At 40.0% G+C, this 59,254-nt stretch overlaps 3 protein-coding genes and 1 pseudogene across 3 annotated transcripts; 1 reads left to right on the top strand and 3 right to left on the bottom strand.

Annotated features, from left to right (window-relative positions):
• Positions 1 to 3,115: 3,115 nt before the first annotated feature.
• On the bottom strand, positions 3,116 to 18,124 carry LOC119882361 (extracellular calcium-sensing receptor-like). The gene is made up of 8 exons (XM_038692376.1): positions 18,060 to 18,124; positions 17,134 to 17,422; positions 16,963 to 17,049; positions 13,237 to 13,428; positions 5,433 to 5,966; positions 5,113 to 5,337; positions 4,137 to 4,260; positions 3,116 to 4,017 (listed from the first exon to the last, which is right to left on the bottom strand). Exons 1-8 carry the CDS (start codon positions 18,107 to 18,109, stop codon positions 3,116 to 3,118), a joined length of 2,403 nt encoding a protein of 800 aa, XP_038548304.1. The 5' UTR covers positions 18,110 to 18,124.
• A 5,813-nt stretch (positions 18,125 to 23,937) lies between these two features.
• Positions 23,938 to 30,049, bottom strand: LOC119882447 (extracellular calcium-sensing receptor-like). The gene is made up of 8 exons (XM_038692491.1): positions 29,985 to 30,049; positions 29,294 to 29,582; positions 29,108 to 29,194; positions 28,757 to 28,948; positions 27,753 to 28,286; positions 27,425 to 27,649; positions 24,963 to 25,086; positions 23,938 to 24,845 (listed from the first exon to the last, which is right to left on the bottom strand). The coding sequence occupies exons 1-8, from the start codon at positions 30,032 to 30,034 to the stop codon at positions 23,938 to 23,940; spliced, it is 2,409 nt and encodes an 802-aa protein (XP_038548419.1). The 5' UTR covers positions 30,035 to 30,049.
• A 2,931-nt stretch (positions 30,050 to 32,980) lies between these two features.
• LOC119882362 (extracellular calcium-sensing receptor-like) lies at positions 32,981 to 38,873 on the top strand. Its single transcript, XM_038692377.1, has 9 exons — positions 32,981 to 33,006; positions 33,150 to 33,343; positions 33,395 to 33,501; positions 33,855 to 34,142; positions 34,975 to 35,520; positions 35,625 to 35,846; positions 36,344 to 36,467; positions 37,890 to 38,362; positions 38,451 to 38,873. The coding sequence occupies exons 1-9, from the start codon at positions 32,996 to 32,998 to the stop codon at positions 38,871 to 38,873; spliced, it is 2,388 nt and encodes a 795-aa protein (XP_038548305.1). The 5' UTR covers positions 32,981 to 32,995.
• Positions 38,874 to 39,230: 357 nt separating this feature from the next.
• Positions 39,231 to 42,962, bottom strand: LOC119882352 (annotated as a pseudogene).
• Between the last annotated feature and the right edge of the window lie 16,292 nt (positions 42,963 to 59,254).

Below are 59,254 nucleotides of genomic sequence, written 5' to 3'. Positions count from 1 at the left end.
TAAAAGTCTTACTTGAAAGTGATCTCACATTGAAGAGAGCCATTTTAAATGAGTTTGTTCTGGGTGCTGGAGTTGGTGCAGTTGTCCTAATCCTTAAGAGATTACTATTATTTCTGTGTGGGATGTGCACATTTTGGTTTACTGGTCTATGCGTGATGATGACAGGAATAGAAGTCTTTGGAACAGCGCTGGGAGCAGACGGCTTTACATGCCAGCATGTGGAGACAGTTGTTTGTGGCAGTGAGGCAGAGATCTGTTCAGTGAGCGGTGGTGCGTCCAGGTGTGCTGCATGAATGATTAGTCATTCACGTAAGTCATGTGTGGACCGCACCACATGCTGTATGTGAGCAGCTAACATTTCTGAGCCCCATTTGTTTGGGTGAAGTCCGTCTGTAAAAAGAGACATTCTTTGCCAGAAAATATTAAAATTATCCACATAACACACACGGTGAGCCCTGCAGGCGGACTGGAGCCAGTCGTGGAGGCCAAGGAGTCTACTGAAGCGGCCAGCACTGCGACCAACTGTGGGAATGGGACCAGAGATAAAAACGGACTTTCCACACTGCTTTAAAAAGTTTAAAAGACGGTTAAAATCTGATTTTGTCAGCTCAGACTACTGAAGAGCTGTGTCATTTGTTCCGACATGGACTATCACTCCTGTGATGGAGGACGGGAGCGATGGCATTAGGTCCTGGTTTGTTTAAAATGTCAGCCGTGGTGGCACCGGGGAAGCAGTGAGTGGTAGCGTTAAAGAAACGGATGTTTCTGGTTATGGAGTCACCAATTATTAGTGTGGTTGGGGAGAAAAGGGGACGAGGAGATGCCGGTTGTGGGGTTCGAGAGCAGGACTGAGCAGAATCTGCTTCAACACTGTGTGCGGACTGAGGATGGAGTGTGTGAGCTGCCAAGTGTTGTGTTGGAGTAGCAGTAACATACCTGAGAGAAGGGCTATCCGACGGTGCAGGGTAGAGACGGCCTCCGGAGCGTCACAGCCTCTTTCAGGATCCTACGTCGGGAAGCGAAGGTTTTTGACCGGGATGGTCAGCGCGGCAGATGCATCCGCTGGATGAACCTGAGTGTCGTCAGACAGGGCTGCATAGCGGTTGGAGAGGCCAATGTGTGGAGGAGAGGCAGCCCCATCCGAGCCTCTCTTGCAGCCACGGACCACCACACGCCCAGGTTGACTGATGCTTCGGAGACGAGCAGGAGGAAAGCCTGGGAAGGCTAGAGGGGTCCCATAACACGGTGTCCTGGATGTTGGCGGTTGCGCTAAGAGAAACAATCTGTTTGGCTTGTACTGAAACCACATCCATAAAGCCAGTCAGCAGGGAATCTTTCTCTTTGAGTTCCTCTGAAAGTCGTCGGATGTCTTCCATAAGGTCAGCAATCTTTTTGTTTGCTTTCTTAAGGAGTGTGCAGTCCTCATGGGGCAGAGTTATCTCGGCTAGTATAGCCGCCGGAGCTTTGTTCTGATCAGTAGCGTTGATAGCGTTTTTACGGTCATCTAGCTTAAAATCCATGTTGGATGACTAAAATCCTTGACCCACGTAAAACTTAAGTTAAAAACTTAAGTTAAATAAAAAGGATATAAAAAATGTAACGAAAAAGTGTGGATTAAAACTGGATAAGAGTCCGGTTTAAGACGGAGCTTCCGACATACAGACGCCAACGCATGCGCAGAGTACAGATTACATCAGCAATTACGTTAGAGATCTTGTGACTACTTAACTAAGCATTACTTTTTCATGACTCCATCATGTCTGTGGTCCATATAATAAACTGGTCTGCCCCCATGTTCTTGCTTGACACCCGCTGCTACAATTATTAATCTGTCCTATTATTATTATTATTATTTAGGGCTGGGCACGTTAACGTGTTATTATCAAGTTAACGCAGTTTTTATTATTATTATTTTGAAAGTCCGTTGCTCACTGGCTCTGAATATAGATATGGTCAAACCATGGGTCACGGAGGTGACCCCTAGTCAATTCACTAAAAGTGGGATGTTGATCAGCCTGCAAATCACCCACCCAAACAAGCAGTGGAGGGAGGCTTCGGTAGACTATGTTGGATGCAGTGTGACAAGACAAGCGATCAAATGCTATAGCGAAGTGGATTGCTACACAGTGCATGTTGATTATTATTGGGGAAGATGTCAATATTAGGAATGTTCTTAAAATCACAACATAGTCGCTTAGCCCACGGGGTTGCTCTGCACTCCAAAGGGGAACAGAAGACAAGCGCTCTACGAGTAAACGGCAGGCGCTCTGTGGATAGTAACCATGACAGTGCTTCTGTGTGCTACACAGCTGTAGCCCATTTAGGCTACATAACTTTACCTGATAAGACTTCATTTAGTTTTTTGGGGATGCTCTGTCATGCGAATTCCCTCCTGTTGATGTCCTATTTAGTAAACAGTAATAGATTCTGGAAACTCACAAATAGCGAGGATCAGTCTTTCTTCCAATCATTTGTGCTCCACATCGCATACAAAAAGTTGAAGACAATTCAACTTTGTGGCTCTGGACTCAAACTTTTTTCAGCAAGCTATAAAAGGTAATGCCCTGGCAGTAGCAAATAGCTTTGGTTTTATATTTGATTTGATTACACTAATGTTTAAGTTGAGATTTACAAGAAATATTTTTATGCTACTATGCAAAGGGAATACTGCTGGTAAAAGCACTTTATTTGTTTAAAGTGTTTGCAAACCACATGTTATTGCACTTTTGTGTATATAGCAGTACATCTATGCATGGATTGCATGCATTGCAGTAGTTAATGTGTGATGTGATCAAAAGCTTGGCTTGGCATTGGCTAAAACTGTGAAATGTTGAGTTAAAGCAGTGAGTGGTCTGGAGATGTTCCGTAGATGAAAAAAGTCACTTACTATTAAAAGCTTTGGATAAAAGTAAAAGCCAAGTAAATGTAATGTAATATTATAGCTTTGTAGAAGCTCGCACACACTCATGGTCAGCGCAATTGTAGACCTTTATTTTCCACAAATTGAGTCTTACAAACTTCAAAGAACTTTCTCTGCTAAACATCTTTAAATAAAATTGAACTATAAAACTGAATCGAAATGGCAAATATTTTTAAATGGTTAATATATGAGATATTACTTATTTTCTTTTCCCATAAGGTACTGTTTTGTATTTTTTTCTGGCTTTAGTAAAATAATGTAACACTTTGGAGCAAACAGACAGAACAACAAGCCAAAGCTGGAAGCCAGAATGGCAAATGACTCCACTGCATCTGCATACTTCCCAGGGGAGCTGATGTAAGCAGGGATGAATGCCAGCCACACAGCACAGAAGATCAACATGGTAAAAGTGATGAACTTGGCCTCGTTGAAGTTGCCCGGCAATTTACGGGCCAGAAAAGCGAGTACAAAGCACAGACAGGTCTGTAGACCAATATATCCTAGAACGCACCAGAATGCGAGGCTGGAGCCCACACTACACTCCAGTATGATCTTTGAGCGTTCATATTGTGTATTTCTGGATGGAAAAGGGGGAGCATCAAGGAGCCAGGCAGCACAGATAACCACCTGAACCAGAGTGCAACTAAAGATAATGAGCCTCTGCTGTTTGGGCCCCAGCCACTTCATGATGTTGTCCCCTGGCCTGGTGGCAGTGAAAGCAGCCAACACCACCAGAGTCTTCCCCAGAATGCAGGAGATGCAAAGTGAAAATGTGATGCTAAAGGTAGTGTGGCGCAGCATGCAGGACCAAGATGTTGGCTCCCCAATGAACAGCAGGGAACACAGGAAACACAGAGTCAGCGCAAGCAGGATTAAGAAGCTGAGTTCAGAGTTATTCACACGGACAATGGCTGTGCTTCTATGATAGAAAAAGACTGCAAAGACAGCTGTAGTGAGGCAGGCGCCCACTACAGAGATCACTGTCAGGGCTGTGCCCAAGGAATCATAGGCCAAGAACTCCACCATCTTGGGGATGCAGGCGGTTCTGTCTTTGTTTGACCAGAAGTCCTCAGGACAAAATGTGCACTCTATTGAATCTAAAGGGAGGGGGGTAAAAAAAGAGTTAATTTAAACATATTCAGGATTCAAACAAAACTTAGTTTTAACATATTACATTTGAATGGTTGTGATTTTTATTGTTTGGTTTTAAGCTCACTTGTCTGATTGCTAATTTTGCCACTGTCACATGGTACACAGTCAAAGCAACAAACAGGTTCTCCATGACGGACAGCCATCCGGGACCCTGGTAGACAGCTGGCACTGCACACAGACACTGGCACCTATGGAGCAGATAATGGCTTTCAGCTCTATAGTGATTAGTGTGATTAGTACATTATCTGAAAAAATACTATTTTGAAAATTGCTTGAGCCATTTGTTAAGCAACATTTACTGGTTCCAGCACCTCACATGTGAGAATGTGATGCTTTTCTCTGTTGAACATCACTTTAAATTGAATGTCTTTGCATTTTGCACTGTTGGTTGGACATAACAAACACTATCACTTTAGACTCAAAGATATTGTCATGAGCATTCTGACATTTTAATATAAAGTAAAAATTCAAGCAGATTAATCAGGGAAAACATTATGAATAATCATTATGATGTTGATGGTGAAATAATTAATTGTTGCCACCTTTGAAAGGCTTTTAAACTATTTGGTCAGAAAATGTAGACAGGAAGAACGCAGTGGAGAGGCTTAGCTGTAATTTTCACACAAGGACTGGGTTATTGGCCATAAGCTATTTAGGAATATGTAGTTCTATTCAATATGTAGAAATAGACAAAAATAAATATACATATAAAACAAGTGACTACATGTAGTTTCAGAAAATAGTCAAACATTCAGTTTCAGGATTTAAGCTGAAAACTATTCAAAAATAGATAATGTTTCATTTTCATGCAATCAGCATTTTATTTCATAAGAATTCCACCATAAGGAATGCAATGGTAAAGTATTAAATCCCTAAACATGTCATACTGGATGAGGGGCTTTGAATCTCTACTGTTAACTGTAAAGGAACTCAGATCAGATCTAGCTTGTCCTGCATGTTCTGATTTACCTCCACCTCAACCTACAGAACTTTAACAGTTGGCATCTGATGAAGGTAAAAACACAGTGTGAGCAGCTTGCCTCACTCTGATGTCCTGCCCAAATTATTCTGTCCACATGGATCACCAGCTCCTTTCCGGCAGGCTTCGTTCCATCAAACAATCCCACGTTGACAAACTCGGTGTTCCCACCTGTGCCTCTCTGCCAATTGATTACATCATAATAAGGTATGGAGTCGCCCTTTTGGTCAAAGTTCACCTTCTCCCCGGCAATGTTAAAAGTCACTTCCTGGAGGTAGTATTGGAGCTTGACAACCAATAGATATTATGAATTAAAATTAATGAAATTAAGTGAAATAAAATGAAATTCAATATCGTAACAGTAAGCATACTGGATTATACCTGCCAGGGGTGTATGTTGTTGCTTTGAGCACATGAGTTATTTTGAAAAGGCCCATTGCCTGGTTGACAGAGAAGAAGGTTGTGGAGGGAGTGGGCAATTGCATAAACAGCCTTGTAGACATTATAGGCCACTCTAGGGCTGGATGTATTCATGTAAGCTGAATGCTGCTTCAACAAGGACTCCTGTCCTGAGCAGAGAGGCAAGTGTGGGCTAAAGGACTGAGAGGCACTGCAACCATACAAAGATTCCCACAGCTCCTTAACCAGTAGACTACTTGGATACATCCATGGATTTACAGTCTGCAGGTACTCACTGAGTCTGGATATATGACCTTTTCTGATGCCAAACCCAACGGTGCCTCCCATGTAGGGGTAATACTCGCTCCCAGAAAAGACAGATGCTGTGACCCAGGCCTCGCTAGCCACCCATTGGATTCCAGTGATGTTTTGCGTCATGTAATCTCTCAGGAAAGGTGTCATCTCCCCCTCATCTAAAAATACCACCACCACTTTTGCTGAAGAGCTACGCATCACCTTTATTGGATGGCAGATAATGAAGGAGGAAAGAGAAAGAAAGCAAAAAAAGGTAGGTTAAATATAAGTGATGAGCAAGATTCATAGGAGCCCTGTAATGGTCAATATGACCCAGCTCCTGGAACAGAGTTAAAACCCAACAATACATATAAATGATGATGTACATGTAATGATGATGTAATCTATATTTGTAGTGCACACATTTAGTTTACTTCAGTGCAGTAACTTTCATTTTCCTTTAGTTAAGTTTACCTAAAGTTGTCCTAATAATAATAATATAATACTGAAACTCGCAAATTAAAGCAAATATCACGGAAACTTGAGAGGAATTGGCGTTCCACCAAAGTGGAAAATTCTCGTTTAATTTGGCAAGATAGTCTTAAAACTTATAGGAAGGCCCTCCGTAATGCTAGAGCAGCGTACTACTCGTCATTAACAGAGGAAAATAGGAACAACCCCAGGTTTCTTTTCAGCACTGTAGCCAGGCTGACAGAGAGTCACAGCTCTATTGAGCCAAGTATTCCCATAACTCTCAGTAGTTACGATTTCATGAGCTTCTTTAATGATAAAATTCTAGCTATTAGAGACAAAATTCACCAAGACCTGCCCTCAATTGGCACCGACTTATCTCTTAACTCAGGAACCTTAGAAACAGCTGTAGAACCAGATACATGTTTAGATTGTTTTGCTTCCCTCAATCTTTACCAACTAACTTCAATAATTTCTTCATCTAAACCATCAACCTGCCTCTTAGACCCCATCCCGACTAGGCTGCTTAAAGATGTTCTACCCTTAGTCAGCACCTCTATACTAGATATGATCAATCTATCTTTATCAACAGGCTATGTACCACAGTACTTTAAAGTAGCTGTAATTAAACCTCTTCTGAAAAAGACCAAACTTGATCCGGATGTTTTAGCCAACTATAGACCTATATCTAACCTTCCATTTCTCTCTAAGGTTCTGGAGAAAGCAGTTGCTAAACAGCTGTGTGACTTTCTACAGAACAATAGTTTATTTGAGGATTTTCAGTCAGGATTTAGAGTTCATCATAGCACAGAGACAGCACTGGTGAAAATTACTAATGACCTCCTTATTGCATCAGACAAAGGACTTGTCTCTGTACTGGTTTTATTAGATCTTAGTGCTGCATTCGATACCATTGACCATCAGATCCTATTGCAGAGACTGGAATATTTCATTGGCATTAAAGGAACCGCTCTAAGCTGGTTTAAGTCCTATTTATCAGATCGATTTCAGTTTGTACATGTTAACGATGAGTCCTCCATGCATGCCAAAGTTAGTCATGGAGTTCCTCAAGGATCTGTCCTCGGACCAATCCTCTTCACTTTATATATGCTTCCTTTAGGCAATATTATCAGGAAACATTCCATAAACTTTGATTGTTATGCAGATGATACTCAGTTATATCTATTGATCAAGCCAGATGAAACTCATCAGTTAGCTAAACTTCAAATGTGCCTTCAGGATGTTAAAACCTGGATGACCGGTAATTTTCTTATGTTAAACTCAGATAAAACTGAAGTTATTGCTCTGGAGCCTAAGCACCTCCGTGACGCATTATCTAAAGATATAGTTTCCCTGGATGGCATCGCCCTGGCCTCCAGCACCACTGTGAGGAATCTTGGAGTTATCTTTGATCAGGACATGTCGTTTAAGTCTCACATTAAGCAAATTTCAAGGACCGCCTTTTTTCACCTACGTAATATTGTGAAAATCAGGAACATCCTGTCTAAAAATGATGCAGAAAAACTAGTCCATGCATTTGTTACTTCTAGGCTGGATTACTGCAATTCCTTATTATCAGGCTGCTCGAAAAAGTCCATTAAGACTCTTCAGCTGATCCAGAATGCTGCAGCACGTGTTCTGACAGGAACCAGGAAAAGAGATCACATTTCTCCTGTTTTAGCTTCTTTGCATTGGCTTCCAGTAAAATCCAGAATAGAATTTAAAATCATTCTTCTTACCTACAAAGCTCTTAATGGTCAGGCACCATCTTATCTTAAAGAGCTCATAGTACCTTACTACCCCACCAGAGCACTGCGCTCCCAGAATGCAGAGTTACTTGTGGTTCTTAGAGTCTCCAAAAGTAGAATGGGAGCCAGAGCGTTCAGCTATCAAGCTCCTCTCCTGTGGAACCAGGTTCCAGTTTGGGTTCAGGAGGCAGACACCATCTCCACATTTAAGAGTAGGCTTAAGACTTTCCTCTTTGATAAAGCTTATAGTTAGGGCTGGCTCAGGTAGTCCTGAACCATCCCTTAGTTATGCTGCTATAGGCCTAGACTACCGGGGGATTTCCTATGATGCACTGAGCTCCTCTCTCCTCTACTTTCTCTCCCTCTGTATGCAACCTCATCCCATTATTGCATGTTACTAACACAACTTCTCCCCTTTCTGTTAGTCTTGTGCTTTCTCGTCTCTCTCCTCTCTCCTATCACTTCCTGCAGGTTTTCTGGCTCTGGAGCTGTGGAGTCTGGATCTGTGGTTGCGGGTCACCTGCTGCCCCCGTGTTCCTGCTCGACACCCTCTGCTGCAACAACTATTGTTGCTAGTCTTATTGTTACTATTGTTATTATAATCATTTACATTACGATTGTTACCGTTAACACTACCATAAATAACTGTACCATTTTTCATTTAGTCTATAGCAACATCACCTTTACTGTCTGTACCTCTGTGTGTATATTGTGTAGGCTGCCTCCCTCCCCTCTCTCTCTCCTTACATCCCTCTCTCTCTCTCCTTCTCTCTCTCTCTCTCTCTCCTTCTCTCCCTCTCCCTCTCTCTCCTTCACCCCAACCGGTCGAGGCAGATGGCCGCCCACTCTGAGCCATGGTTCTGCTCGAGGTTTCTGCCTCTTAAAAGGAAGTTTTTCCTTGCCTCTGTCGCCTAGTGCTTGCTTTTGGTGGGAACTGTTGGGCTTCTGTAAATATCATCACAGAGTACGGTCTAGACCTGCTCTTTTATGAAAAGCGCTGTGAGATAACTGTTGTTGTGATTTGGTGCTATATAAATAAAATTGAATTGAATTGAATTGAATTGAATCTGGTCTGTGTGTCATTTCTGGTGTAGCGCAGAGTCCACATCCACCGTGTAAGACACTGGCCTCAGGCATCCACTTCTCTTCCCCCCGCCTATAATAACGGACCAGGACAGGGTCCCCAGCTGCAAAACTCTTGTCCTTGGCGAAAAGGGGCCCTGCGATCCTGCTGGCCTGCCTTAGCCCGATCCACTACAGCCGCCACACTTGGTTTGAGGAGGTTGAAGCGAGAGCAGAGCAGACGCCAGAGGAAGATCATGGCAGGGGACTAATTTGTCATGGTTGACCCCCTGGAAGCTTTCAACGAAAGCTTCATCTTCTGCACAAAATGATTTGTGGAGGCCTGTTGTATCAATGATATGTCCCAAGTGTTCCAGTGAGCTTTTGAAGAACTCATATTTTTCCCGCTGCAGGTGATCTACATTGTCACGTCCGGTTACAAACATATCATCCCGAAAACAATGCACATTGGGGAGCCCCTGAATAAATTTGTCCATGACTTGCTGAAGATACTTTTTGATTTGCTAAACTTGGGACAAAGCTATAATATTGCTGTTGCCAGAGGCCAAGCAAGCAGACAAGCATTCCCCAACTCTCAGTGCCTTGTCTTTCTATGGTACTGAGCTGGGCTTGCTGTAATTGACAAATAAATAATGCATAAATTTACCTCTTGATCTTTCTCTATCATGCTTCTATAAAGTCCCATGGAGCCACAACCAAATTCAAACCATGTAAAAACCACAGAAATATGTCGTCAATATTCAATTAAGCCACTACGCTAAATCCATCCATTTTCACAATCTTTCCTGAGTATACAACCAGGCCAGCCATATATATATATTTATAATTACTATCACTATATCTCTAGTGCTCATTCATACAGTAGCCTAACGCCTATCCATGAGTAAAATCTATATATTAACATCAGATTTACAGGGAATATATTGAAGTAATAAGCTTGACACACTAGATGAATAAAACACACTCTTATTAAAATTTAACAAATTTAATAATAATCTCAAACACTGCAGGTTGTTCACCAGTGAGGAGCGGTGAAACAACAGCACGCCTCTGTCGATAAATAAAAAGTAAAAGTTAAGTTGTGTTCTCTGGCGGACTGGATCAGCTGTTAGCTGTAAACACATCACAGGGCTAACATTGCTATGTGGCTGCGTTTTAATGTTTTAATGACCCAGTCCACTTGTCTTGGAGAGGAGACAGCTCCCGGTAGAACTCTGTCAGGGCTCTGAAGTGGACCCAGAACAACTCTCATCAGCTGTTGGCTGTAAACACTAGCAGGACTAAATTTACGGTGCGACTGTGTTAAAACTATAACTTAGCACAACATAACTGCGCTGTAATAACGTTATGCTTTATTAAATGTCACAAAATTATCAAAATAGATATTAGATATATGTCAGCCCAGTGACTGACAACTGACTTGCCTCTCATTCCCCGGTGCTGGCAGTAAGTCAGCCTGCCGAGTGAAGACAGACTCCCAGGAGGACCCATGTGAGTGCTGAACGATTAGTTCATTCCTGCTCCACAGTAGCCAAGATGTCACGTGAAAAATGAATGACTCAAACCCAGAGAACCACAGTTGAGAGTTGTGAACTAATCAATTCTGTTTCCTGTGCTGACGGAGACCTTGCAGCTGCTGTGTAACGAGTGAACGTAAGAGTCCAAGACTATTCACGCATGCGTGAAAATGACAAAATTACTCACTCAGACAACCCGTTCCTCCTGAATCACATACAAGATTAGGTCAAATGAACGAAACATTCTTTGAACGACACAACACTATTTTAGACGTGTGCGCTCTCATTGGCTGTTAATAGTCACATTCATTGTAGTCACATGATCAGTTCAGCCATTTTCCTCTAAACAAGCTAGAGAACAGCATTTCAAGTCATCACTTCATCTTGCTCCATCTGCCTGTGTTAACCTTGGGGAAGCTTTGTGAATAGATTAGTTCAGCTATGTTTATAGAATTTCTTTCTGCTCGTATTTCTTTGTATTTCATATTATTTATGTTCATTATTTCATAGTCACTTTTGTATTATTTATAATTTCACACTTCAACAGCTTGACCACATTGAGTGCTGTGTCTTCAATAAACTGGCGTATAAGTGCACGTTGATAACCAATTTTACGCTCGTCTGTCATTTAAGCCATCTAGTGCTACTTACAGTCAAGTTAATCGAGAGTGTTTATCTATCTGGTGATGTGTGCCTCGCTATGTGCTCAGGTGTCAGAATAACTGTAGAAACATGGCAGCTCAACATGGCAACTTCCAGGTGAGGGGACCCATGCTGTATGTAGATAGAAATGGCTCATTCTAAGGTAATAAAAACATAATGGTTCATTATGTAGAATCTTTATACACCACTGAAAACATGGTGATGTATATTATACAGCATTTCTGTCAATAGATCCTCCTAAATAGTACACACTGAACCAGATTGTTGGTGCTTTTGCTTTGGTTTGTTAAAACAGGTAAAATATTTATACTGACTCATTGTCATGTTTTGATGAATTTGTAGTTTGGTTGGTAGTGTTTGTCTTGATGTTATCTCTTGGTTTCTAGAATGGTCTAATCAGCCATTATGTTCCCCTTTTTGATCAGTTTGTTGCGTTAGTTTTGTTGTTGTTAGGTCAGTTTAGTTACTTTATTTATTTTCAGTTTATGTTAAGGTATCATAGCCTGAGTTAAGTTTAGGTGACCTCTTATATGGGCCCAGAAGGTTGTTGATAAATGATGTTCATATATGATGATAAACTGATATAATAGGTCTAGACATTGAGGCTTTAATGGCCATGATGTGCAGTTAAAAATATTATTTTACTTATTATTAGATATTAAAAGTAACTAGTTATGTCCTTGTTATGTTAATATATTACTTTCTCCCCCACTCAGTTTGATGGACAAACTGTTCAGCCAGCTCATTTTACAAATGTAAAAAACATAAAATGTTGCTAAACGCCACTCTCTTACCATGAGCGCATGCATCACTGGCAGTAGCCGCCAGAGTTTCTTTCTTTAAGTGTCACATTGCCGTACTGCTTTATGCTTCAATAAATTAGGCTACGTTCAGACTGCAGGCCAAAGTGACCCAAATCCAGAGATGTCCTCTGAGTTATGTGCATGCTACTTGTCTGTGCAGAGACAGAGACAGAGAGAGAGGTTGTGAGTTGTGGGGCAGTTGCGTTGTACAGCACCAGAACCCGTAATGAAAAGGACAGAAAGTTGTGAACACTTAATTAGGGAGAAATGTGACCCACGAGAGGACAATGAAATGCCCTTTCTTACATCTGAAATCCACCGGACCCCGAGATGTCCTCTGAGTTATGTGCATGCTACTTGTCTGTGCAGAGACAGAGACAGAGAGAGAGGTTGTGAGTTGTGGGGCAGTTGCGTTGTATAGCACCAGAAACCGTAATGAAAAGGACAGAAAGTTGTGAACACTTAATTAGGGAGAAATGTGACCCACAAGAGGACAATGAAATACGGGAGTCTGCTGTGGAAGTTGGGAGGGTTAGCGAGTATGAGCTAACTGGAGTTAACCTCTGTTGCTGTGTTTACTTTTGCACAACAGCGTGCTGCGTGTGACGTTGTGTTATTCTTCTGCACGGGCAGGTCACTTTAAGGTTGCGGACAATTCACACTGAAGTCTGATATGGGCCACATATAAGCAATAATGTGAACTGTCAAACAAAAAAATCGGGAAAATCTGGGAAAAAAATCGGAATTGAGCATTAAGGTCTGCAGTCTGAATGTAGCCTTAGAATTAAGGCTTTTTGTAATAAAATCAATAATTACATCAATGTTCTTAGCATCCTTGACTGTGACACAATAATGGCAATAGCAACTAAAAGCTACCGAAAGAATGCCTATCCCTCGTTCTCCATTATTTCTTTAGCTTTTTGGCTAACAGCTGACTTAACATAAGGTCTGGTGCCGCTGCCCTGCCGTGCAGTTGCGCATTCATGTCAAGGATGGTGCGTTCTGGTAACGCTGTAATGTAGCATTACTAGGATTAGTAACTGTAATATTATTATAGTTTTGGAAATAGTAATTCCTTACACTACTAGTTGCTGGTGAAAGTTATAATGTTACAGTAGTGTGTAAGCAATACCCACTGTGAACAGGTCTTGAGGTAAAATAAAAAATCTCTAATGCTATAAAACTTTATACATGTCTTTGTATCTACCTGCATGATCTCCAGCACCCTCCGGCGATTGTAGAGCAGAGGTATAATTTCCTGATATGCTACACACACTTTGGTACCCTCTAATTCTCTCAGTAAACCTTCCATGGCGTACCGCCCGTATTCGCGGTCACCTCTCACCAGCCCCACCCAAGTCCAGTTGAAGTGTACCAGCAGCTGAGCAATGGCCTTTACCTGGGTTCAAAAGAAAAGTACAAACTCACTTGGTCTCAAATCATCAAATCACTGACATTTTGAAAAAAAGATATTTTAATTTTTATATTGTAACTATTTCCTGTACTGTAAAATTGATCTAATTTGAGTTTTGGAGATATAAGGTATTCATTATTCACAATACACACACACACACACACACACATATATATATATATATATATATACAGTGCCTTGCGAAAGTATTCGGCCCCCTTGAACTTTTCAACCTTTTGCCACATTTCAGGCTTCAAACATAAAGATATAAAACTTTTATATAAATATATAAAAAAATTTGTGAAGAATCAACAACAAGTGAGACACAATTATGAAGTGGAATGAAATTTATTGGATATTTCAAACCTTTTTAACAAATAAAAAACTGAAAAATTGGGCGTGCAAAATTATTCAGCCCCTTTACTTTCAGTGCAGCAAACTCTCTCCAGAAGTTCAGGGCGGATCTCTGAATGATCCAATGTTGACCTAAATGACTAATGATGATAAATAGAATCCACCTGTGTGAAATCAAGTCTCTGTATAAATGCACTTGCTCTGTGATAGTCTCAGAGGTCCGTTTAAAGCGCAGAGAGCATCATGAAGAACAAGGAACACAGCAGGCAGGTCCGAGATACTGTTGTGGAGAAGTTTAAAGCCAGATTTAGATACAAAAAGATTTCCCAAGCTTTAAACATCCCAAGGAGCACTGTGCAAGCAATAATATTGAAATGGAAGGAGTATCAGACCACTGTAAATCCACGAAGACCCGGCCGTCCCTCTAAACCTTCAGCTCATACAAGGAGAAGACTGATCAGAGATGCAGCCAAGAGGCCCATGATCACTCTGGATGAACTGCAGAGATCTACAGCTGAGGTGGGAGACTCTGTCCATAGGACAACAATCAGTCGTATACTGCACAAATATGGCCTTTATGGAAGAGTGGCAAGAAGAAAGCCATTTCTTAAAGATATCCATAAAAAGTCTCGTTTAAAGTTTGCCACAAGCCACCTGGGAGACACACCAAACATGTGGAAGAAGGTGCTCTGGTCAGATGAAACCAAAATCGAACGTTTTGGCAACAATGCAAAACGTTATGTTTGGCGTAAAAGCAACACATCACCCTGAACACACCATCCCCACTGTCAAACATGGTGGTGGCAGCATCATGGTTTGGGCCTGCTTTTCTTCAGCAGGGACAGGGAAGATGGTTAAAATTGATGGGAAGATGGATGGAGCCAAATACAGGACCATTCTGGAAGAAAACCTGATGGAGTCTGCAAACGACCTGAGACTGGGACGGAGATTTGTCTTCCAACAAGACAATGATCCAAAACATAAAGCAAAATCTACACTGGAATGGTTCACAAATCCAGGTGTTAGAATGGCCAAGTCAAAGTCCAGACCTGAATCCAATCGAGAATCTGTGGAAAGAACTGAAAACTGCTGTTCACAAACGCTCTCCATCCAACCTCACTGAGCTCGAGCTGTTTTGCGAGGAGGAATGGGCAAAAATTTCAGTCTCTCGATGTGCAAAACTGATAGAGACGTACCCCAAGTGACTTACAGCTGTAATCGCAGCAAAAGGTGGCGCTACAAAGTATTAACTTAAGGGGGCTGAATAATTTTGCACGCCCAATTTTTCAGTTTTTTATTTGTTAAAAAAGTTTGAAATATCCAATAAATTTCGTTCCACTTCATGATTGTGTCCCACTTGTTGTTGGTTCTTCACAAAAAATTACAGTTTTATATCTTTATGTTTGAAGCCTGAAATGTGGCAAAAGGTTGAAAAGTTCAAGGGGGCCGAATACTTTCGCAAGGCACTGTATACAGTGAGGAAAATAAGTATTTGAACACCCTGCTGTTTTGCAAGTTCTCCCACTTAGAAATCATGGAGGGGTCTGAAATTGTCATCGTAGGTGCATGTCCACTGTGAGAGACATAATCTAAAAATCACAATGTATGATTTTTTAACTATTTATTTGTATGATACAGCTGCAAATAAGTATTTGAACACCTGTCTATGAGCTAGAATTCTGACTCTCAAAGACCTGTTAGTCTGCCTTCAAAATGTCCACCTCCACTCCATTTATTATCCTAAATTAGATGCACCTGTTTGAGGTTGTTAGCTGCATAAAGACACCTGTCCACCCCATACAATCAGTAAGAACCCAACTACTAACATGGCCAAGACCAAAGAGCTGTCCAAAGACACTAGAGACAAAATTGTACACCTCCACAAGGCTGGAAAGGGCTACGGGAAAATTGCCAAGCAATTGGTGAAAAAAGGTCCACTGTTGGAGCAATCATTAGAAAATGGAAGAAGCTAAACATGACTGTCAGTCTCCCTCAGACTGGGGCTCCATGCAAGATCTCACCTCGTGGGGTCTCAATGATCCTAAGAAAGGTGAGAAATCAGCCCAGAACTACACGGGAGGAGCTGGTCAATGACCTGAAAAGAGCTGGGACCACCGTTTCCAAGGTTACTGTTGGTAATACACTAAGACGTCATGGTTTGAAATCATGTATGGCACGGAAGGTTCCCCTGCTTAAACCAGCACATGTCAAGGCCCGTCTTCAGTTTGCCAATGACCATTTGGATGATCCAGAGGAGTCATGGGAGAAAGTCATGTGGTCAGATGAGACCAAAATAGAACTTTTTGGTCATAATTCCACTAACCGTGTTTGGAGGAAGACGAATGATGAGTACCATCCCAAGAACACCATCCCTACTGTGAAGCATGGGGGTGGTAGCATCATGCTTTGGGGGTGTTTTTCTGCACATGGGACAGGGCGACTGCACTGTATTAAGGAGAGGATGACCGGGGCCATGTATTGCGAGATTTTGGGGAACAACCTCCTTCCCTCAGTTAGAGCATTGAAGATGGGTCGAGGCTGGGTCTTCCAACATGACAATGACCCGAAGCACACAGCCAGGATAACCAAGGAGTGGCTCTGTAAGAAGCATATCAAGGTTCTGGCGTGGCCTAGCCAGTCTCCAGACCTAAACCCAATACAGAATCTTTGGAGGGAGCTCAAACTCCGTGTTTCTCAGCGACAGCCCAGAAACCTGACTTATCTAGAGAAGATCTGTGTGGAGGAGTGGGCCAAAATCCCTCCTGCAGTGTGTGCAAACCTGGTGAAAAACTACAGGAAACGTTTGACCTCTGTAATTGCAAACAAAGGCTACTGTACCAAATATTAACATTGATTTTCTCAGGTGTTCAAATACTTATTTGCAGCTGTATCATACAAATAAATAGTTTAAAAAATCATACATTGTGATTTCTGGATTTTTTTTTTTTTAGATTATGTCTCTCACAGTGGACATGCACCTACGATGACAATTTCAGACCCCTCCATGATTTCTAAGTGGGAGAACTTGCAAAATAGCAGGGTGTTCAAATACTTATTTTCCTCGCTGTATATATAGAATATAGAAATTATTTTCAAAGGATGTCTAGTTACTGTTACAGCACAATAAGGTTATTAAAGCCTTTCAAATCTGAGGCCAAACTTCACCTGATAATCATCATTAGGGATTACTCTGAAGAAGTTAGGATAATTTCTTCTTTCAGAAAGACATGTACAGGAAGAAAAGTAGCTGATCTGTGAAAGAAAAATAAAGATTACAGAAAAACATATTAACAAGTTAATGTTTTTTTAAATACGGAGGAAAAGAATCATCGTTACCATTGGGATTCTGAATGGCTGCAGAATTCTTGACAACACGATGGACTGAGGAGTACCAGATTCCCCAATCACAGCAAGGAGCGGAGAGGCACTGCTGCACGTGGGAGAGTTGTCCTCGCTCAGCCCGTTCAACATAGCCAGAGCAGCCCTCTGGCCAGTCAGTGGATATGAACATGAATCAAAGATTTTGTACCCAAGGGTGTAATTGTGCAATAACTCTGTACTCTGGTTTATCTCTTCCACTGCCAGCCTCATAGTCTGAGCCCAGCGGAAAGCTCTGGAATCAAAGCTGTTTCACAACAGACACAGATGCACACTCATTTTAAACACAGCAAGTATGGAAAAAAGGTCAAATTAAAGGCAGAAATTATGTTCTGAGTTGAAGTTAGTCTGAATTGCATTTCTGCACCTATATTGTGAAAAGGTAACTGAGTTGTTTCTTTTTGCTTTGTCCATTTTTTTTCATCTTTTTTCTAAGATATATCTTTGGAAATGCTTTATTGTACAGATGTGTCATTTTCAAATAATTTCAAGAGTAGGATTATCTTGAAAGACCTATGTAATTTCTAACACATTTTAGGGGATATGGATACACTTTTCAACTGGTGCACTTCCAAGTTATTAATTCCAGTTACTGTAGTTGCTTGTATAAGCCAGAACAAATGACATACTTCTTTCCAGTAAACGTCTTGGAAATTATTAGGAAATTATACACCCATAAAATAAAGCATTACTGTAAAATAAGGCATACAATAAGGCATCACAGTAAATATAAGAATGTTTTCTTACATGTCAGGATAAATTATAACTGTATTCTGATATTCATAACACATGATGTGTAATCTTTTAATTAAAGACACCCTTTAATTGGAGACAGTAAGTCAGTTCTTACCACTTGATTTCCAATCGACATCTGTTAAACTCACCCATTGCACTTCACTAGTGGCGGTCTGTAGGTGCAGTTGAGGTCTGGCATCTCCTGGTTAAAGTGAAGGGGAAAGATCCCCCCAATAACATAGTCGCCTTTGGCCACAAAACCTGGCTGTAAGCTGTTTTGAAGCGTGCACACTGCAGATGGGGGTGGAGAGGTGAAGCTGGAAATTGAGTTATAAGCTCTTGTGAGGACACAGACAGTGCAAAGCAAGTGAAATAAGATTAGTTGGGTCATATTGCTACACACCCTCAAAAAGTGAGAGAGAGGTCAAGGAATTAGGCAAGTTATATACAGAGACGTTCTCATTTTTACATCTTATTAATGACAGAGTGACACTAGATTGGACAACAGCAGTCTCGCCATTTTTACTAAAGTCGGTTAATGCAGACTGAACAATGAATAGTAAATGACATAACAGGGCATATTAGGGATAGAATGTCAAGTTTACTTGACAGTTTATTAGGTACACACAGTTAAAATAATGCTAATACAGTCTCATGTGATATATCTTACCTTTATGAGGGGTATAATGTTGCATTCTAGATGAAACAGTTTTGTAAGGTGTTGAATCATCTGTTTGGCCTTTTTGGAAACTGCAGTTTGTGGCACTGTTAAATTGTATTGTTTAAATGAATGAGTAGACCATTCAGCACAGGGACCTCACAGTTGAAGTTGTTCATTTGTGAAAACAGAGTCTCAGTGAACACAGTCCAGGGGCAGAGCAGGGGACAGAGTAGGGGTAGAGTAAGGGATTGCAGGCAGGAAGCCCGAGGCAGGAACTGGAGCAAAACATCCGGTGGGCAGCTCGAAGACTGAGCAGAGGGGCTGGACAGGCCCAGAGGTCAACCTGGAGATTGATGCAACAGGTCGGAGGCTGAGCAGGAGGTCGGCGGCAAAGACAGTAACCCTCTGGAAGCAGGGTAGGAATAGGCCAGTAGGCCAGCAGCAAAGCAGCAGAACAGAAAACCAGAGAATGGGCTGCTGGGCTGAGGACCGGCAAGAGGACAGGAGGTCAGGAGGACTGGTGGGTGGAGACTATATGGCTGCAACTGGGCAGCTGGACTATAGCCCGGCAATAACTGAGAGCCCAACTGGTGAGCCTATAGAGCCATGGAGGCACTGTGCTGCAGCGGCACAGCACATACTGTGTGGCGCTCCAGCTCAGCTGGTTGTTGCAGCTGCTGCACAAGATACAGGCGGTGTGGCAGCTGAGCGGAGACAGGAACTGACTGCTTCCACCGTACAGGGGGAACAGCAGGAGCAAGGGACTGTAACCGTCGAGGAAGTTCAGGGTGCCGCAACAGTCTTTTAAAGGATAGGTATTCTGGCTAAAGTTCAGGTGAGTCTGGCTGAGTCCGAGATGTGCAGCTGCTCAGGACTGACAGGAGTGTGCTATAACACAGTGTTGACAACAACAGTCCTCTGCAGTTCAACTAGGCATTGCAGTAACTCAGTAGAGTCTGGACGTGGCTCCAACTGAGCAGCTTCGGGATGTTGTCATAGAGGTGAGGAGTCTGCGAGCTGCTGTGGCTTAACAACAGGGGCAGGATACAGCTGCTGCTCCACAGGGTCAGGGATCTGCCATAGCTCAGCAAGGTTTGGCAGCTGCTGTAGCTGTACAGTTACTGAAAGCTGCTGTCGCACTGCAAAGACAGGGATTTGCTGTGGTTTGCAGCATGTGGGGACAGCAGCAACTCAGGGGATTGAGGAGCCAGCCGGTCTGCCAACATAACTCTGGGGGCAGGAATCGGCCAGGCCGCCAATGGAGAACCAGGAACAGGTGTCAGTCGGGCCACCGACGGGGAACCAAGCAGGATGGGGGTCATCTCCATGGCACCCCGGCGATACTGTCTCTGGGGGGTTGGCCAAATGAGTGGTGATGGTGATGGCAAAATGGATAAGACACATGCCTTTGGTGTGAGAGACACCATTGTGTCTCTGAGCAAGACACTTAACCCCTAGTTGCTCCAGAGGTGTGTGACCTCTGACATGTATAGCAATTGTAAGTCGCTTTTGATAAAAGCGTCAGCCAAATGAATAAATGTAAGCTCGGCTTTTCATTTAATTTTTATTGTTGTAATAAATGCTTGTGTATATATCTGCTGTTTTCTTTAATATTGCATAAGAGTGAGTTAGAGACTCGGACTCAAGTACGACTTAAGTCTCACACACAGTGGCTTCAGACTCGACTTGAGACTCGGACTCGAGGTGCGGGCCTCGTGAACAATGTTTATTTTTAGGAAACGTCTGATGACCTTGCTGTTATTCCCCTCCCTGTGTTACCTATAACCTGCCTATGTTACACGTAGTATCAGCTGCGCACGGCAGCACGTGAGAAAGGACAACAAACACTGGCAGCTGCTGTGCCATTCATCATCAAACTTCATACAACAAGGCCCAAACAAAGACGCGCTGAACGCAAATAGGTTAGTAACCTAAGGTAAGTAAACATGTTTAGCTCAGCATTGGCCATTTAACGTTAGCTTGCTTCTTGCGCTTCAGCTACGACCTACGAGAGGTTTATTCCGACTGTCGTTCGTTATGAAAAGATGAATGAGCGTTTGTTTACTTGCCAAACTTGTGGTGGTCGATTAACATAATCATTTTCGTCCCGCTGGCTGCCATTACGTAAATTTTTACCATTGGCTGGAAAGAGATTATAGCTTTATTGTTGATCATGTAACTTTACAGTTTTATTTAGTTAACTTTACACTGGGTTTGAGAGTCAACAGGGTTTGTTGACTTACAGTAGTTTAGGCTGTTATTAACTGCATTGCACATTACATGGTTGTGCTCTGTAAGTTAAAAACAGGTTGCAGTTTTATTTAGTTAACTTTACTCTGGGTTTGAGAGTCAACAGGGTTTGTTGACTTACAGTAGTTTATAAGCTGTAATTGCAGACGCATTGTACATTAGGCTACATGGTTGTGCTCTGTAAGTTAAAAACAGGTTACAGGTTTATTGTTGATTATGCAACGTCACAGTTTTATTTAGTTAACGTTACACTGGGTTTAAGAGTCTGGGGAGTGTGTTGACTTACCGTATTTAATAAGCCGTCAATAATTGCATTGCACATTACATGGTTGTGCTCTGTAAATGAAAAACAGGTTACAGTTACAGAATTCCTTATAGCTATGCAGTTTTATAAGCAGCCTGGATTGAACACAGCAGGTGATACAACATTCGTAATAAATACGAGAGACTTGATTTGGACTCTAGCTCAAAGACTTACTCTTGCTCAGAGACTTGAGACTTGACTTGGACTCTAGCTCAAAGACTTGTGAGCATCTCTGCTGCCTGGTGAGTTATTTTGCCACATGTACCTGTTGTAGTCACAAGCATACTGTATGTGCAAGAAATGGCAGATAGATTAATTTAAAACATTGGTAATGTCTACACTGTATATCAGATTAATTGAAGAAACGTGTACTTTTCTTTCAAATATATTTAAGTGTGTCCAAAGTCTTGACTTGTAGTGTATGTGAATCAGGTTTACCATAAAGTACTGGTGGATATGATAAGCTGCTTGTTTTTTCATCTCATCAAATTTCTTCATGTATGTGGCATACTGTAAATCAACATTTCTGTTTCTGTCGATAAAGTACATAATAGTGAAAATAATAATAATAAAAATACTTTTCATGGCACTCAAGGTCATCTTAGATCACATAAGATCATCAATAATAATCAACAATCAATCTCTACAATCAAAAGTTTGGGTGGAGCATAGACCCTGGTACACACTGCTGAGGTTAACGGCTGGTAGTACTAGTAGACTTACTGATGAAGACTGCAGGGGGCGAGAGGGAGTGAAAGTCTGAAGGATGTCTTTGAGACAAGCAGGGGATAGATTTTGAAGAGCTTTAAATGTTATGAGATTTTAAAGGAAATCGATTATGACACAGGGAGCTGTGACGTGACATGAGTAAGTAATAATCTGTGCTGCAGTTCTGGATGAGTTGAATTTGGTTAATATGTTTATTGGGGATATTTGCCAGGATTGCATTACAGTAGGTCATGTGTGACGTGACCAAAGCATTGACTAAGACTTATGTAGAGTGTTGCATAAAAGCAGGGAGTAGTAGAGAGATGTTTCAAAGATGAAAAAAGCAACTTATTGTTAGTCACCGCAAAATATCTTTATTTCTTTTTAAATACATACATTACAGTGATGCACTTGTTGTAATAATGTTTGAGCATACACTTAAAGAATTAGGGAACACTTAATCATCACAATATACCTTCAAGTCAGTTAAACTTCAGGGATATCAATCAGTTCATTTAGGAAGCATAAGCAATTGTGAATGTGCAAAGTGTCACCTGTTTTTGTGCAAATGAACATGGACAGGTTCAATGGAGAGGCAACAGCAAGACAACCCCCACAAATGAAATGGTGTTGCAAGTGGTGGACACAGACAATTGTGCTCTCCATATCCTTCCTGACTGATTATTCTCTTGTTAGGGGGTGGTGATGGCTCAGTGGATAAGATGCATGTCTTTGGTGTGGGAGATCCAGGTTCATCTTCCCACTGTGATACACCCACCAATGTGTCCCTGAGCAAGTCACTTAATCCCTAGTTGCTCCAGAGGCGTGCAACCTCTAAAATATATAGCTAAAGGAAAGTTGCTTTGGATAAAAGCATCAGCTAAATGTAATTCTGCATTTTGCTAGTGTCCTTGTCACTATTGGTAGCATGAGGTGGTACCTACAGCCGTTTAAGGTTGCACAGGTAGTCCCGCTACTTCAGGATGGCACAACCATACCTGCCATCACAGGAAGGTTTCCTGTGTCTCCCAGCATAGTCTCAAGAACAGGGGTGGACTGGTAACGAAGGGGCAGGTTTAACATAAATTATTCATTTATTTAACTGTCTATAAAAAATGGGCCAACGACCGGCCCATAAAGACATCGGCCCATTGAGTAATTTTCTACACTGACACTGGGCTGGCCCAATCATATCTCTCACTGGCCGCCAACCGATTTTGTGGGCCGCCTCGGCCATAAATGCCAGGCCTGATTTTTTGTCCCAGGCCAGCCCTGCTGAAGAGCTTAAAGGAGGGATCAAGAGGAGGGTTGTGGAGAGTTGCACAGACCTCCATGTGCTAGCCAACGGTACCATGGCTGCTGTTAGGTACCATGCTGTTAGGCCATTGTCCAACCATACACTAGTGAAGTGGGCCCTGGGTTCTTCCTGGTGCAGGACAATACCCGGCCTCATGTAGCCAAAGTGTGTAGGCAGTTCCTGTATGATAAAAACATTGATGCTATTGACTGGGTCTCACGTTCCCTAGCACTGAATCCAATTAAGAACCAATGAGATATATTTATCAGTGCATCCAACAACGCCTTGTAGCGCCACAGACTGTCCAGGAGCTCAGTGATGCTCTGATCCAGCTCTGGGAGGAAATCCCCCAGGACACTTTCCACCGTCTCATCAGGACATGCCCAGACATTGTTGGAAATGCTTACAGGCACATGGGGGCCATACACACTACTGAGTCACATTATGAGTTGCCGTGATGAAAGTGATGATCAGCCTGTGATTTCCATTGACTGTTGTTAAGTCAGTTCTCAACAAATTATACAATGTATACAGTATAGATTTAGTACTTTCAATTATTTTGTTCATTGAGATCTGATGTGTGATTTCAAGTGTTCCCTTAATTTGTTTGCGCATTGTATACTGAATACCTTGTACACTTTACTAAAGTTACAGTTACAAGTACTTTAAGTTGTAATGCCACTTTTCAGTTGCAATGCCACACTGCCTCAATAAATGTGAAATAAAAAAAGTTAAATAAATCATAATTGGTGAAGACTACTTTTAAATAACATTAAGTGAATAGAAATCACAAGTATTTTTAAATGGTTAACTTATGAGATTTTCTTTCCCCATTAGATGCTGTTTTGTATTTCTTTCTGGCTTCAGTAAAATAATGTAACACTTTGGAGCAAACAGGCAGAACAACAAGCCAAAGCTGGAAGCCAGAATGGCAAATGACTCCACTGCATCTGCATACTTCCCAGGGGAGCTGATATAAGCAGGGATGAATGCCAGCCACACAGCACAGAAGATCAGTATGCTGAAAGTAATGAACTTGGCCTCGTTGAAGTTGCCCGGCAACTTACGGGCCAGAAAAGCTAGTACAAAGCACAGACAGGCCTGTAGACCAATATATCCTAGAACACACCAGAATGCAAGGCTGGAGCCCACACTACACTCCAGTATGATTTTTGAGCGTTCATATTGTGTATTTCTGGATGGAAAAGGGGGAGCATCAAGGAGCCAGGCAGCACAGATAACCACCTGAACCAGAGTGCAACTAAAGATAATGAGCCTCTGCTGTTTGGGCCCCAGCCACTTCATGATGTTGTCCCCTGGCCTGGTGGCAGTGAAAGCAGCCAACACCACCAGAGTCTTCCCCAGAATGCAGGAGATGCAAAGTGAAAATGTGATGCTAAAGGTAGTGTGGCGAAGCATGCAGGACCAAGATGTTGGCTCCCCAATGAACACCAGGGAACACAGGAAACACAGAGTCAGCGCAAGCAGGATTAAGAAGCTGAGTTCAGAGTTATTCACACGGACAATGGCTGTGCTTCTGTGATAGAAAAAGACTGCAAAGACAGCTGTAGTGAGGCAGGCGCCCACCACAGAGATTACTGTCAGGGCTATGCCCAAGGAATCATAGGCCAAGAACTCCACCATCTTGGGGATGCAGGCGGTTCTGTCTTTGTTTGACCAGAAGTCCTCAGGACAAAATGTGCACTCTATTGAATCTAAAGGGAAGAGGATCAAAAAATAGCTCATTTTAAAATATTCAAATATTATCGGGTTGTAATATGATATATTAGATTTGAATGTTTGTGATTGTTAATATTTGGTTTTAAGCTCACTTGTCTGATTGCTAATTTTGCCACTGTCACATGGTACACAGTCAAAGCAACAAACAGGCTCCCCATGACGGACAGCCTTCCGGGACCCTGGAAGACAGCTGGCACTGCACACAGACACTGGCACCTATAGGGCAGATAATGGCTTTCAGCTCTGAAATGATAAAATTATTAGTCAATTAATTGACTAGTCCATTGTCTGAAAAAATATTATTTTGATAATTGTTTAAGCCATTTATTTAGCAAAAGCCCAACATTTGCTGGTTCCACTTCCTCAAATGTGAGGATGTGATGCTGTTCTCTGCAGAACTTAACTGTAAATTGAACATCATTGCATTTTGTACTTTCGGTTGGACAGAACAAACAACCTCACTTGAGATAGTAGGATATAGTGTTGGGATGTTTTTATTTTCTGACATTTCCTACAAAAAAATCCTGATTAAACACCATGCTCCTAAATAATTTGGTCACCCAGCCATTAAGAAAATAGTGGAGAGGCTTAGCTTTAAAATGTGAATTGAGGACTTCTCCTTAAAGGGGCTATATGTAAGTTTTTGATTTTAATAAATCAAATTCTTCTCAAAACTCACTTAGAAATTAAGCACACGCCTGTTTTCTCCGTTGCTTGCATCGGCCGATATTCTGCTTTTAATGTGAGGTCTCCGGGTCATTTTTGTGCACACTTCCAAGCCTCTCTCAGACTACAGCGACAACATGGCAGCTAACGACATGCAGTCCATTAACACCATAAAATAACCAGCTCACAGCAAACACAGGCTCCACATAAGGAGACAACAATAAAGGTTTATGTGCTGAAGCCCATCGAACCAATCAGGTTCAGATGACGTCGAAAAAGAACAGAACAAAGTGAGCATTAGTCAAGCTGGAGAAACAGAGAAAGTCAGATTAGCTCGCCGGCAGTTGCTAATGTTATGCAAAGTTATATCGCTTTCCACATTACTTCACCAACGCCACCCATGTTACTATCCTGTATGCCACTGTTGATTTAGCCTACAAGAAATGACGGTAAAAAGCAAATGTGGAGCGATTTTTTTACTATCCTACAGTGATGCAGCCAGCTAACGCTACAGTAGCTCGGACCTGCCGCTGTTTGCTTCGTAACGTTCAGTTTATGTTTATTGTGGTTTTACCAATACTCAATACACAGCTTATCCACCATTGCTGTAACTAACGTGACCCACATAATATAAAACACTAACAAAACGGTCACAACAACACAGAGGAAGGAAGAGTCATCCACTATCACTAGTTACAGTAAAATTACTTACTGCGGTCTAACTGTTATAAAGTGTGACACAATCTCATTATAATATCCATTCCAGCTCACAAACCGTTTCATTATCATCCAATACATGTAGCTGTGCTGACACTGCTGAGCCTCCAGTGACAGATTCACAGATAGTAAAGATGGTTAACGTTACTGAACAGCAGACAGGCGAGCTAACGATGTAGCATGTCGGCTAAATGGAGTAAATGTACTGTGATCATGTAACGAGCATGGATTAGTTCAACCTACAGTTGATGAAACTATTACTGTAACATTGCAGTGGGAGTTTAACTGAGTTTCCAGCTCTGTCTGTTCTCCCTGTCTGTCTATAGCCGCTGTCACCCTGCCTTTTTTCTGGGGTACTGAGCCGATATGCGTCTGGCTGCGCTGAATGAAAGGTATGGTGCTAGTGTTGATGCCTCTGAGACGGGAACGTGTAACAGAGCCTTAACATGTCTGGAGAAAAGCCACAGCCTGCATGCTGGTGTTCCTGCGTTTATTGTGGTATTTCTGTATGAAAGTGGTAGTGTTTCGAATTATGCTCGCTCATAACTTCAAGCGAGCACGCGTACGAGCACACGCCTGGTTGCAATCTTAGAACCACTCCGCTAGTAAGCAATTTAAGAATATGTAGTTCTATCCAGTATGTAGAAATATAAAAAAAATTTAATAATTAACTTCTGTGGCGGCGCGGTAGTGCAGTGGTTAGCACTGTCGCAGGTTTAAACCCCGGTTGCCCCGGCCTTTCTGTGTGGCGTTTGCATGTTCTCCCCGTGTCCGTGTGGGTTCTCTCCAGGTGCTCCAGCTTCCTCCCACCATCCAAAGACATGCAGGCTAGGTTAATTGGTGTCTCTGAAATTGTCCTTAGGTGTGGATGTGAGTGCGAGTGGTTGTGTGTCTATGTGTGGCTCTGCGATGGCCTGGCCAAAGTGTGCTGGGATTGGCTCCAGCCCCCTCGCGACCCTGTACACAGGATAAGCGGTTGACGATGGATGCAATGGGAATTATCACAAAACATGTCAAACTGTTTGGCGGGCTTTGAATCACTACTATTTACTGAAAATGAACTCATTTCTGATCCAGCTCATCCCGCCCACCTGACTTACCTCCACCTCAACCTACAGAACTTCAACAGTTGGCATCTGATGAAGTTAAAAACACAGTGTGAGCAGCTTGCCTCACTCTGATGTCCTGCCCACATTATCCTGTCCTCCTGGATCACCAGCTCTTGTCCTGCAGGCTTCATTCCATCAAACAATCCCACGTTGACAAACTCAATGTTCCCGCCTGTGCCTCTCTGCCAGTTGATGATATCATAATAAGGTACGGAGTCGCCCTTCAGATCAAAGTTCACCTCCTCCTCGCCAATGTTAAATGTCACTTCCTGGAGGTAGTATTGGAGCTTGAAAATACATACATAATATGAATTCAAATTAATTAAATAATGATTAAAACACTCAAATATCTCAATGCTATACTGTAACAATAAGTATACTGGATTATACCTGCCAGGGGTGTATATTGTTGCTTTGAGCACATGAGTTGTTTTGGAAAGGCCCTCTGCCTGGTTGACAGAGAAGAAGGTTCTGGAGGGAATGAGCAATTGCATAAACAGCCTTGTAGACATTATAGGCCACTCTAGGGCTGGATGTATTCATGTAAGCTGAATGCTGCTTCAACAAGGACTCCTGTCCTGAGCAGGGAGGCAAGTGTGAGCTAGAGAACTCAGAGGGACTGCAACCATACAGAGCTTCCCACAGCTCCTTAACCAGAAGACTATTGGGATACATCTGTGGGTTTACTGTCTGCAGGTACTCACTAAGTCTGGATATATGACCTTTTCTGATGCCAAACCCAATAGTGCCTCCCACGTAGGAATAATACTCGCTTCCTGTAAAGACAGATGCTGTGACCCAGGCCTCGCTAGCCACCCATTGGATTCCAGTGATGTTTTGGGTCATGTAATCTCTCAGGAAAGGTGTCATCTCCCCCTCGGCTGAAAATACCACCACCACTTTGGCCAAAGAGCTACGCATCACCTTTACAGAGAGGCAGATGAGGAAGGAAGAGAAGAGTTTCACAAGGAAGAGAGAAGGCAAAAAGAAAGCAGGATGAAATATGTGACATTGAGCTAGGCTCACAGGTACATAATGTGAAATACAGTGACTTAATTTATTAAACGCCCCTATATGTAGGATTTAGATTTTGACACCTATTGGTAATATCAAAAAAAGGCATTTTGTACAACTGCAGCGCATGTAAATATCCCCTTCTCCTCCATGGATCCAACCTGGGGACATTGAAATAAATGGGCTAAAAGCAATATGCAGAATGCAATAATTTTCACCAGGATTGTCTCAATTTTATGGCAGAATAATGCAAAGATTCCACACACAGGGCCTTTAATGGCAATGGGGTGTAATCAACACGTACAGTAAAAGGGTCTTGAGGTGGAATAAAAACTCTAAACTCTTAATAAAAAATTAATTCAGTGTGTCTTTGTATTTACCTGCATGATCTCCAATGCCCTCTGGCGATTGTAGAGCAGAGGTATGATTTCCTGGTATGCTACACACACTTTGGTACCCTGTAATTCTCTCAGTAAACCTTGCACAGCGAAGCGTCCATATTCATGGTCCCCCCGAATCAGCCCTACCCAAGTCCAGTTGAAGTGTACCAGCAGCTGAGCAATGGCCTTCACCTGGGTGCAACAGAAAAGAGTGCCAACTCAACTTGACTTTGTATAGCACTGCAAGGTACTACATGCCATTGCTGTTTAGTAAGAAGTCTGTGAATGTAATTGCTTGCTGCAGCACTGAAAGTTTTTGAAACACATTTAAATCTCAGGCCAAACTCTCACCTGATAGTCATCATTAGGGATTACTCTGAAGAAGGTAGGATATTGTTTTCTGTCAGAAAGACAATCACATGAAGAAAAGTAGCTGATCTGTGTAAAGAACGAAGTAAAAAGAGTACAGTAAAACAGATAATAGGTTAACAAGTTAATGTTTTTAAGGGGATTATAGAGGAAAAGAATCATCATTACCATTGGGATTCTGAATGGCTGCAGGATTCTTGACAACACGATGGACTGAGCAGAACCAGATTCCCCAATCATAGCAAGAAGCGGAGAGGCACCGCTGCACATGGGAAAGTCGTCCTCGCTTAGCCCATTTAGCACTGCCAGAGCAGCCCTCTGGCCGGTCAGTGGATATGCACATGAATCAAAGATTTTGTACCCAAGGGTGTAATTGTGCAATAGCTTTGTACTCAGGTTTATCTCCTCCACTGCCAGCCTCATAGTCTGAGCCCAGCGGAAAGCTCTGGGATCAAAGCTGTAACGCAACAGATACACATAAAACACAGCAAGTATGGAGAAAAGGTCAAATTAAAGGCAGATGTTTTGAATTTAAAGTTAGTCTGAATTGCATCTTTGCATCATTACCAACGGACATAGTTCTTAATGATTTGGAAATGAGTGATTACACAGCCATAAAACAAAGCATTACCATGTCTTTTATGCATCTATCTCAAACACAAAGTGCAAGTCAGTGGAACCCATCACTGTATATAAGAACATTTTCTCACATGTCAGGCTAAATTATCACTGTATTGTATAAATAAATGTATAAATAAATATATGTCTTTAAAAGAAGAGTTTCACAACATGTGTGTTGTATACAGTAAGCAGTAAGTAAAATATTGGACCTTTGATTTCTAGTCTTCATTAAACTCACCCGTTGCACTTCACTGGTGGTGGTTTGTAGGTGCAGTTGAGGTCTGGCATCTCCTGGTTATAGTGAAGGGGAAAGATCCCCCCAATAACATAGTCACCCTTGGCAACAAAACCTGGCTGAAAGCTGTTTTGAAGCATGCACACTTTTGCTGCAGATGGGGGTGGAGAGGTGAAGCTGGAAACTGGGTAATAAGCTATAGTGATGACACAGACATTGCAAAGCACAGGTAATAACACAAGAAGAGTCATATTGTTACACACCCCAGCAAGAGAGAGAGAGAGAGAGAGAGAGAGAGAGAGAAAGCAAGAAATTAGCCAGATTATATACAGTATGAGACCTTCATGTTGTTCTTGCATCTTATTAATGACAGAGTGACACAGGATTGGACATCAGCAGCCCCACCTTATTTATTAAAGTGGGTAAATGCAGACTGAATAACGAATAGTAAATGATGTAACAGTACAATTATAACAGAGACAGAATGTCCAACTTAAAAAAACAGGATTCAACTTTATGGTTTTTTTGGAGGCTGCAGTTTGTGGCGCTGTTAAATTGTATTGCATTATACAGAGGTGCTTCAAATAATGGTTAGAAAATTTGGGGCAAGCAGGCTGTCCACAAACGCACGGGGTTGGTGGTTGGATACCCAGCTCCTCCTGTCCACATATCAAAGTGTCCTTGAGTAAGACACTCAAACCAAAATTGCTCCCGATCGTCAGAACTGCACCTTGCATGGTAGCTTGCTGCCCTCATTCACATTGTGATGTACAACTTAAACCTGTGTCATTCATAATTACAATATACATGGTCAAATACACATACTTACCGGTACACTAAAGTGGGCAAGCCTCACTGAAGTGGGGAGTGGCTAACGAGAAAATAGAAACTGTAAAATTCTAGGAATAACATCAATATTTATATTAATTAATAGAAAACTTTTTAATTAATATCATTTAATAATTAATAATATACTTTAACTTGTGTTAAATTCACCTCAGGTCACTATTCTTAAAGAAGAGAAAAGTGATGGCCAATTACCTGATGTATTTATTTAATTATTTTTGGAACTTTGATTAAGGTGAGACACTGCAGGTGAAAAGTGTAAAAAACATAACTAATAGGTATCGCCATGAAACTTTCCTATTTTATTACTTACATTAAGACAATAATTGTTTTGTATTTGAGGTTTTCTGAAATATTATGTTTAAAAATGCAAATGAGGCGGTACCTAATGAAATATATGCTATTTTGCATCTATTTCAAGAACTGAAATCTGAACACTGGATAAGGTTGGGTTACAAATTATTGTTTTATTTTGTTGGCACATTATACTCAAATGTTTTTGCAGAAGGGATTTTGTATATCTCTTTTATTATTTCATAAGTTTAAAAAATACTGCCAACAGGCATAAAAAAAACACTTTTCTGCAGAATATGGAAGACAACTAAAAAAAATTGGGTGTTGTAAGTAATACTGAAGTGGAGATTTTAGGCTTATCAGGCACACACCCAAGGTCAGGTCTAACACACAGAGGAGATACACAAGGAAACATACTAAAGTAAGTGGCTGGAACTTTGTTACATGAACAAGACAATCTGGTGACTACACAGAGGGTAACAGGGCATTTATACAAAGAGACAGAGGCAGACAATGAAGCACAGGTGGAACATATTCGGGGCAAATGATCACACACTGGGAGGCAGACAGGGATCAGAGGAGACCTAGAGTCAAACACAAGATGAGATGTGAGACAAAACAGAGGGGAAAATACAAATAACACAACGTGACCTTAACTGCCGGAGCTGGGCATGACAAGGCTCAGAATATCAGGAAAAACTCATTTTGAGAAAAGTATATAAATATTGTACAATTCTACACATTTTCATTGAAAATTAATATTTACAGACTCAATATCGAATCAAATCCTTAAAAACACCACTATATTAACACATTAAAACTGATATCTGACACACACAAAACACACAGAAACAGAGCCAATCAGATTTCATGCTTAGCTTAAATCCGCCTCTGTACATTCACGATTGGTTGCTGGTACAAAGGAAATGGCCACATTTGGATCCAACAGAATTGTACAGGAGTGAGAGAGCTTTCCAACGGTACCGCAGATGATATGGTGCAGACAGCGACAGCGGCAGGAGATGTAGCATTAGAAAGTTAACTTTTAGGAAAAATCTACAGGTACACAGAGACATACTGTATTAAAATAAACTGCTGAATGTGTATTTTCTTGCATTAGTCTGAAAAATGACATGTTAAGGAAGCAAAGTACCCCAAAATCTCAAAATTACTGTACCTGTGAGCTGCCGATTCCATTGGAAATTAGTGGTGCTGCAAATGGTAGCCGCTCTAGACACTATGTAAAAAATAGAACATTATCTCATATTCTCAAAACAGACTCCTGTGACTACTTAATTTGCTGACCTTATCTGCTTACAATATTGTAATGCATGAGTACAAATTGAATCCTGTAAATGGGTAAAAGTAAAAGACTACTATAAGAATATATATATAAGAAAACTATAAATTTTGCAACAACTGACTTTTTTTTTCATTCTGTATTCACACTATCCCAGGCACATAAGGTGTTACCTTTAATGATGTCAGAACTGCTGTATCTGGGCGGTCTCCTCAGCTTTATGTGTCCTAACTACCATATATAAATCAGCTCCGTCCTGAAATATCACATTTGTATGGGACCAGAAAGGGCAGCTACTGTTGTATATTCAGCCATTAAAATATTTTACATTACTGAGCTTTCCTTCAAACCTAGGCCTGCCATGGCAATGCCGGCGGCAAAGCTTCTTATGTTTCTTTCTCTCTTTGGAGGCAAACCTGGCTCAGCTGCTGCTCTTGATAATTGTGTTTTCTTGGGGGAAGAAGAGAAAAACAGTCTGCATGAAGATGGAGATGTTGTTATTGGGGGCTTATTCCCTCTACACTACAGCCCTGTGTCTTCTCTTCCAACATACAACACAAAACCAACAGCTAATATGTATAAGTAGTAAGTTAATATTTTAATGTATTTGATAGTAGTTGGCTTGTGTAGCACAGAGTACATTTCATTTAATTGCATGTGTGTTCAAGGTATTTTAATATACACATATATTTGTGCTGTGTAATGAACTGCTTTTCACTTCTATACAGCTTCAGCTCTCGTGCCTTGCGCTGGATGCAGACTATGACTTTTGCAATCAAAGAGATCAACCAGCGCAGCGACCTCCTGCCACAGCTCAAGCTGGGTTTCCACATCCGTGACAGCTGTGATGACATACCTGTGTCTCTGAGAGCATCTTTGCTGTTGGTGAACAGCCAGCCAGAGAGTGGCTCCAGAGCCGAGAGTGTGAACAGAGACAGAGAAAGTCCTGAAAGTAACATAAGTTCTAATTTAGGCTGTGCTGCTTTACAAAGGACGTTGTCTCCAGTAATCATAGGAGACGCTGCTTCTGGCGTGTCTATGGCTCTGCTAAGAAGCCTGGGTTCTTTCCATATCCCCCTGGTGAGACTACTTTGTTGTCTGAGTACTTTTACTGTCCCAATGTTAATAATATATGCATGTTTACCATATTGATGATGTGCCATTCAGTTTCAAATCATTGCTGTCTTTTGAAATCTACTTTTCTTTAAACTGTTCAGAAAGGTACAAACCATTTTAAATGTCCACATTTTAAAATTAGTATTGTCTCATCTTCCATCTAGCTAAGTAGTTAAGTCGCAAGACTACAAACTCATCTTTCATTATAAGTGCAGGGAAAGTTCTGATATTGTGTGGTGAAATTTCCTGCCTGTTCAGCAGCCGTTTGATTGAGCCCAACTGTGCAGAAGGTTAATTATTGCTTTCCATAATACCAGGTGAGTTATTTTGCATCCTGCAGCTGTCTGAGTAACCAAAGGGAGTTCCCCACATTCATGCGAACCATGCCTAGTGATGCCTTCCAAATCAAAGCGCTAGCCCAGCTGGTTAGCTATTTTGGCTGGACCTGGGTGGGAGTCATTGGAGTGGAATCTGATTACGCTCGATTTGCCATCCAGCTCTTCCTGCAGGAGTCTGTGCAGTATGGTGTGTGTTCTGCCTACACCCACTTCTACCCAGTTTCCCTGAGTCAGCAGGCTCTAGATGAGCTTCTGGATGTTATTCAGGTACCTATGGGCCAATTCTAATTCTTCATACATTTAAGGGATAGATAAAATAACACGAAGACTTCCAATAAATACTACCTTTGTGAAGCTTATAATGTTAAATCTTTGTTAAGGTTGCTTCAGAAATGTTGATTCATCTCTATGTTAATTTAAGGCCGAAGTATGGCATTATTTATATTATTATTTATTATTATTTAATTGTACATTTATATTACCCTTCCAATTAACATATTTTAATTAAATTAGTATGTGTGTATTTTGCAATAATCCTGAAAATTATAGTTTGTTTCATTGATAGCATTAATGAATCTCTAACCACAGACAACAAGTTAAGTAAATCAATTTACATTCAAAATAATTAATCATTGCAAATCAGTTCTCGTCTCTGGAACACTGTCCTTTGCTACCTTAGCATTGATGGATGTTCAGTTGTTGTGTTTCTGCATTGGATTTATACAATTAAAAATGGTCTCATCATCAAGTTGAGGCTCACATAGTGTAGTATTACAACTCTACAAATGATTTCTTGAAAAATTACCATAACATTAATTTGACACTTTTCTGACACTGTTTCTCAATTTCATTTGAAGCATTCCAGGCTGAGCCATTGGACAGTATTATCATGTGATGTGTGTTTTTTTTAATTTTTTATCGGCTTGTTCCTATGTATACAGGTATATGTACTGTATATATTTATTACCGTAGTATTTTATGGGTGCTTTAATGTGAATCATATTTCATACAAAGTAGAGAAGATCCATTGTTTAATTAAAGTTCTTAAAAAATTTTTATTGCATTACATACTAACCATGTCTACATTTCCACTGTTAAGATGGCGTCCTCAAAGGTAATCATAAACATTTCTGGTGAGTCAGAGATGCAGAGTATTCTAAGAGAGATCCAACATCGTAATATAACTGGCCTGCAGTGGATCGCCAGTGAGGCTTGGGCCACTGCTAAATCACTCTGGGAAAAGTTTGGAGATCTCCTGATGGGAACATTAGGTTTTGCAATCCGGAGAGCTGACGTGATTCCAGGGCTGAAACAACACCTCACTAGTCTATCCTATATTCATGAATCAGCTTTCCTGGCAGAATTTTGGGAAGAAATGTTTAACTGCCGTCTGAACGGGTCAGTGAACAGGCACTCTCATGGGGTCGATAACTACTTTGACAGACTGCCATGTAAAGGGACAGAGGAGTTAAATGATGTTTACTCTCCTTATTCTGATGTGACACAGCTAAGAGTGTCCTATAATGTCTACAAGGCAGTGTATCTGGTGGCCCATGCCTTGCAAGATATGAGTAACTGCACAGTCGGACTGGGGCCTTTCCTGAATGGCACCTGTGCAGACCCAAAGAATTTTAAACCTTGGCAGGTGAGAGTAACTGCAGGTTAAATATTTTCACTTTAAGTAAAAATAGAAAAAAAGAAATGCACCATAGTTTGTGTTCAAATAACCCGTTTTCCTTTCTCTCTCAGCTAATCTACTATATGAAGCGTGCAAATTTTTCTGTGCTGGGGGAGATAGTCAACTTTGATCAAAACGGTGACCCAAATGCTTATTATGATCTCATGAACTGGCAAAGGATGCCTGACGGCTCATTACATTTGGTAAAAGTAGGTTTCTACGACGCCTCCTCACCTTCTGGACGCACCCTGGTCATAAATGGCTCAGTGATTCAGTGGCCTGTTGGGAAGCAGGTGTGTTCCCTACAAATGGGCCTGAGACCATGTTCACCTCTTAGATTGTTGTATGTACTGTTGATCAATACATCAGCTAATCTGTTTTTATTAGTGTGCAATATGCTTTATTGATAAACAAGCAGAAAAAAATGCTCTAAAGGTTATGACAACAAAAGTCAGATTCCAGCTCAAACAATGCAGTAATTACATTTACAAGAAAAAAAAAAAAACACTTGGCTGATAATTATTACAGGATTGTTACACTTTTACCCCCTCATTATCCTGTAGATAAGATATGATAACAATGGGTAGTTCACGGAATTGTTTACAGTTTTATTTAGCTTTTATAGATCACCTTGAATTTGGTTTGCATGCTTTTACCTTTTAGTCTCTATCTATAATAAAGGCTGCAGAGGCCAGTATTGCATAACAAAGCAGAAGACAGAAAAAATACAAAAGCTGGTGAATATTGATTGAAGTCATTGTCTTTTGAGTGGCTGAACTTTGCCTCTCAGGCTTCCCGGTCTGTATGCAGTGACAGCTGTCCACCAGGTTCCCGCATCACCAGGAGAAAGGGGGAACCCATCTGCTGTTTCGACTGTGTACCCTGTGCTGAGGGACAAGTTAGTAATAAGACTGGTGTGTTATGTTCTGTCTTTTATGACCCTTTTTCCTGTATTATCCTAATATTAACTGACCTGCCTTTCTAGTAACCCTAACTATTGCCAAGAAAACTATTTTACTTAGTTAGAAGAATAGAAAACAACTCATTATTCCACAATGGTTGAATCTTTTAACATAACATGTAACACTGGAATAAAGCTCAGCCATTAAAAAAAATCAATCTTAACAATTCCATGAAACATATTCAAAACTTCTTACATCACTCAAGCTGCCTCTCACTTAGTGCCACAGCAAATTTCAACAAACAACACCTATGTACATTCCCACACTTCTGTATCTTCTGTTTAGGCTAATTTCTCTCATTGGTAGTAATAATCCTCTGTGCCATCGCTTCTATTATTATTAGTATTATCAATGTCAATCAGTTTCTTGAAAATTTCACTCTTCTTTATCCATTTTTTATTTAGTTTGTTTATCTCAATCATCCATCATATTGACTTGTTTCTACTAATGCTCCCACAAGTATCATTAACAACTCAAGTTTTATTATGCCCAAACTAACTCTATAAAGTTGCTTCCCTTCTACCATACTGTATATATCAGGGGTCACTAATAGTCGGACCGTGGTCCGGATCCGGACCCAGCCGCTGTCCTCTCCGGACACAGACTCCTACAGCAGATTTATTATTGAGACTTACTACCTCGTGACAGAGTGTTTCTATTTTAACCCATACAGCTTTTCAAGCATTTACTGTACTGGTTTAGTGGACCAGGAAACTCACAGACCAATTGCATGTGCTCCAGTCGTCTCATGTGATGCTGCTTTATTCTAAAAATAAGGCACTCTATTTTAGTTTACTTAAATTTAGAACTTATTATTAGAGTGGTTATTATTTATTATCCCTCCAGTTTGATGTGAAAATTGACTGAAATATTATTTGATTTGACAGTCCGTTGTTGACATTATGGTACTGAATGATAACGCAAGTAAGTCGTTTTGATGTTCCGGACCTTTGCTTCGGGAAATTTTCTCTAACTGGACCTCTTTGAATTCTAATTGAATACCCCTGATATATATATATATATATATTTTTTTTTCTTTCTCTCACCCACAAGTAAAGATAACCTGTTTCCTACACCCTAACCTTTTCAGTCTTCATTTCCCATATCTTTCTTATTACGTCCCCACCTCCTTCCTTGGTAACCTCTAATAGATTTAGATTTGCTTTTTTGTTTTATTTCCTTATAATTTCCTTCTTGCCCATTTTATTCATTCATTTTTTTATTTTATTTAATGTATTGTTGTAATTAAAAAAGAAAGTTGTTGGTTGGTGATAAGTTTAATAAAGTATCTGGAAAAATAGAAAAAACAACTGACCTGCTTGTCTAAATGTGGGTTCTCTAATTAAATAAGCTCTTTTCTCTCCCCATCTCCAGATTCTTTAGAGTGCTCACGCTGCTCAGAGGACACATGGCCCAATAAAGCCAGAAGTCTCTGCATCCCAAAGATTATTGAGTTCCTGTCATACCATGACTTAATGGGTATTGTGCTGTGTGTTGTATGTATCTTCGGAGCTTGTATCTCCCTCTCATTTCTCATTATATTCTTCACATACAAAGACACACCATTAGTTCGGGCCAACAACATGGAATTAAGCTTCCTTCTCTTAGTGTTTCTTGCTGTCTGTTTCCTTGTGGGCCTGTTGTTCATTGGTGAGCCTTCAGACTGGCTTTGCCGTATCAGGTACCCAGCATTTGGGATTAGTTTTGCCCTCTGCATTTCATGCCTCCTGGCCAAGACAGTAGTGGTCCTAATGGCTTTTAGGTCCACACTGCCAGGAAGTAATGTCATGAAGTGGTTTGGACCCAACCAGCAGAGAGCCAGTGTGCTTTTAGGAACAGCTGTCCAGGTAAGAACACTGTCTATAAGTTAGCTCTATAAATATTTTTTGAGCTGTGTCGATTAAAAATTAACATGATGTTTATCCAAACGCTCAGGTAATAATCTGTCTAATCTGGCTGCTCACCAGTCCACCTCATGCCAACAACAACAGAGATTACCACAATGTTACCATCATCATTGAGTGTGTTACTGGTTCAGAGGTTGGCTTCTGGTGTGTTCTTGGATACATCAGCATCTTGGCCTGCATGTGCTTCCTCATGGCTTTTTTTGCCCGGAAGCTACCTGATAATTTTAACGAGGCAAAGTTCATCACCTTCAGCATGCTGACATTCTTTGCAGTGTGGATTACCTTTATCCCAGTTTATGTGAGCACAGCTGGGAAATACACAGTGGCTGTCCATATTTTTGCTATTTTAGCCTCAGCTTTTGGTCTCCTTTTTTGCATTTTTGCTCCAAAGTGCTATATGATAATTCTGAAACCGGAAAAAAACAGCAAGAAAAACATAAGGCAAAGATGAAAATGGAAATACATTACATGTGTTGATAAAGATGAATGTATTAGAAAATGATTATTGAAATATTGTTGCCCCAATGCTAGCTAATTGTTTTCCTCACTTTAAAATGTTTCCTTTATGATGCTACAATTTACCGTAAGATACAACTAAATAATTAAACATATACACATATAATTTATAAAATGCAATTTGTATATAACATTTTAAATATCAGTATACAAAAAACTTAGAACATTAAATAAAGCATCTTACCAATGGTTAAAAGTTATATTTTATGTATTATTCAATGTTTAGTGTGAGTGAGAGAGTAGAGTGTATTATTAACAGTAAATGATAATAGTAAAATACTAAACATCCCAGGAGAGAGATGGGAAGAGTTTTTATTTTTGAGTATGATGAATGCAATTTGCATTTCTACACAATATAGTAATACAGTGTTTCTTTTGTTTGATCACGCAAATGTTAAGGATGAAGGAGAGAAAACAGCTTCAAAAACATTACTTGTACATAAATTGTGCCGCCAAATATAATCAATTCATATTCTTCTCTCACAACAATGTTTTCTGCAAACAGGTAGAACTTATGTTTACACAGCACTTAAACGCACACAGTGAAAATTATTGCTCATCAAATAGGAACAAAAATTACAGTGATTCAATAAATATCATATTTTCATCCATCCATCCATCGTCAACCTTGCGTACAGGGTTGCGGGGGGCTGGAGCCTATCCCAGCTGGCATCGGGTGAAAGGCGGGGTACACCTTGGACAGGTCGCCAGAAATATCATATTTTATCATTTATAATTGTATTTCTGTGCACAGTTTTTCCCATGACATGTTTCTTTGTATTTTTCTCTGGCTTGATCAATATTATATAACATTTAGGTGCAAAAATGCTAATGAATAAGCCAAATACTGAAGACAAAATTGCAAAAATTTCCACAGCTACAGTGAACTTTCCAGGAGAGCTTACATATGCTGGAATGAAGGTGATCCAGACAGCACAGAAAATCAGCATGCTAAAAGTGATAAATTTGGCTTCATTAAAGTTATCAGGCAACTTTCTTGCTTGAAATGCCAGGACCAAACATATTATTGCAAGGAACCCTATGTACCCCAGCACTGCATAGAAAGCAGCCTGTGTTACATTCTAAAACAATCTTTTTATTGCTGTATTTGAAAACCATGTCTGGGAAAGGTGGCTTTAAAGGTGCCACAGCACACACATCACTATCTGAATCAAAGTGCAGGAGCAAACTATGATCCTTTGCAGAGAAGGGCCAAATTTTCAGAATTTGCTGCCAGGAGATGTAGCTTTGAAAGCTGTAACAACAACAATAGCATTTCCCAAGACACATGAAATACAAAGTGCAAATGTCACACCAAAAGCTGTGTGGCGTAGCATGCATGTCCAGACTGTGGACCTGCCGATGAATGTGAGGGGACAGAGAAAACACAAAACAAGAGAAATCAACAGGAAACAGCTCAACTCAGAGTTGCTGGCCTTTATTACAGGAGTTTCTCTGTAGCAGATAAAGACCATCATTGTGGCCAGGGATAGGGAGACCCCTAGCAGGGATACAACTGTGATAGCTATTCCCATTGGCTCATGATATGACAGGAACTCAATTGTTTTATGGATGCACTCATCTTTCCTCTCATTGGACCAGTATTCCTGTGGACAGGGTGCACAGTCAGCTGCACCTGTGAAACATGGACAAAAAGAATCAATTAAAGCAAGAAAATTCAATATGTTAAAATATTTTAGAAATATATGCAAAGACTCGATAAATGCTATTATATTGGATAGTGATCATGTTTGTTTACTATTGCATTCATGCTATTGATACCTGTCAAGTTGGCTATAGTTCCTTCAGCACATGGGATGCAGTCAAAACAGCAGGTGGGTTTTCCTTTTATTTGAGCTTTCCTGGTTCCTACTGGACAAATATTAGAGCATACCGATGTTGGAACCTTAGAAGAAAAAGGTTAAACAATGTTATAACAGTGCAGCCATATTCAGTAGATTTTATGTTCCAACAGGACACATGATTCAAAGTCTATAAGGTTAATGCATGATAAAAAGTCCTCATGATTACCATTTTCCCTGTCCTCCACACAATGTCTCCCTCCTGAATGCTGAGCTTATAATCACTGTTAGCAGCAGAGGCAAAATGACCCAGTGTGACATGTTGCACCTGCCCATCTATGAGCTGCCAGTTAATAATATCAAAGGATGCAGGAGGGTCACCATTGACATCAAAAAACACATCATCCCCAAACTGATTCCTAAAATTCACTCTTTGTAGGTAATCACTGACCTGTGAAAACAAACAGATTAACAAAATAATTTATATACACATATGTTTATATATAATATATTTGTAGACAGTTGGGGATATTGCAGATTTTACTTGCACTATTTCTCACCTCTATGGGCTGAATATCTGATATATTCAAACATGGCCTCACTTTTTTTTTTTTTTACAACTGGCTGACAGAATAGCAGCTGATGTAGGGCATGGGCAATGGCATAAACACCTTTGTAGACATTATAGGACACTCTGAGCTGTGTGACATTGAAGAACACATCCTGGGAATTCATTAATGTCTCATTGCCTGTGCATATTTTATTTGTTGCCTCAGTACCCGTGTGTTCCCCAGGTAAAACAGATATACAGCCCACCATAATCTCCCAGAAATCCCTCACAAAGGCTGCTCTTGGATCAGTGTAAGGGCTAATGCCCATAAGAAATGCTTTTAGATTTGGAATAGCCATCTTCTGCACAACAAATCCTAGGGCTCCACCAAACGCTTGATAGATTTCAGGTATGGAGGGTCGAGTTGCTGTTATCCAGGCCTCACTGGCAATCCACTGAATTCCTGTAATGTTCTGTTTCACAACCTCTTTCATCAAAGGGTAAAAGTCACCCTCTGGAGCAAAAGCCAGAATGACTTTGACAGTTGACTATTTGATCATTTCCACAACATCCAGAATTTTATCCATAGTGTATGTACGCAGAACTGTCCCAACAAATGCAATACAAACCCCAAGCTCTTTAACCTCGTCAGTAAAAGCCAGGATCCCATTGCGCCCCGTAGTCATTGTCTGACTGTATGACCCCAATCCACTGCCAGCCGAAACGTTTGACCAGTGCTGCCAAAGCTTTTGCCTGGAAGTAGTCGCTGGGGATTGTCCGAAAAAATGTAGGATATTTAGTTCTATCACTCAGGCAGGCGCATGTTGAGAAGTAACTTACCTATAAAAAGAACACCAAAAAAAAAATAAAAAATGCTTATAAGCACACAATATAAGAGCATTTCACAACTCACCAATGAAATAAAAAATCTTATTTAATCTCTTACTACTGGCACTTGAAATGGTCCAAGTGTTCCAGCCACAGCTAAAGACTGAGATGATCCTGACTCTGCTATGAGGGCAGATATAGCTGGAGGACAAGGGGAAGTCAATTCAATCTCCTCTGGTCTACTAGCCAGTGTGAGTGCAGCACGTAAAGCATTTGTAGGAGATGTACAAGAGTTAAGGATCTTATAGCCAAGAGATATGTTTGGCAGGAGAGCAGAATCTTTGTTGATTTCCTCAATTTCAAATATCATCACTTGGGTCCACCGAAAAGCTCGCAGGTCAAATCTATAAAGGTTTTGGTGATAGAAATAGGTGATAAGATTTTAAAGCTACTGCTGTACATGTACATACAATTGCAAGTTTGTGAGACAAGAGTAGAGAAGCATGTAAGAAGTATTGAAAAGTCAAATATATTAAAACTTACCCTGCACATTTTGCTCCAGGCGGCTTGTTTTTGTACAAAGAAGTGCTACTTATCTCTTTGTTGAAAACTGGGAAAATCCCCCCGATCATTATGTCTCCCTGCTTAAACAAACTTGCCATGTCAAACCTACCAAATAGCTCACAGCCAGAAACTGTGCTCAGGTAGAGAACAAACAGAGATAAGATAATAGATCCATGCAGATCATGCATGTTTGCTAGGCATTTTTTAAAAAGAGATGAGGACACAGCTCTTATAACAACTGTGTCAGGTTGATTTATTTCCCAAAGGGCACAGCAATCTTAGAAGGGTACGATTAGTCCAACAGGGAAAGGTTGATCACCATATCTAGGACACACACTATGTACGCTAACATGCACATCACTTACACAAACACTAGTCAAATGCCAGCAATCTGCTGGGCAGGGTTACATTCCTAAAATCCTTGTAATATGCGTTGATCTACATAATGAAGAAATTGTTGTTTATGAGAAAATTTGGATACTTTTACATTTTTGTAAGCTGTTAAATTAGAGCTGGAGTATGGGACTTTTACATATAAATGAATGATTACATTTAAGCACTTGCCAAGCAAGTTCCCAAAATGCTGATAAAGCCTATCACTGATGGTGTCTGGGGCGACATTTGGTTTGCTAGTTTAAACAGAGATGACACAACTCTCTTTCTCTACATAGCTCTGGAGCAACCGTTGCAACGGAGTATTCTAAAACAAATGGGAGTATGGCAGGGCTTATGGCAGAAAAACCTATGAAGTGTCCAGGGACAGTTTATGATGTTTCAGATAAAAAAGAAAATTTGGGTTCAGAGGAAGGATTACAATCAAAAGCGATCAAAGGTGACACAGATAACCATTTGTGTAGCATTTCCTTGTTGTGGACCGCTGAGATAAGAGAGGGGACTGAGGAAAGACATGGATGTCATGTTGCTACTCTTGGATGGGTATTTGTAAAATATTTGGAGTAGGATATGTAGCTATTACATTTACCTGAATATTGGATTATTGTCTTGGAACTGCCCAATGTCAGTGGCTCCAGCCCCCCTCCAAGTGACCCTGATACACACAAGATAAGCGGTTTACGCTGGATGGATGGATATCTTGGAAATGTGGAAATTGATATGCAATTTTGTAACTGTTTCTGAACATTAGGCATTAGTTTTTTTGTGTGTTATTTGGTGCCCCTACCATTTCAGAATGTAATTCAAGGCTGTCAGATGTACAGGTGCATTTGTTATGATGAAACTATGACATAGTTTTACAAGTCAACAACTTTGCTTCTGCAGCCGAATATCAAGCATGTGTGACAACACAAGACATAGCAATATTGCTTGCTAGTCCAACTGTGTAAACAGGAAGAATCCCAGCTTGCCGTCTTGTAGTCTTTTATTTCACAAAGCTCTCACCAACATCCGGCAGCCTCTTGCTTGGTCATTACTTTTTCTCTTAGAAACTTCCACCACCAACGTCGTCTTTGGTCTCTATGCATCTGCCATTAGCTAAGCATAATGTTGCTTGAAATTTGAGTGGCAAGCTAGCTAACAAAACTTGAGATAGCAAGCTAGCTAATAAGTTATTATCAGTGTTGGGAGTAACACATTACAAAAGTAACGCAATTACAGTAATTGCTTTTTGCTGTCATGCAGTAATACAACGTATTACTAAAAAACAATCGGTAATATTATACCCATTACAATCTCAGTAACGTGCATTATGACACATTTTAACCCGAAATTAAGTGGTGTTTTGGTTTTTTAAAAATTCACCAGCACCAAGAAACATTTTGGCACTAGAAAAACAAATCCATGAGTAAAAGAGTAACGTTATTTCCTCTTGCAGGAATCCGATGGTCGAGATTGTAGGCAGGTTTCAAACTACAGGGAAGCTCGGCTCCTCTTAACAAGAAGGTAGCTCCCCTGATGGATCATGTGTAAATAGATATTTATAAGCTATGTGTTTGTGCTTATCCTGTCGGAGTGTTGGGAGATTCAAATAATGATGTTATGCTGCTGTACCTCGTGCGTAAATGCTCACAGTCTTTCTAAATGGGGAGACGGTTCATCCTCTTTCACCCATCCCCACCTTCACCATTAATCAGAAGGTTAATTTTTTTGATAAAGACCCACCCGGTTCTCAGACATAAATCTGCACATCACCAGAACCCACCTATGCAACACATGTTACTATCAGAATAATGCGCCCATTAAATAGCAGTGAAAGTAACTCAAAAGTAATGCAAAAGTAGTGTAAAGCATTACAATTCAGAGATTGTAATATTGTAATGTAACTAATTAATCTCAAATGACAGTAACTAGCAGTCTAAATTGTATTACATTTTGGAAGTAACTTTCCCAACACTGGTTATTACTGACTTGTCCAACAGCAAGAAGGCCAGCCTGGCATCTGTCCTGCATCCTTTCAGCACTTTAGTTCAGGGTAACAAGTAAATGCCAGTCTCTTGCTTGGAAATGAAACTGACTTAATATTCAAATGTAAAATGAATCATTCTATAATCCTTGTTAACTTAGAGGCATTTAAGTGCTACTTTATCTATGTAGTCCTATTTCCGTATTCACCCACACTATGCTTACTCTAAAGTTTTACATTACTATGCCATAATAAGATATTATTATAGATAACACACAGGAGACATTTCCATTAAAAAAACTTTAATATAGTTATAAAGAGCTCTGTAACAAGTGTTCCTTACAGGCATAAACTGGGTTGTAAAGCTACATGCTGAGGGTGGGAATGAAGGAAAAAAATGTATCTAAATGTTTTAATATTTTATATTATACCTTCAAATTAAGATACAATATGGCATATTTAATAATATTTTTAAATGAACCTGTTGATCTTAATAACCAGTACATACTTTGTTGATACTCTTGAATTCTGTAGACAGGTTACCAGTTGCACATTTAAGAGGACACTCAAAAAACTGAGTTTGGTCAGGGTGGATCCTAGCAAAGTGGTAAGTGAGGTAAACACACTGTACAAAGTAGCCAGTAGCTCTATCTGCCTTAATGCAGCACATGATCTTAGCGTTAATCCCACGCCACCTTCAACAAGTATGTCTTCAAACCAGTGTTTTACATTCTTCAAATATGTTCTACATTCAAGAGGAGGGCTAAAAGTCAGCCAGATAAACAACACAGTAACAGGCAGAGCCCTATATTGCTGCTGTGTGGTACAAAACAGATTCATGACAGTATAAACAGCCCTGAAGAATATTAACATATGGACAGTTCTACCCAGAGAAAGAGAGAGGCAGACATCAAAAGACATCCCTACAGGTATCCGGGACCACTCGGAAGGCTGATGCATGGTAACTGATGGTGACAAACAATGCAATGTCACGGTGAAAAACATCCCCATTGTGGAGTTACTCCCATGAGCAGGACTGACTCTGTTTGGTGGTATTTTTATTCTTGTCATGTAGATTCCAAGCAGTAACGCCGTTGCCAGAAAAAATCTTGCGACCCATCTGCTGGTGTATGTAGGCCGCACAGTCTCCACCCTGCCTGTGTAAACAATAAATTTAATTCCATATGAGGAAAAAAGAAAAAAAAATATTATTATGTAAATTTTGAAGGAATTTAAAGCATGCTTTTACTGAAATAACTTACATTTTTGTTTTGTTTTTTTTAACCCTCCTGTTGCTTAAGTTTCATGTTAATTAATTATATGTTCCTGGTCCAAAATGGCCACCTCATTATAGCTGATTAGAAATCCACAATAAAACATATATTATCACTTAATGTTGTGTTTCACATTTTTATCAACTTAAGATCTTGTGAATGAGTATTAGCTATTTATGGCCAAGAGGCCTCATTGACCTTAGCTTATACAAGTAGTTTTTGAGAAAAAAAGCACAATTTGAAATGTAATTCTGACTATAACAAATACTAATAGATGAAACAGAGTTTGCAATTTATTACAAACTACTTTGTGTCAAAGTTTACCAAGGACCATTTGTTTTGAAAACATTTAAAAGTTTTAAATAGGGGCACAAAATAACATCTGTCGTCTCCCGGTCAAAACTAAAATAAGTAAATAAATGCCATGGAAGCAACAGGTGTGGTGTCAGTACAAGTAGTCCTCTAAACACAGGTGGTTAATATTACCTGCTTGTGTTAGAAATGCTTCTTTGGGACAGCATAGTGCATAGGACTTTGATGGCATCTGTTGACAAGATATGAAAATTAGTTAAACATCACACATTCATGCAAATATGGTTGGGCAATATGTTTATAGTATATCCAACAAAGGTTAACGTCAAGGGCAACTAGACTTGGTTGAAGATACTGGAAGATGTTTCGTGCCTCGAAACGTCTTCCAGTATCTTCAACCAAGTCCAGTTGCCCTTGACTTTAACCTTCGTTGGATAACTATGACCTGGATGACTGAGAATCTTCATACAGACATCTCGTTTATAGTATACTGATGAATATATTGAAAATGATTTACATTTAAATACTGTTCTTCTATATTATATACTACAATATTGCATAAACACATTCATGGCAAGGTCACATTCTTTTCATACGAATGCAGAAAACATCAGTCTGTGACAATAATATGTACAATGTATTACCGGATTTTACAGGCTTGATTACAACTAATAGATGGTATGGTTGACATACTTCTAGTTTTAAAGTTTATTATCTTTGTATTTGTTACAGCCACTCCATGAGCACTGGTTATACTGTAAAACACACTACTCTACAAGAGACTGAGGCAGGAAATAAGGCACTGCACAATATAGATACAACATAGGTATACAATATACATAATAGAAATATTGTAGGTATACATGCAAATTTTCACATAGCAGATCCTGACATAAGCTGTCTCTTTGGTGGACATCTGACTCACTTGGCTCTCAGACAGGATAAGAATAAGGAATTTTTGTAATGCACATTCTCTGTACAAATAGCCTTGCAGGACTTCCAGGTGGCATTCCCTGCAGATGCAGACACAATCAATGGTTTTCCGCTGGTCCACTAGATTAAGGACAATGATGTAGGGGCAGTGAGACACAGATCTCAGGAAGACAGATGAAGGACAGATACTTCTGTTATTCAGATGTGTGCTGTGATTATCAGACTTTTTCTGCATGGTGGAAAGTTACAGACAAACACACAAGATTGTCAATACATTTCATAATATACTGGCATGAGCAGAAATACTTTTTCCACCCAAGAATGGTAATAACGGTTGAGTGCACTGTTCTAAATTTCATTTCATTTCAAATGCATTTTGATGAATATGATTCAAGTTAACAGCTAACTGGTGCTCACCTCTATTGTAAGTAGAAGAAAGCTTATCTTAGACAGGAAATTTACCAATAACTGCTGAAATTCACACTTGCAGACATTCCTGTTTTCTTTATCTCCAGTGACAGTCTCCTTCACTCTTTGCAACAGGTTCATGTAGCCATTAAAGAGCATGTAGTTCAAAGTCACACCAGGAATTAGAATACAATCTTTTTTGATCCTGCCAAGTGTAAAAATCCTTTCCAAGGCAATACTCAATTCAGAAGATCTAAACAGGTGACAAAAAAAGTCAGACATCAGTTCATCATCATTATTTAGCAAACCATCACATTCATAACCCTTAACCGCAGTCACACATTGCTTTAATCTCCCAACTGCTAAATAACTGCTGTCAGAAATAAGCTAAACTGGCATTTAAAAATGAAAACATTGTCAAAATGTGCAATGTCAAAAGCATAGTAACCCAACTGTGAGACTGTCATTTTGTATATAATTACAGCAAACTGACTTCAAATTGTAATTAACTCATAAAAGCTCCTCTAGAGACTGTTTAATTGGGTTTCTGAGAGGTCTCTCAATATGGTGTTTAGTCCCCATAATTCAGGCTTATTCCCTGCTGAGGAAATCATTGATTTACAAGCTAATTGCTGAGGAATCTGTGGGAAACCATCCTGGGGTATCCAGGTCCTTGACAAAACAAACAAACAAACAAACAAGTTAATGAGCAAGATGCAAGTAGATGAAATGGAGAAAACATAAAACACTGTAATTTACCAAGAATTTACTCACCTTTCACATGTCAGTGTCAGTTTTGTTTTGTCACAAATAATAGCATTTTTAGATGGTGCACTTGAGCTGAAGCACTTTGTCTCTTCATCAAGCCCATGCTGAAAGGGCTCAGTACACTGGTCCAACCTGAGCCATGTGGGTGACACCATCCAAGTGAACAGTGTGAGGAAGACAAATGTGACTGTTTTCATCTCAGAGCCTAGCCTTTGACACAGTCAGGATTCTTGGGAGGATGTCTTTTGTAGCTTTCTCTCTACTACCCAGGTGAATGAGGCAATTTAATGGACCATCCTCCGAGGTACATGCAAATGTTTTGCATGTAGCAACTTGGACCATAAGACCTGAAGGTTGTCAAGCATGAAGAATAAATCTGAAAAGAATACACATGGGCCCCGTTTTCCAATAACGATCAATCTTGTAGGTTAAGAGTGTTTACTAAGACTGATTACTGAGACTTGGTTAAGACCCCCAAGTTTTTCAGCTGATTCTGTAAACCAGCACTAAATAGTGAATGCATGTGTATGATTGTTAAGTGTGCATAAACATTGAATACAGTTTAAAGAAATTAAGTTAATTGGTTAAATACATGTATGAAAAGGACAAATTGAAAAAGGATTGTTTGTTTGTTTGTTGAGAAATTATTTCTACAAGAAGAAGGAGTGGCTCAAACTGTTGATTTTTTTCTGCTCATTCTGAGTTTTGCTGGGTATTAAAGGTTCAGTGTGTAAGTTTTAGTGGCATCTAGTGGTGAGGGTTGTGAATTGCAACTAGTGCTCCTCAGATGCTCCCATTTCCCGAATTGTGACTTCGTTTATCTGACTTTGGTGTGTGTTCATGTGCTCTTAAGTCGGAATGTGGAATCATCATGGGCGCTGCTACAAAGATGTGTTGGATTAGCTTTCAGAGCATATAAACAACACGCAGACATCTTGTTTACTCTACATGGACAGCAAACTAACTGTTATAACCGTATTACATATTACATGTTTGCAAAATATATATGTGTAATATATGATTTTCCGCGAATCAAATTTCTGTATACTTCTTCATGTCCCATGTACTCTTTATTTCTCTTTTAGCAATAAAGATTTAAGGAAGAAAAAAAGATTCTGATTATTCCAGAACCACATGAATGCACCATCACCACTTAGCCTTTCCTTTCTAAGCATGGTCGAGAAGCTATGTTTTTTTTCTTCTTACTTACTACTACTACTACAACAACTGCTAATAACTTACTTAAATACTGCTAAATACTTCTTCTTTGTACATATTCAACATAGTGAAAAAACGCTCCCTGTAGAGACTTTTGTCCGCCTAGAAACATGGCGGCGCAACATGGCGACTCCACAGTTGATTATGTAAGGTCTTTATGTACAACTAAAAACATAGTTATGCATATTATATTGCATTTATGTCAATAGATCCCCCTAAATATTACACAGTGAGCCTTCAATATATAATTTTCTAACTGTGTGGCATCGAATTCCACAGGCTAGCTTGTTGCATGTTCTGTCCACACCTTGCAGCCCTCCACAATGCACTATTGGCCTTCTTCACAGATGACTTCATGATATGATACATAGCAAAATTATTAATTAATGTCATTAGTTACACCTGTGCTATGCTGATAATGACAAGTCACAATGTTTGCTTATTGTATCTCAAGCTTTTACTATGCAGACATGCACAAGGTTCAGTTTATGTTATGCTATATGCTTGCATAGGGACATATTCGCCTATGTGCAGAGCTGTATAGACCATGCAACAATATATTTCGGCTTACACTTCTGCAAACTCATTGAAATATGCATATGACAAAATTTATGCCATGAATAATTTCTGAGTCATGTTTTGTGACTTTTCAGATTTATCGAGGAAATTATGTAAATTACATTTGTAAAAATTGTCCAATCCTTAAAGACAATGCACATTTTTTAGTCACGTAATCCTATTTGAATATGAAACAAATGCTGATACAAAGTTGATAAAAATCCAGTAGCCTAAATCTTTCTCCAGCAAACTTTCCGGGCTTGAAATTATGTCAGCAGAAATTAGCCATTGTAAGTTAGTCAAAAAGATACAGAATGCATGGCCTGTTTAGAGTAAATCTGAACAACTTTTTATTGAAAACCAAAAATTATGTGAAACGTTGATATAAAATATTTTGGAATTGATTTTTACTGGCATAGATAATCGTGGGTATTTTCCTGAAAATGTATTTAATTTATTATTTGAATTTAAATAATTTAATAAGGGGGTAACATTTAATAATCAGAGTTGGGTAATAACGAGTTATGTTTACTTTGTTACAGTTTTAATGCATCATACTTCTACTCTTACTTGAGCAGTTTTTAAAAGAAAAATTATAAATTTTACTCCGCTACATTAGGATACATTCATTGCGCTACTTCGCTACTTATTTATTTATTTATCGTAGTCACACATCTACATGACTCTGTTAGGACAGAATAATGGCTGAAGCTCCAGCACGATAGTATGGCTTCTAAATAAATATTTAGCCTGTTTCATCCCAGGGCATCCGATACTGACTCTTCCAGTAAATATGAAATTAGCATAGAAGATGTTATCAGTGCAATCAGCAATCGCAAAGCTTGTGTATTTGAAACACAAGGTGTCACTGTGTTTTATTTTCGTGGGCCTTCTGTATTGAAAGTAAGTGTTTTTTTTTGTTTGCTTGCTGGGATCCAGAAGAGGAGGTTTTTACTGAGATATAGACAGTGAAGATTTGAAATGAGAAAAGGACTCTGATGGTAGAACTGTGGGTTTTGAATTGAGCACTGACTGTATCATACACTGTGGTGAACTTTGAAATACCTGGTTGTGTAGGAAGGTTGAGTGATTGTCATGTACTGAAATACATGGGTCCTAATGTTTATGTATAAATATATTGAACATTGAATTATGTTATTTCCATTTAATGATGCCTAAATGAACTGAATGTTATTTCTTCATTTGGCACATGCATTCTAAAAGTGGCAGATAAAATTTCTGAGTGGCAGACAAAAAATACTTTTTTTTTGTGACTTTCAGTCGAATAAAATACTATTTTCCAGTCATATAGTTCATCATTGAAAATTTCTTAACCTGTTAGAAACTACCATCTATTTCCACAAAGGAAATGCAGGAAATAACATGAGTCAGGAATAATTCCTCAGCCATTAGGCCTAGATGCTTAACTCTGGTCTCTTTAGAGAGGTCAGGCAGTAGGGAATATGGCTCCAATGTAAATTAACCTATTTATTATGCCATTCCAGACTAAATTGAGATGCAGTAAAGGAAAATTTAATATTTTCATCCTCACCTGGTAAAAAACCATCATCCTGCAGATTATGATGCCACTGAATATCTTCTACTACACCTGGACAACAACTGAAAGTGTAAATTTGATACAAGGAAATTAAAATACAACAAAAAGCTAAAATAATATAAAATCTACTGATAAATCATATATTTGTCATATATATATATGTCATCAGCATAAATGTACTGTAAGTTTACATTGCTTCTGTCAACCAACCTGTTCACAAAAAACTTTTCACTCAATGGAGTAATTGTGACATGGAGGTGCAAGGGAATAGGTAATAGGAATAAGTAATTTTCTAATTTTCATTAGGGCCCGAGCACAATACGCATGAGGTCCCGATTGAACTGAAGGAATTATATTTCTTGCTTCCTTTTTTCTGCAAAGGAACCTCAATTTTGGGGGCCTCAACATGCTTGAAAACTCACCTAACTTTGCACATATTTCAGACGTGGCGAATAATTTCGTATTTTATGGGTTTCGCAAATGGGCGTGGCAAAATGGCTCGCTAGCGCCCACTACAGAGCAGGACAATGTTTCACCTACGTGTACGAAATTTCTGTGGTACGTGTATCATGTCCAGACATACAAAAAAGCCTCTTGAAGTAATGCCCAACAACCAACAGGAAGTCGGCCATTTCGGATTTACACACTTTGTACTGCAAAGTACAGGCTGATCGACTTCAAATTTTGGCTGTGCAGTCTAAACCCATTGACGATTAAAAGTTGTGCAAATAGTGAGGTTTTTTTGGAATGGCGTGCATGTGGCGTGGCGTCCAAAATCGATGATTCGCCATAAAACAGGAAGTTATTGTAACTTCAGTCTACATGCTCACATCTGCACCAAATTTGGAATACATTCCCGCCCTGAACACATCCATATGCCAATATGCACTCAAAGTCATAGCGCCACCTGCTGGCACCAGGAAATGACACGATTCAACGCTGTAATGTAGTACTCCAAGAGGAATGGACTTATGAACTTCAAAACTGTCCAGGAAACCCTTAACACATTGATGAGGCCATGTTGTAAAACTAGTAAATTTTCGGTTAACGCCTTGACAGTGGCGTGGCGGCGAAGTGCCATGCTTTGCCATGACACAGGAAGTTGTTGTAACTTTACTGTACATGCTCACATCTGCACAAAACTTTACGTGGTTGATCATTTTCCCGCTCTGAACACGTCTACACCAATATTAATTTATAGTTGTATCACAAGTGCCCTAGAGCGCCACAAAGGAGACACAGGAAGTGACGTATAACACTTTCATGCAGTGTCCGAAGCGCGTAGCAAATTCACAACCGCACCGGCAGAGCTCCAGATTGTGCAACGCGGCCGCCTCGCACCCTGACGCACTACAAGTGCGAGGGCCCGCCCAATGCTGCTTGAAGCTTTAATTTCTATTTGAATTTCAGATGAAAATAGCATTTCAATGGTTGAGTGCTCCTTCGGCAGTGTTATGCAGGCCTGGCATTCTGTACCTGCACAATCAGAATCTGTATATACGTTGTAATACATTTCTTTTGGACTATGACCTGTCTAAACATTACAGATTCATGAGTCATAACATTGCACAATGTTTGGAGCCTTAAGGCCTTACGGACAGCAGCTGGATGTTGACACATATTGAGGCGTATTGGACAGGCAATTCAGGGTGGTCATGGTCTCCCACAGCTCACTATCTAAAGAGTGAGCAATCAGAAGCAATAATTCAGTAATCACAAATAGCTACATATCATTTTATTATTGTATTGTACCAAATGGTTTAAAATACAATACTTCATTTAGATTGCAGATAGGGTAAACAATGGCAAATTACAGCAGACTTTAGGTCAAAGCTAAAAGAAAAAAACAGGAGCAAGAGAGAGAGAGAGATCAAAACAAACCATTAATTGATGTAAGATGTAACATTTACATGTTGTGACAAAGGTGTTGATTAATACAGACACAATGTTTTCTGCTTTGAAGCAATATGCCACCTGTTGCTCTTGTTGTGCAAAATGATGAAGCAATCTGCAATGTTTATTCTCTTGTGTCTCTAGCTTTCCTACTGGGTATTGAAGTCATGCTTACAACAGATGGGGACTAAATTATCTTCCGCTGTTTTTCTTCTGAGTTGTTTTTGCTCATGTGTAACCTTTATTTCTGTTGTATTGCATCATTGTATATTTGCACAGTGTCACTGCAATATTTTTAAATAAATATCATGGGAATTCTGGGGCTATGTTGCAGGCTTCACGCTTTATTGAATCTTGTCAGAAACACACTGTAGTCACTAACAAAGTTGTTACACAGTTATTCATAAACATCTGTTCAACACCAGGGGTGGTCATGTAGTGCTTTGCAATTTTTAGGCAGTTTTTACTACTAAGTGGTATTAGATTTTGCACTGTAACCACTAGCTACTTTGTATCTAATTCAAAACTGCATCCACATAGATTGAGGATATTATAGCCCCACATTTCCATCTGTCTATACCTTGTTCTTCTACTGTAAACTACATAGTATCTATGAAATACCATATTAATGTACTTCCCCTTCACATTTGCTTTATCCACCATTGTTACTTTTTCAGTTTTAGGATTTCCTATAGATACTGGTTTAAGAAAACCTTAATAAACCTGAAGGAAACTCAGAAGAATTACAGTCATGGATCCTGAGCATGCACAGCTACAACTTGGAAGTCCAACAAGCAGAGCCTAAAATGGCCAACTTACAAATATCAGCAGTATTTTCACAATGGTCAGAAGTGCTGCAAGCCATATCTTGAGATGACCGAAAAATTGTTTTTTCAACCAACAACAACAAAAAAAAGGATAAAATTCTCTCATTGTGTTACTAACCCTCAGCTCATGAAATAAGGACAGTAAAGTTTGACTGAAATATTTTACAGTATAGTCACATGAAGGGCCACTATGGACAGGAGGGATGACAGGGATACAGTAATTACATAAACTGTGATAAAAAAATTGGTGCATGCAGAACACATATCCTGCACATCTCGTCCATTATATTTATCCAAAAGTGATTATGTTTACACGCCAGTTACATCATAATTTTTATTTCTGTTGAATTTTTTTCAAAATACAAACTCTGGTATCATGAATTAACTTTGGCTGTAGTGATTGTTAAAAATAATGTGGCCTTGATGCAGCCCCTTTGGAGCAGATTAAAGAGTAACCTTTACTAAAACCTATTGATTTTGCTTTATGTTTCTCACATTAAAAATACTTTGGGTCTACAGTAGCTTATTGTTCAGGAGGTGTAATCCAACATCTCATGTGTTTGTTTTAATTCTTGGTTTGTAGTTCTGATATATTTTATTTTATTTTGTAACCTCATAGCCGGTAATAAAAAGTACATCAAAGACTTTGCATTTATTTAAGGGCCCTTAGAATAACAAAATATCTTTGTGACTACAGACAGCCTAGGTAACAGAGATTATTTTTATAGATTTTAGTCTACCAACTTGCTTACTACTACTACTAAATGCTGACACTATCAATATACAGTATGTTGCTGTTGTTGCCAGTAGTTTACCAATGTTGGAGGCTTATTTCATGAGGTAGAGAATATTGTTCACATTGCTTATTTGTTACAGTGTCAGAGGCTGTATACATGGGCAATGCACTCAGAATGTTTTCAGAATCTTCTTAAGTTGTAGATTGGTGGTATTTCTAAATAAATTTGCAAAAAACAACATGAAAAAAATGGAATATAATTAAAGATTTATTCACTGAAACAAATTCCTACGCATTATGGAACATGACACAAAATAAAGAAGCACAGATTACATTTTGTTTGAAAGAAAAACACTCAAAAGAGACAAAAATAAATGATTTGGACAGTGGTTAAAAACGTATATCACTATTAGATGTCTTTCCCATTATGTCTTTCCTAGTGTTCAGCTCAGGCCTAAACAAAATTACATAACATTTTGGTAAAAAAATGCAGAGAAGTAGCCCATAACTGGAGGCCAGAATAGCAAATATCTCCACAGCTACAGTAAACTTCCCAGGAGAGCTCACATATGCTGGTGTAGTGGGACAATGGTGTGGATTTGTGCATTTTATATTAAATAAATTTGGAGCTACTCCAAATTCCTCTTTTCCTCTCCCAGAGAGGAGCAGGGGGGTTAAAGATCAACTTTCAACTGACTGCTGCAGAGACCCCAATGGAAGGGGGGTGGAAAAGTTGCTTTCTCTAAGTGCTATTCTTGAGCAGTTGATCGTAAAACTGGCACCTTTTTGATTCCGAAGCTGATAATGCAGTGCCTGACTGTTAAACTGACAAAAGGGACACTAACCAGCGATTAGCATTTCCCTGAACAGCCTATCAAAACTTTTTACACTTAAGTGTGACATAATCCAGGATACTTTAAATAAACAAAGACTGCAGTCTCCAAAGACTCAAAGCATTTAATTAAGTTTAATTAAATCTTCTAGTTACTTGATTACGTTTGCCTCTATTTGAGTAGTTATGTTACCATGTTGTTGCTATCTGTTGTTGATATTAGTGCTGAAAAGAATCTAAATAAGTTACTTTTGCAGTGTTTTTATTTTCAGCAAGATGAAGGACACTCCTTCATCTTATGTGTAACCAATGCTTGTTCACAATACTTTCTCACACAATTCCTTTAGAAATGATGATAAAGAAATGTCATACTATACCCTATTAATTATCCAACTTGAATTTAAGGTTGAATTCCCCATTTCCTAAAGAAAGATTGTTTTGGGTTAATCTAAGCTTTCCTCATGTAACCTGAGCTCCCCCAAGTGGACGAAATAAGTATTACATACCATCGTCAGAAATGCCGTTAATGTATAAATGTCACCCACTTATCCTGACCAATAATGTGACAATTGTTTCCTTTGTTGACAAATACTTAACTTAGAACGGTACAACCGTTTGACCATTGAGGTTTGATTGTGGAAGATATTTGATTATAATACGCGCAAATAGACTTTCTTTTAGACATTAAAAGTTTAGAAAGGCAGTCCCTTGGGAAACCGGAAACGCCCCCTGGGGGAACCACGCCCCAGGAAACAAAAGAACGACACACGACGTCGTTCGCGCTCTCTCTGGCTCTGCTCTTCCCCTCGTGCCCTGGTCTTCTGTTCTGCTCACTGGACGCTTCGGCACGCGTCCGGCGTGCCTCTCCAGGTAATGCCCTAAGAGTTCGACCAGCGCAACAGACCTTTGTTCACTTAAAGCTACACACGCGAAGTGCCGCGACATCGGTCTGCCCCTCAGTTTGTTTTATTTTCTTTCTTTCTTTTGTTTTGTTAAAGTTATCAGTCCGTTAAGTTACACTGGACAAATTCAGGAACAACCAAGTTCCCTTTTAAGCTTGTTTGTCGAGCCAACTTCACCGAGGTCAGACCAAGCCACGTGGTTTCGCCAGCGGCAACGAAGGAAACCTGAAAACAGCCGAATTGCCAGACGTAGGACGGCGTTTTCTTCAGACACGGAGAACCACGGAGAATCCCTAGCAAAAAGCCACCCGTGCAACTGGCCAGCAGCAGCAGCAGGCCGTCGACAAGCCGTAAGACCTAAAAAACATTCTGTGGTCAGGGATGTCCCGTAATGTTAATATTTCCTTTTAACTCCTAAACTCATAGCTTACTTTCATTAGTTCTCCTCCTCCTGTGAGTCAAATGCTTCCCACAATCGAACCTCCATTTCTCCTTGTTCAGCCATTGTTTATTGCCCTGATGTATTTAACCACCCTTTTATATCACTTTAGTTAGTTAATAAATTCACTGTAATCAAGGAACTGTGTGTGTTGCCTATCTCCACATCCCTGCCAAGAGAATTGACCCTTTAGATATGAGACTGACTGATTGATTTAAGATCAACTGGGCATTTGGCCCAGGGGTCTCGAGAAACAGCAGAGAGGTTCAGGGAGGTCGGACAAGCTGCAGCTTTGGTGGTCAAAAAAGCAAAAGCCTGGTGTGAGAAGAGTTCAGGGAGGCTATGGAGAAAAACTGTTAGATGACCCAGGAAGGGAAAGCAAAGCTTGGCTCAGGCTGTGTTCAGCAGGGAAGGAAAATTGCTAGAAAATGGATTGATGGATGGATTTCTGATCTTGTGACCAATATGGTTGTATCAAATAATACACTGGTGCTGACAATGCATGCCACAATCCCTGACCCAAGAAGTATGAGAATGAATGGGCTAAAAACAATACAGACTCCCCCAATCCTCCCAGGAAATTTCCCATTTTACTTTAAACAAGGACATTCGAATAATTTTAAATACACTTCAGTTGTATACATTTTGCATAGTGGAGCTTTAACATTGGTATTAATTTCCAAGACTTGCTGATTTCAGAAGAGGCAAATGCCACTACTCATTTAGCAAGGGTTATTATTTAAACAGAACAAACACCTTTAGGGGTAGTTAGGGCCTTCTCTTTTACATTCCTGGCTTATCACATTTGCACATTGGCTAGCGAGAGGAGGGAGTGGTGTTTTATGGCTCAGCGTTCTGTGGGAAAGAGTCAGGTTTATTGAAGCTGGAGAAACAAAAAAGAAGAAAGTCACTTTTAACATTACTACGAACTATTACTATTACTACTATCCTGTGTACCCATGTTGATTTAGCATGCAAGAAAGGATGTAACAGCTAAAAGCAAATGTGGAGCGATTTGTTTACTAACATTAGCCTATAGTGAAAGATGGTTAACGTTACTGAAAAGCAGCAGGCGAGCTAACGATGTAGCACGTCGGCTAAATGCAGTAAATGTAATGTTATCATGTAACAAGCATGCATTAGCTCAACCTACAGTTGATAAAACTATTAATGTAACGTTGCAGTGGGAGTTTACCTGAGTTTCCACCTGTCTATTCTCCCTGTCTGTCTATAGCCGCTGTCACTCTGCCTTTTTTCGTGAGTATTGAGCCGATATGCGGCTGGCTGCGCTGAATGAAAGGTACAGTGCCGGTGTTGATCTGCCTCTGAGATGGGAACATCGAAGTAACAGAGCCTGAACATGTCTGGAGAAAAGCCACAGCCTGCATTCTGGTGTTCCTGTGTTTATTGTGGTATTTCTGTATGAAAGTGGTTGTATTTCGGATTATGCTTGCTCATGATTTCAAGCGAGCACGCGTACAAGCACACACCTTGTTGCAATTTTAGAGCCGCTCCGCTAGTGGCCGCTGGAAACTCCATAATGCCCCTTTAAGTG

Source organism: Micropterus salmoides, unplaced genomic scaffold, assembly GCF_014851395.1.
Source record: "Micropterus salmoides isolate LMB-PRFRI ecotype aquatic unplaced genomic scaffold, ASM1485139v1 Ms_hic_scaffold_3, whole genome shotgun sequence".
In the NCBI taxonomy this organism is placed as follows: domain Eukaryota; kingdom Metazoa; phylum Chordata; class Actinopteri; order Centrarchiformes; family Centrarchidae; genus Micropterus; species Micropterus salmoides.
Note: the sequence above shows the minus strand (reverse complement) of the source record. Positions and strands in the feature narration are given on the sequence as shown.

Coding starts and splice junctions, on each gene's coding strand:
- LOC119882361 (XM_038692376.1), bottom strand. CDS start 18,109: ATGCCAGACCTCAACTGCACCTACAGACCGCCACTAGTGAAGTGCAAT. Junction 17,050..17,133: donor AGCCATTCAGAATCCCAATG/GTAACGATGATT, acceptor TTTCTTTCACAG/ATCAGCTACTTTTCTTCCTG. Junction 5,338..5,432: donor ACAACATACACCCCTGGCAG/GTATAATCCAGT, acceptor TTGGTTGTCAAG/CTCCAATACTACCTCCAGGA.
- LOC119882447 (XM_038692491.1), bottom strand. CDS start 30,034: ATGCCAGACCTCAACTGCACCTACAAACCACCACCAGTGAAGTGCAAC. Junction 29,195..29,293: donor AGCCATTCAGAATCCCAATG/GTAATGATGATT, acceptor TTCTTTACACAG/ATCAGCTACTTTTCTTCATG. Junction 24,846..24,962: donor CAAAATTAGCAATCAGACAA/GTGAGCTTAAAA, acceptor TCTTCCCTTTAG/ATTCAATAGAGTGCACATTT.
- LOC119882362 (XM_038692377.1), top strand. Junction 34,143..34,974: donor AGCTTCTGGATGTTATTCAG/GTACCTATGGGC, acceptor TCCACTGTTAAG/ATGGCGTCCTCAAAGGTAAT. Junction 35,847..36,343: donor AGTGGCCTGTTGGGAAGCAG/GTGTGTTCCCTA, acceptor TTTGCCTCTCAG/GCTTCCCGGTCTGTATGCAG.